Here is a 72,089-nt window from a genome sequence, read left to right as displayed (position 1 = left end):
AGCTTTGGAGTAATGATTTTTTATTTTTTGTTTGTTCAGCTATTAATGCTCCAGGAGGATTTCTATTAGAGTGGCAGAATATATTCTATGAAATACTCAGCTCTAGGTTTCCCGAGGTTGTGCAGACAATGGAGAACATTGTGCCTAATATCAATCCTGAAAATTTAATTTATGCTCCTAATCATATGGGAGCAAACATCTCTAATGTGATGGCGTCCTACCCTGTGATGCGGTCACCTCATTCCCTATCATCTTTTGGTACTGGTAATGTTTTACCAGATTTATCTCCTCCAAGGGACATGACATCCGGCTTACAATTTGCTGAGATGAGTGAAATGGGAGGCATGCTTCCATTTGCAAGCAATTATGGGTAATAGCATGTTATGTTTATGGCTAAACTGATCATTTTTGCATTATTTTGATCTATTTTCCAATGTCTGCCTTGTCACTTCAACAAGGATAAAGGTTAAGCACTTGATGCTATGTACAACAAAAGAAAATTGGCCGAAATCTTGTTCTTATTCTATCTGTGAAACTAGAACCATTTGCTTGGCCTATAATATGAGATAGATTTTTTACATGATCGTGATAATCCAAGAATGTTTTGCATATGAAACCATTACTTTGGTTGTTGAGTTTGCGTATAAGAATCTTATAATTCTATATGTTGTATGTTCATGTCCTTCAGCCATCAAATGCACCAAATGCCAAATGTTCCTCCAGAGTGGAATGCAAGAGTATGTTTAAATTTCCCCACACAGTTGCAAGCTTTTTAATAGATAATTAGCGAAAATAATTGACAAGTTTTATTCGTTCCAGGATGACAGACCTGACATAAACGTGGGAGGACCTACGCGAATGGAACCAAATTTTTGTTTGCCTCCTTGGCCAGAACCTTCTAATGCAGGTTTGTTTGTACCTGGGCTTCAAATATTTCGCATGTAATTTATAGAATCTTTTGTCTTTGCCATTGATATTGTTGGATGTGTGAACAATTTTTTTATTTTTACTCCTAAGTCAACTCAACATGCATTAAGATAATATGCACAAGACTTAGCACTATTAATCCATTAAAAAGATAAATTGCATACATTGAAGAGCACTGGCTCACACTTAATTTGTAGCAGTTGTAAATCCCTTTTCTTTGTGATTAATATGTCTACCATAAACCTCAAAATACTATTTCTGAATAGGCTTCATCAACAAGCTTAAAGCGAAAAACTTATATACTGAGATTTTACATGTGTCGGTAGCTAATGGAAAATGATTTTAGAACAGTGGTTTCTTCTATGTGAATCTCTTCCCGACCAGGTCAAGTCACATAGGCACCACGTGGGATGGGAATGATGTGTTTTTGATTTATAAATGTGGCTCACATGGTCCCAAGGCGGACTAACAGCACCACTTGGGATGGGAACAGAGGCGGATCTAGGATTTGGAGGTTCTAGGTGTCAATATTTTTATTTAATCCAAATAGAGTAAATATTTGAACCAGCCACTAATGCTTGCATTAGGTTAGGCTGTCTACATCACATCCCTTGGAATGCGGGATGCTTTGTGCACCGAGTTGCCCTTTTCTTTTAGGGTAAGTATTTGATCGATTTGATTGACATTGGGCTTCGGGTTTGGTTGTTCATACTTTCAATTTATATTAGACAAATTATTGAACCGAAAAGCATAATAATTATAACAATTAGGGTTTTTGTTCTAATGGGAGAGAGATCGTTGGACTATAAAACCTATGGTAATTAAACTTTTTATAGTTAAGCAAATAACTAATAGGAGGGAAAACAAGTCAAAATTAATAAATAAAGACAATCAACAATATTAATAATTAAAAGCAAGTCAAGATACTTAAGGAAAGAGAATAGAAAGCTTCCGGATCCGGCTACCCTTCATTACACATTTTCTACGATTCTTCAAGTGTATTAGTTAGATGATTGACACTTGTCTTGCTTTGGACTATAAAGGCTTAGATTAAATTAACCTACCAAGCATCTTAATCATAGTTAATGAAATAATTTTAGAAACAGAAAAAGGCCAATAGACCCCTGTACTATGAGAAATGGTTTAAATATATCTCTCGTTATACTTTGGCGTAAATATACCCTTGCCGTTATACTATTGGTTCAAATATACCCTCATCTGTTAAAGTTATCTAAGGTGAACATTCAATCCTACATGTCACTGACATTTGATGAGGTGGATGTCACATGGCATTGCCACTTCAGCACTACTAACCCATTTTACTCCTCCACGCGATTTGTTCTTCCATCACTAAAATTTCCCTTCCCTCCACCACCATTGTGACCATTACCGCCACTAAAGTTGGAGATGGAGGTAGGTTTGAACCATCTTTGTACTTCTCGAGCAATGGAAGGCTACATCAAATATATCAATGAGGATACCTCAATTTTTCCGACGCTAAAAATGCTTAGAGAATCCAGACGTTCTACTTTTAAGGTAACAAACAGGTGGTGTGCTCTCACAGAAGTCTTCGTTTTCTTCTTCTGTCAGTTTTGGTTTATTTTTTCTTTGCTGGGTTTTTTGGGGGTTTTGGTGGTGGGGTTGGGGGAACATTAATTAGGTGCTGCTCTTTCTGAAGTCTTTATATGAGCCATATTGCCTGAAAGGTTCTTCAAATCCCATCAATGGAACTACTCATATTATTCTCTTTCGCTGACGTTTTATGCATTCTTTATGTTTTATAAGGATCTTAATTACACGTGTGCAAGTTGTGGGACTATACAAACATTGTTATGAACTTCCTCTGTGGGCCTAAACCTTCTGATGGATCTAGTTTCAGTTTTGATTGGCTCCGGTACTTTGATGTCATCACTAGGAGGTCATCTTCTTCCCTTGAAGCTTTCGAGAATATGTATATGTGCTGCTTTTGATGCCAACCATATGCATCCATTCAGGAATCGAACAAATAGGGAGGGTAAAATGGGTTAAGGGTGCTGATGTTATACCCCGCGTTTTCAGAGCATAAGTATGACATGTACCTCACCGTATTAATGGAGTATCGGAGACGTCCCGTGATGTTTTGAAAGGCACAAGCCATGAAAAGTACGTAACAACGAAGTAAAAGGATGAATTACAATCTCGTAAGTCGTAGTCGGGAAAGACTATTTTGAGACCCGAGAACATGATCATTTTTAGTATAATGAATGACAAATATCATGTATGGAGAGTTTCGAAATATTTCGAGATCGAGCAAATTGAAGAAAATAAGTTCGACGAAAAATTTGAGAAATGCTGGACGGATTTTTAGTCAACTTTGGAGGCGCATATCTCCTAGTGTATATGGAGTTTTAAGGTGTTTTAAGAGCCTAAAATGAAGTTCGTCGAGTCTAGTTTGTGATGCAATAAACCGCTCGTTGATAGGACATCGGAGTAGAGAATTATAGACGTTACAAACTGAGCTGATGAAGCAGAAACAAAACTGCAACAGAACTGCAACAGGGCGCTACAGTACTGCTACAGTGACGCCGCCTAAGCCCCCATATAAAGGGTTAAAACCTCACTTTTTCATCCAAAAAACTTCCAAAAATTTCCAGAAAATTCAGCAACAAGGGAGCAAAAATACATCACAAAAATTGAGGATTTTGAGTGAAATTTCAAGTAACGAAGTATCAATCGAGGTCCGGGCGACCCGTAGTCGCGAATATAATTTCGTTTAGTGTTGGAGTGGCTTGGGAACAAGAAAATGATGAAGATTTGGCTACCTTCATAAAACAAGGTATGAATCATCAAATCCCTCTCTTTATCAAGTTTGATTAAGGGATATTTGAAAGAATAAAGATTATAGTGTTGTGTTGATGTTGTTGGATTATGGATTGAGGGTTAAAGAGAAATTTGGATGAAAATACATATATTTATCTTGTAGGATGTTGAGGATGTTGTTATTGATGTTGTTAGTATTAATTTCGACTTCTTTACGGAAATAAAGTTATTAATTAGTCGTATCCCAAGTTGGTTGGTTGGGAAATTTAGGAAACAGTGTGTGGGCTGTTTTATGGCATATGTTGGTGTTGGAAATGATGTTATTACTATTGGTTTTGTTGTTGATGTTGTTGGTTGTTGAATTGGAATTTCGGGCTAGGCACATAAACAGGGGAAATGCTGCCCGAATTTCGACAGAATCTAAAAGGACTTTCATTAAGTGTTTAAGACGAGCGTATGACGATGACCCTAATGATATTATGAATGGTTACATATGTAGATTACGAGGCTACGAATAATTCTTAAGAGAGTTGCAAGACAGGAAGTAAGTTGGAAGTCGAGAATTATCTTCCAGGTATGTTAAGGCTCGTCCCTTTCTTTCAAAGGCATGATCTCTAGGTTATGATTTCATAAATGTTTCCATATTTTCCTTGTTATCAAAAGTTAAGAAGTCTAAGATTCCGAGGCATGATTTCCTTCCTGATAATCCATAAATGTTTTCCAGAATATTCGTATCTTCCAAACCAAAGGTTGTAATTATGTGAGCCCTTGTGATGGCAATGATGGGAATGTTTTTCAATAACAATGATGACGTTAGAGATGAGAATGTTATTATGATGAAATGATGAGGATGATTTCATGTTTAAAGGTTTCAAGTTTATGTTTTCGATGACGATATGAGAACGTTGAACTATTTCTTGATGTCTCAATTTTGTTCATGGATGATGACTATTTCTTTTAAGATTCCAAAAGTACATGACTTGATGCCCTATGAGATTTATGGTCTTATTCTATGTTTTCTCTTAGTTCTATTCTTCATTGATAGTCTCACCTTAAATCAATTGTTCCTTCAAGGTGAGACAAAGCGACGATAATTATTCCATAATATAATCGGAGGTTACCGACCTTACGTCACTCCGATACAGTTGTGGCTTTTGATTGGGCTCTTATGCATGCTTTATATATATGTGTATGTATTTTCTCACACCGCGCCGCGCTATAGTCGGCCGGGCAGGCACGTAGATGTGCACACCACTGCAGTGGGCATGTTATGATATTGCCCCGGACGCGGGAGGTCCGGACGCGGGCTAATGATGATAACACCGAGCCTTAAATGGCCGGGCATGATACTACTTATATATCACACCGAGCCTTCATGGCCGGGCATGTTACTTTCACACCGAGCCTTTATGGCCGGGCATGTTATTATGTATATGTATGAAATGTTTTTTTTAAAAAGGCTAAGCATGCATGACATCCGCCTTATGAGGCATCCAGATGTTCAGGTTATCTCTCTTACTCATTGTTACTTTTCATATCTATATTATGTTATTATTCATGCCTTACATACTCAGTACATTATTCGTACTGACGTCCCTTCTTGTGGACGCTGCGTTTCATGCCACGCAGGTGTATACAGATGTGTAGAAGATATTGCTAGAAGATGTTCCAGCTGGATTGGCGAGCTCCATTTCTTTCCGGAGTGTTGCCGAGTCAGAGTATCTATGTTATGGTATATTAATTTATGTTAGAGACTTTGCAGACAGAGTCATGTATACAGTATGCCAGTCTTGTAGGCGGCTATTTAAGCCGATGTATCCTTATACATTACTTTACAGATTTCATATGATTACAGTTTACTTGGTTTAAGAAAGACGAAAAGAATATTTTTCTAAAAAGCTTCCGTTATGCATTTCAATTCATGACCTGCAAGTCCAGTGAGATTAAGAGTATAACGAGAGCCAGTGGGTTCGCTCGACTCTAAGTAAGGGTCGGGTGCCCATCATACCCTATCAGGATTGGGGTGTGATAGCTGAGGTGGCATGCCACGTGCTATCCATCTCATCAAATTGGATGTCCACCTTGAACAACTTTAGCGGAGGAGGAATCTATTTGAATCAATATTACAAATACAGGGGTATATTTGGACTGAAAGTATTAATGGAAATCAGGCATACGCAGCGGAAGCAAATAACCAGGATCATCTTGCATGTAATATAGACAACACATAATCAAGATATTAATCAAACATAAAATTGATACTTATCTCTTGAAGCGTGACCGCAACCAAGAATCGAATCTTCAACCACGAGCACACACCATCCAGCTGATCGTCATCCTTCAGTTCCACAGTCTTCTGCTGTGTATCCCGAATAATACCAGAATTTATGAAATTCGTGTGGGCGAATTTCTATGGAAAAAGAGTAGAAACTTGTAAAACCCTTAGCCTCCTTATGGAATAAGACCCCTGTTTTTATAGCTACAGGTTTAGGGTTTTCCCTTTTTCAAAACCTATTGGGTCTTTATTTTCCACCAAGAAATAATATTCCATTTAATTCTTTATTATTCGGGCACAGCAGGGACCACAGAATTTAATTAACGAGGCTTCCTATTATGGAATTAATTCAAGAAATCTGAATCAATCCTACCATATCAAATTACGAATTATTCCACTAAAAAATCGTAACTGCACTCCTCAGTTCAATTTTGAAATCATACATTAAAACTTATTTAACTCCCCATGTTAAGATTACAGATACCAATCAATTAAATTAAATTACTGACAATTTAATTCATTGACTAATTGAATCCTTTATATTTCTGCTTAACTTACATCATGTGACGGATACAAAATCCACCTGCAGGGTTTTCACATGAGACTTATAAGCATTCATAAAGGGGTATTATCAATCTCAAAGTCGAGACATGGATTCTATCAACTAATTATTATTTCACAAATGTAATTTGCCATTATCCAATTTACCAGGAATACATAGACCCGCAATTAAGTCGTACCTTTTAATAAATCAAAATAATGAACAAATCACATTGATCATAATAATTATATCAAGATTAAGAGTATAAGTACATTTAATGAACTAGAGAATTTGTTTTATATATTCAGTACAAAAACACTTATCTCTACTTGGTCCATTCAATACATACAAAATGTACTAGCATAAGAATCGAACTATACCGTTCCCATAATGAAGATACATTATATTAATCTTGTGCTACAATCATACCGATGGCTTTGTCCAATTTCCATCTTAGATTGTGAACATAAATTTTATACTTATAAGAACCGACGATTTAATCTTCCGTGTATAAGCTAAACTCTATACACTAAATCATCTACTATATAAGTAAAGGACACACATACTAGTACATGATCTATTTAATTCTTTATTAAACAATGAATAAATAATTGTTCTATAATAAATACTATATCCAAACACATGGTTAATAGTATATATATCCCAACAATCTCCCACTTAGACTTTTAACCATGACAATTGTTAGAATATACCATGTCTAAACGCATGGTTAATGGTATATACCCCAACAATCTCCCACTTAGACTTTTAACCATGCATTTACAACTTTCACATGTATTCCTTTTGCACGACTACCAAAAGTCTTAGAGACTAAGTTCTTTGCAAAAATTAACTTACCAAGTTGTTTTCTGATGCAACTTCGTCTAGTAGTGCTTCGTCGTAAATGACCGGTTCTGTACTAAGATCTTCAGGGATCCTATCATGAAACTCTCCAAAAAAAAAATGTATTTCTTTTCAGGAATCCTATCATGCAATTCTCCCAAGAGTATACACCGAGCCGATCTTGGTTATTATTCTCCCACTACGACTACGACTAAGTACTACTACTATTATAGTCATACTAACATATTCTTGAGTCTTAATATTATCTTCATTGCCTTTCGGTATTGAAATATTAACGACTTCATATAGTGTTATTTGCTCAACATCACTCCCACTACTTAAAAGTAGTGAATTTCCTTACGCCTATTAACGTTACTCCCACTACTTAAATGCAATGGAACGTCAACCCTGACTTGTCGGTTAGATGTTCTTGAACTTTTGAATATTTTAGATGACTCATTTGCTATTTCTTTGCTCAGTTCCTATAAAACTAGTTTACTTCTAGGAACTTGGTTTATTAAAAGTCTTTTTCTAAAAATCTAGCATTTGTATTAACAATTACCTTATTTTCTTTTAGGACAATAAATAAACCTCTTTTCGTTCCCTTTGGATATCTAATAAACATGCATACATCCATTCTTGATTTCCACTTATCTCGTTTTCCCTTTGAACACATGTGCTAGACAACCTCATATCCGAACATGTTGCGTATTTGGCTTACATCCAATCCTTTGTTCTATGAGTATCAAAGGTACTAACTTAGAGGAATTAAATTAAGAATGCAACTAGCGATTTCTAAGACATATCCCAAAACGAAAAAGAAAAATATAAATAAGTCAATCATTAATCTTACCACCTTCAAAAGAGTCATATTTCTTTTCTCTTCCACACCAATCTATTGTAAAATACTTGATGTAGACAATTGAAAATTCAATCCCTTTATCTAATAAGTAACTAATGAACTCTACAAGGAGGGACTCGCCAGTATGATCAAATCGCAGTGACTTAATATATTTTCTCTGACGCTTTTCATTTTCGCCTTAAATACCTTGAAATTTTCAAAGCATTCGGACCTATAGAGCATCAAATAGATATATTCATATCATGAGTAATCTTCTATGAATGTCACAGAATACTCAAAATCACCTCTTGCCTTGAAGTTCATTATACCACACAAATCAGAATGGATTGGCTTAACTTATCATTAACTTTATTTCCTTTTAAGAGAAAAGGTCTCTTAGTCATTTTTCCTTCTAAATAGGACTCACAAGTTGGTAGTGCCTCTACTTTCAATGAACCTCAAAAGTTCATCATTTGACCAACTTCGAAATTCTATTCGATTAAAAATGACCTAGACACAAGCGTCACGATAAGTTCATTCAATTCACGAAAAAAAAAAATTATTCTCGAGGAGACGGATTAACATTATTGAGTTCGGAAGAGTTATTAATTTAAAGGGTCAAGCATGAATGTACCACACGAGATAAAATGTTTATCAAACTCAATAACACAGAGTTACAAGAAAAATAAACTAACTATCCATCTCTTGTTTGGTTAGAAGCCCGAAAATAAATTCTTTAAAAGCGAAAATAAATTCTTTCTAACGAAGTTACATATAATACATCCTTTAAATTAATGTCTTATTTCTATCAGAAGAAATTCCTGACTAGTAGTAAGTGGGCTAGATAAAATCTATTGAGAATTTGAGATATAATCATTAAATAGATCATTAGTTTCTTTGAATGAATAATAAAATTCAAACCACACATCACACATATAACCATGCTTACCGAACGGTTAGATTCGATAGGGAAACTTAACAATTCATGCAAAATATATGAGTCATGCCGTATATATCACCCTATAAAGAAACGAACCAACTCGGATGGAGAGTAAAGCGCTAATTTATATTAGGTAAATATCCCATTTAATTATCCCTAGTTCCATTGAACCAACGTGTAACTCGGTTGGAGAGTCAAGACAAGTTATCAATTAACTAGGGACTAGAACACGATAATTAACCATAATGAATCTATCCGATGGGAAGGAAGACCTATGTCAACACATAAACTCATTATATCACTGCTATATATGATGGAGACCATAGAGAATGAACCCTAACACCATTATTTGTTAAAATAAAAAAAATTAGTTAACAAATTTTTTCCAGAAAATAGAAAAATATCCAAAAACCCATCTAAAAGACCCCAAATGGCCAAAAAAATCCCCTAGGTCACAGCATAGCTGTGAGTATTTCTCAGTGGGTCGTTTCCGATGTACCTACCAAATTTCGAGTCAATCGAAGTTCGTCAAAAATCAGAATTCCGAAACCATGACCAATTCGAATATTATTATTTTTTTCCGCCAAAATAGAATTTAAGAACATATACATTTGTTCAGTAGTTCTTACTGTTGACACCCAATTTTGTCCCTCATTTATTTAATTTTATTCACTCGGGCGTCTAAATTTACTAACGAGCTAAATACTTTATTTTTTACTATTTTATTTTTATTGATACTACTATTAATATCGCTACTTTTATTTTCAACATTATGAGCATTACTTTACTGCAAATTTTAGATGGTTAGTCATCGTTTCATTTTCGGGTTCGGACTCGTTAAATTAATTACAAGACAACATTTTGATAAAAAACTTTTTTTTTTTTTTTTTTTTTTACTATTAATTATCTTCGCATGATATATATTGTACTAGTTATTAAATTAGAACCCCAAGATTAATTAAATAGAGGAGAAAGGATCAACAATTTTCACCTCATAAACAATTGCTCGGAAGTATATCAATATTGGACTCATTTTGAAGCTCATATTTTAAAACAACTTATTATAATTTTTATTTCATCAAAATATTATTTTACAAGGGTAGATTCTTGATAATAGCTATCTACCCCAAAAAGAAAAAAAAGAAAAAAAGAAAAGAAAAAGGAAAGCTATCTTTTTTTTTTTCTCCTCATCTCACGTTACACATCTCCCACAATCTGATTTCTTTTCCTTCTTTTCTTTTTGGGGCTCCACATGTCTTCCTCCTTTTTTGACTCCTTTTCCTAAATTGCTCCTTCTACTCCCCCTTCCCCCGCTCCTTCGTCCGTATGCCCTCTTTCATACGCTCCTCTCCGTCATATTTTTTTCTATAAGAGGTGGCTTTTGACTCAACATGGAGGGGATTTTTTTAAAAACATCTTGAAACACTACCATATCAAATACATTCTCTAGCGCTCACATATTAAAATTGGCGAACCCTTAATTTCTAGAGTTGTTCTCTCTACTCTCATTGGACTTTAGCTGTGGAGAGGTCTTTCATGATAAGGGTCAAGTTTCAAATTTATTATAACAAAGGAGTAGATACGAAGAGGACCTCAAAGCCCTTGTTCACTGGTATTTCACAAAAGGTAAATCCGACTCTATTTTAGTTCATTTACTCCCTCCGTATATAGTGTCTTTGCTTATTTAGGAAAATCCGTGTGGATGATTTTTTTTTTTTTTTTTTTGTGTGTTCGGATAATGAATGTTTTAAGCATGACTATGGTTCTACTTTAGTTAAGTTAATTTCTTGTTCTTCTGCCTAATTGCCATTTCAGTGTAAAATTCATCAGAGCATGCTATGAAGGCTCTTAAAAGAGGTCTTAACAAATGTTTTAATATCTGAAAATGTTCGTCCACATCATGTTAAATTTAATAAAGCCATGGGATTTCATGATAGCAAACATACTAACTGCATCCACATGATTAAACCTGGACTTGTTTTCCTATAATTGTTTGTTGGTGTGGGGCCTTCTTGCCCATTTTAATTAAGTTCTCTATGTCATCAGACTGAAGGCAGTAGACTTTGTTTGGACTACCATTATTTACGTGATGTTTTCCTTGTTCATTCTCGTTCGGTTGCTGCCTTTTCTTTGTTCTTGTGTAATGGAGTTTCACAGTTATTATAAATCCTCACCTTACTAATCCTTTTCATTTTTTTATGCATGACACATCGCATACGAGTCGAGGTGTGGGACTCGTCGTCTGGAATTGCATTCGGTGTTGGGCTAAAAGCCCAACGAAATTCCTCTCGAGTCAGCCCCATCAGTAACAGCCCGCAGCAGCCCACAAAATTACTGGGCCAAAGCCCAACAGTAGTCAGATCCGCAGCAGCCCACAAAAATTACTGGGCCAAAGCCCAACAGTAGTCAGATCCGCAGCAGTCCAAGAAAGTGGGCTGAGCCCAACTTATCCACTTAGCTATTTTTATGTTTGTATGCATTTAATGTGTATTATATGACTAACATTTTTAGTGTTTGTTTGTTAGTTTAGGTCTTCTTGATGACATAAAGGGTTTTAGTTTAATAATGGGTAGTCAAACCATCAATTAACTCTACAAGCTTTATTTTTCCTTTTACATCAAAATGATTTATAATGCTTTTAATATTTACTTCTAGAAAAACTTATTTATTTTTTTTATTTTTTTTTTTTTAAACTAGCATGACTATATGTTTTAAGCTAAAAGAGTCTAAGAATTTTCTCTTATTATCTTAAAACACTTGAAATACATCTTTTGTTAAAACATTAACTCGCAATAACTTTACAAATACACTTTAATTTGCTAGCTGGCTTAATTCATTTTTCCCCAAATACATAAGAACATTACACACACCGTTTCTTTTAGTTTATTTATAACTAAACTCTTTTTATGCAATCACTACTTTCTACAAGTTTTACTTTAAACAATATTCTACTTCTATTTATAACTTTAGCAATACTTTAAAGATATTTTTTTAAATATTTAAAATATTATATTTACACTTAAGCCTAATTAATCTTAAGTCTTCGTATTCGGTTAACCATTATTAATGGAACTTAGAGGATGCTAATACCTTCCTACTAGGTTAATTGAACCCTTACCTAGAATTTTAAGTTTCGCGGAGACCTTTAAACGAGTTAACTTTAGATGAATACTTTAAATAACTTTAGGTGTCCTAATTCACCGTAAATAATTAGGTGGCGACTGAACTTTAAATAACGAGGAATTCCCGGATGTTGTAAACTATTTTTGACCTAGGTTAAAATAGGGTGTGAAAATTGCGACTCATTGACTTGGAACTCTAAATTTAGGTTAACCATAATAGACTTAGTTTAAATAGGCTTTGTGTGCTTGTTTGATTATTTTATTTGTTGTTAATTGTTTGTACATGCTATTAATTGTGGAGTGACTTCTAACCATACTCGTATGTGCATGTTTTGAGGAAAACGTGCCTAAATATGGACTATTCAAGGGAAGTGGTCTGACTTAAATCTGGTAACACCATAGATATCCTTTTGGTACCTCTCTTCATACTTTAAGTGACACTTCAAAATTCTCTTGCTTGCTTGTAAGATATATATCTAACCTCATTGTTTGCCATATGATTGTGCATTGTGTGGTGAGCTTTAGATAATAGAATTGGCATTGCATTGTGATCTAGAATTTCTTTGAATGTGTTGAGGCGAAATTATGAGTAACACTTGGTATAGAAAAGGATCGAAGGCCTATCTATGACCCGTTTGAAGCCTTTCTAGCCTACCAAATGACATTATCCATGTTAATCATTCCCCGTTTGAGCCTAAAGCCATTTCTTTACACCACACATAAGCCTATACCATTTTGATGTTCTTACATGCACTATCACTCTCTTGGCAAATGGACTCGAGCGCACTAAAACGTGCAACCGCGGATAGAGATCCGAGTTGAAGGAAAAAAAAAAAAAAAAAAAAATGGATTTGACATTTTTGTCCCGGAAAACAAAGGCTAAGAACGACCTGCTAGGAAGTGAGTTCAAAAAAAAAAAAAAATTAATTCGGGATCTCGGACAAACAACCCGTTATTCCTTTTTATTTTTTTCACACTTTATAAGCCTACAACCGGAATTAGCATCAAGTTGGGGCATATAACCCAAGTCAATTCTCTTAATCCAAGGGCGAAGAGTGTCGGATCAATACAATCCCGAACTCCTTGAAAAAAAAAAAAAAAAAAAAAAAAAAAAAAAAAGGGGAGCTCCACTTGCAAAGGAAATCGTACAAGTACAAAGAAAGAGACACTAAACACCCATTGTCGAGCACACAAATACCAAGCTACGTACATAGTGCAACGTTCGGGGAAGGATTAGTCACTCCTTATCCAAATAATATCCTACCCTTTTCCCCGAAGCCTACATTACAACCCCATAAAAGCCCTACGTGATTCTATGCAAGGGTTCTCACATTAGTGGATACTTACATGACGGCCAACAAATAGTATCACACTTTCATGCATTGAACATCCTTCCGAGTGTGAGTGTACTTCTTTCATGACGTCCCAAAGTTTTTTTTTTTTTTTTAAAAAAAAAAAAATCACGAATATGTGTGAGAAAGGGACTTTTCTTTCTAGTGAGGGCACTTGAAACATGAGGATAGGTATAGTTCAAAACCTTTACTTCAAGCAAGACGAACAAATCTTGTCGATACTTGGGTATGTCCGAGGTACCACCTGTAGGAATTATCATTAAGGCCGAAGACAACTACGGGGCATCTTTTGGCTTATTTCACGACCTCATTTTCATAAGCCAACTAACATCTCTTAATCTACTCTCTACCTTATCATTTATCTCTACCTTATCGTTTGCTTTACCAACTTTACCTACTTTCACCTAAACTTTACAGGGATTTGCATTCACTTTACATTTTATCCTGAACTTTATAGGGTTTGCATCATGTCTCCGAATACAAATAGGAGACATTATCTGAACTTTACGGGATTTACATTAAGTCTCCAAAGACAACCGGAGACATCATCTACTTTACCTTATCGAACTTCGTAGATTTACATTAAGTCTCCAAAATGACCGGAGACATCATTTACTTTACCTTATCCTAAACTTTACGATTTGGAAAGACATTTGGAGACGTCATCTTACTTTCTTTATCCGAACTTTCTTTATCGTTACATTAAGTCTCCATCGAAAACATTCGTAGGAGACATCATTTCTTTTTCCTGAACTTACGGGATTTGTATTAAGTCTCCAAAGACAATCTTTCACGGAGACATCATCTACTTTACCTTATCCCGAACTTTACGAGGATTTACATTAAGTCTCCAAAAACAATGGAGACATCATTACTTTACCTTATCCGGGAGGAACTTTAGATTTACATTAAGTCTCCAAAAACATACGGAGACTTATCGCTTACTTTATTATCACGAACTTTGCCTCGGATTTACATTAAGTCTCCAAAAACATTCCGGAGCTATCATTTTTTACCTTATCCGAACTTTACTAATTTGTATTAAGTCTCCAAAGACAACATTGGAGGCGTCATCTACTTTACTTCCCGAACTTTACAAGATTGCAATCAATCCTCCGAAAACAAGAGTGAGACATTATCAACCAAATCAGGCTTTGGTTGCATTAAGTCTCCAAAGACAATCTTTATCATCTACTTTACTTTACCCGAACTGCATGGAGTCCGCATCATTTACTTTACATACTTTAACGACTTTACCGCGAACTTTATAGAGACATCATAATGTACCCGGACTTTACGGAATACATCAAATCCGAAAAACAACCCGGAGATATCATTCACTTTACTTTGTCCCGAACTTTACGGATTTGCATCAAATCTCCGAAAACAACCGGAGACATCACCCACTTTACGACTTTACCCGGACTTTACGGAATCTTCATCAAGTCTCCGAAAACAATTGGAGATATCATCGTATCATCGAGTCCGAAAACAACGGAGACATCGCATTCACACGGCCTCATTTCATAAACCAAACGGCTACACTTTTTACTTTTACTTTTTACTTTTATCACTTTACTACTTTACCTACTTTAACGACTTTACCTTAAATTCCACAGGCATCATTTATCATTCAAGTCCCTGAAGACAACCAGAGACAATATTTGGCAACACTGCCTCATTATAAGCCATACGGCTTCATCTTATTCTCTCATACTCATATTTATTATCATTTTACATTCTTTATAAGTTTCACACTTTCAACTTTATCCCAGACTTTATTACTAATTGTGACATAAATTTCAGCTTTGACAGAAAATACAATGTACGTGCAGAGACACATATAACGTGGAACTTTGTCTTACGTTTAAGTGCATCGGGGCAAATATCTCAAGAGGAATATCAAACTCATAAGCAAAGCCGTCACGGATCTACTCTCGAACCAAACTGGCCCGCCTACTTCCACAAACACGTGTACGTAGGTCAATTTTTCTCTGTCATATTCCATACTAATACTCTGTTTCAATCAACTCTTTTCACAATCTTACATTCCTTCTACATCCCCAGCGTTTCCATAACTCAACACTGGGGCATTTTTTGGAGAATTTACATCGTGTCTAGTAGAGTCCTACTTATAGGTGTGTTGTGCACCACATTTATAATTAGGAGGCTATAAACATATGTTCCATTCTCGTCACCTGTCTACAACCCTTGCAAAGTTATAAATCCATAAATAACATTCGCTTAACAGGTTCGAACATAATTCCTTCTGCCCTCATAATATTTTCCACCAATTCTCCTAACCCATATTTTCTCAAGTTATTCCGAGTCCATACTTGTTGGTCGGAACAAAATTAGATACGTCAACTTCTTCGCCCGAAGACTCTTACATCGTCTCGGTCGAAGAGTTGGGTATCCTGTTGACACCCAATTTTGTCCCTCCTTTATTTAATTTTATTCACTCGGGCGTCTAAATTTACTAACGAGCTAAATACTTTATTTTCACTATTTTATTTTTATTGATACTACTATTAATATCGCTACTTTTATTTTCAACATTATGAGCATTACTTTACCGCAAATTTTAAACGGTTAGTCATCGTTTCATTTTCGGGTTCGGACTCGTTAAATTAATTACAAGACAACATTTTGATAAAAAACCTTTTTTTTTATTAACTATTAATTATCTTCGCATGATATATATTGTATTAGTTATTAAATTAGAACCCCAAGAATAATTAAATAGAGGAGAAAGGATCAACAATTTTCACCTCATAAAAAATTGCTCGGAAGTATATCAATATTGGACTCATTTTGAAGCTCGTATTTTAAAACAACGTATTATAATTTTTATTTCATCAAAATATTATTTTACAAGGGGTAAATTCTTGATAATAGCTATCTACCCCAAAAAGAAAAAAAAAAGAAAAGAAAGAAAAAGGAAAGCTATCTTTTTTTCCTCATCTCACGCTACACATCTCCCACATTCTGATTTCTTTTTCCTTCTTTTCTTTTTGGGGCTCCACATGTTTCCTCCTTTTTTGACTCCTTTTCCCCTAAATTGCTCCTTCTACTCCCCCCTTCCCCCGCTCCTTCGTCCGTATGTCCCTCTTTCATACGCTCCTCTCTGTCATATTTTTTCTATAAGAGGTGGCTTTTGACTCAAATGGAGGGGATTTTTTTTAAAAACATCTTGAAACACTACCATATCAAATACATTTCTCTGCACATATTAAAATTGGCGAACCCGCCATTCTAGAGTTGTGGTGTAACTTTAGTCCATTTGACAGTAGATTATTCATTCATGGGTCAAGTTTCAAATTTATTCATAACAAAGGAGTAGCCCCGAAGAGGGACCTCAAAGCCCTTGTTCATCATATCGGCGCGGTGTAAAAGGTAAATCCGACTCTATTTTATAGTTCATTAACTCATCCGTATATAGTGTCTTTGCTTATTTAGGAAAATCCGTGTGGATAATTTTTTTTTTTTTTGTGTGTTCGGATAATGAATGTTTTAAGCATGACTATGGTTCTACTTTAGTTAAGTTAATTTATTGTTCCTACATAGCCTACTAGCCATTTCAGTGTAAATTCATAACATGCTATGAAGGCTCTTAAAAGGGTCTTAAATCCGTTTTAATATCTGAAAATGTTCGTCCACATCATGTTAAATTTAATAAAGCCATGGGATGTTGCCAGGATAGCAAACATACTAACTGTGCTCCACATGATTAAAGGCCTGGACTTGTTTTCCTATAATTGTTTGTTGGTGTGGGGCCTTACTGCCCATTTTAATTAAGTTCTCTATGTCATCAGACTCAGGCAGTGAGCTTTGTTTGGACTACCATTATTTACGTGATGTTTTCCTTGTTCATTCTCGTTCAGCTACTGCCTTTTCTTTGTTCTTGTGTCTGAAGTACAGTTATTATAAATCCTCACCTTACTAATCCTTTTCATTTTTTTTTATGCATGACACATCGCATACGAGTCCGAGGACTCGTCATCTCCCGCATTCGGTGTTGGGCTAAAAGCCCAACGAAATTCCTCTCGAGTCTAAATATCATTTATAATGCATTAATTACATTTCACATTTCATGATTCAAAGCCCAACATTAATGATCACTATACACATTTAAAATTTCCGGGCCAAAGCCCAACAATGTTTCAATCCGCAGCAGTCCAAGAAAGTGGAAAGAGCCCAACTTATCCACTTAGCTATTTTTATGTTTGTATGCATTTAATGTGTATTATATACTAACATTTTTAGTGTTTGTTTGTTAGTTTAGGTAGACCTTGATGACATAAAGGGTTTTAGTTTAATAATGGGTAGTCAAACCATCAATTAACTCTACAAGCTTTATTTTTCCTTTTACATCAAAATGATTTATAATGCTTTTAATATTTACTTCTAGAAAAACTTATTTATTTTTTTTATTTTTTTTTTTTTAAACTAGCATGACTATATGTTTTAAGCTAAAAGAGTCTAAGAATTTTCTCTTATTATCTTAAAACACTTGAAATACATCTTTTGTTAAAACATTAACTCGCAATAACTTTACAAATACACTTTAATTTGCTAGCTGGCTTAATTCATTTTTCCCCAAATACATAAGAACATTACACATTCCGTTTCTTTTAGTTTATTTATAACTAAACTCTTTTTATGCAATCACTACTTTCTACAAGTTTTACTTTAAACAATATTCTACTTCTATTTATAACTTTAGCAATACTTTAAAGATATTTTTTTAAATATTTAAAATATTATATTTACACTTAAGCCTAATTAATCTTAAGTCCGGTCGGTTAACCATTATTAATGGAACTTAGAGGATGCCTAATACCTTCCCTCTAGGTTAATTGAACCCTTACCTAGAATTTTAAGTTTCAATGACACTTTTAAACGAGTTAACTTTAGATGAATACTTTAAATAACTTTAGGTGTCCTAATTCACCGTAAATAATTAGGTGGCGACTCCTAACTTTAAATAACCCCGGAATTACCCGGATGTTGTAAACTATTTTGACCCCGGTTAAAATAGGGTGTGACACTTACCACATATCATCATTAGCATACTAATATACATGAATCAAGAACAACGAACAAATTTTAAAATATGTTTACATAATCTTCGTGTTGCTTTCTCGAAATTAGCATGTTTATGTAATCATTGAATATAAAATTCAAAACACACCACATAGATATCCATGCATCTTGAACAACAAATTTCAATATATGAGAACAATTCATGCAACATATACATGTGATGCAAGATATTCACTCCATAAATTTAAAACCAGAGCTAACTCAAACGAAGAGTATGCTGCTAATTTAAGCCAAGTGAATATCATTATCATTATCTCTAGTTCCATTGACCCAACATGTAACTCAGATGGAGAGTTAATACAAGTTATCAATAACTAGTGATTATACCTAGTGACAACCCATAATAAATCCATCCGATGGGGAGGAAGACCTAATGTTAACACATAAATTTATTATTTCACTAGTATTTAGACATGAAAAACATAAGGAAAAATCTCTATCACCATTAGATCATAACCGAGTTATTTTTCCTTAAAATAATTTTCAAGAAATAGAAAACATGCCTAAAACACCATTTAAACAATCCCAAATCATAACAGTGAATATTGTTTAATGGGTCATTTCCGATGAATCTATTAAATTTCAGGTTAATTGGAGTCCGCAAAATAATTCATCTCCAAAGCTATAACCAAAATCAGATTCAAAACAATTTAAGCATCTTTAAGAATTAAACAATATGACCTACATTCTTATCATATATCAATTCATATTAAATCATCATGTGTATTCATGTTCTAGATTTAACATAAATAAAGTGACATAAAGAGTAGTTTTTCATACTAGTTTTAATCGGAAAGAACAACATAAAACCCATCTAAACAGCCTCAAAGATTATTTCTTACTGGGCGTTTCCAATGAACACACCAAATTTCAGGTCTATAAGAGTTCATGAAATTCTTGATCTCCACAACTAACCAAATCCGTCAAAATAACCGTTTTAGGCATAACTGAGAATTAAATAATCTGATTTAGGTTTCTATTCTCCTTTTATAATTATCCATGAGCACAAGGCATACATTGTGTCCCTTCTTCTAGCTAAGACATACAACACCTACTTTCAACAAATTGTCCTCTCGATTAATACACCTGAGAATCCAAGATATTATACTTCTCCCTTTCGGATGAAAACCTCGATATCTCTTCTCATGAATTAATTAAGTGTTACTAGTAATTAAAGATAAATTTTCTATCAGTAGATAAAATACCACCACTAGTATACACTTATGCAAGGATCATTTTCACAATACATTGAGAATATTTCAATGACTCAAATAAATAAACCATATTAATGGAACCTATTTATTAATCATAACTCTCAATTCATGTATTGATATAATTTCACATGTATAAACCTATTACGAATTTTCAATGATTTCAAATAAATAGACCATTTTAATAAAAACTATTTATTAATCACAAAATTCTTAAATCTGCAATATTACAATATCAATACATGAATATATTCCGGAAAAGTTTTCACCCGAGAAGGAATTCTTGAATTTCAAAACGAACTTATCCGGTGCAAAGGTAATAAACTGATGGCTTTAAATAATGAACTGCACCAAGTTACTAATATGTGTATTAAAAGAAAGCATAAAATAATGTCCACATAATTCATGGGCACTTTCTACCACAATGTACAATTGGGAGACAAAAAGGTTTCACTTAACCAAGCAACCCTTTTAACCTACTTTAAAGAAAATATACTCACTACTGCCATCCCAATACCAGTGCAACAACATTCTTTGTAGTGTTTTTCTTTTTATCCAAAGTTAATCAAATTAACAAAAAAAAAGGCCTTGTACATTAGCGTTTAACTAATAGTATCCATACGGCAATACAATTGCCATTCACCACCACCCAAATCCTCTCAGTGCTTCATAATGCAATTTACCAAGGAATTCATGTTGCAACAGCAAGGAACACTGCCGAATAAAATCCATTCATACGCACAGTAGCAGTTCTATATCACTGTTATCAACAATCAATATTTTTACAAAATTGATCTCGGATAAAAATAAACGCAGGTTACAAACTGCATATTCATGTATGTATCAAACACACATATACACAAATATATTTTAGGTTATCTATTTAGATGCAAGTAGGCTCTGATACCAATTGATGGAAATCAGGCATACGCAGCGGAAGCAAATAACCAGGATCATCTTGCATGTAATATAGACAACACATAATCAAGATATTAATCAAACATAAAATTGATACTTATCTCTTGAAGCGTGACCGCAACCAAGAATCGAATCTTCAACCACGAGCACACACCATCCACGATCGTCATCCTTCGGTTCCACGATCTTTCCGTGTATCCCGAATAATACCAATTTATGAAATTCGTGTGGGCGAATTTCTATGGAAAAAGAGTAGAAACTTATAAAACCCTTAGCCTCCTTATGGAATAAGACCCCTGTTTTTATAACTACAGGTTTAGGGTTTTTCCCTTTTTCAAAACCTATTGGGTCTTTATTTTCCACCAAGAAATAATATTCCATTTAATTCTTTATTATTCGGGCACGTACACGTTAGGACCTTTAATTTAATTAACGAGGCTTCCTATTATGGAATTAATTCAAGAAATCTGAATCAATCCTACCATAACAAATTACGAATTATTCCACTAAAAAATCGTAACTGCACTCCTCAGTTCAATTTTGAAATCATATATTAAAACTTATTTAACTCCCCATGTTAAGATTACGGATACCAATCAATTAAATTAAATTACTGACAATTTAATTCATTGACTAATTGAATCCTTTATATTTCTGCTTAACTTACATCATGTGACGGATACAAAATCCACCTGCAGGGTTTTCACATGAGACTTATAAGCATTCATAAAGGGGTATTATCAATCTCAAAGTCGAGACATAGATTCTATCAACTAATTATTATTTCACAAATGTAATTTGCCATTATCCAATTTACCAGGAATACATAGACCCGCAATTGAGTCGTACCTTTTAATAAATCAAAATAATGAACAAATCACATTGATCATAATAATTATATCAAGATTAAGAGTATAAGTACATTCAATGAACTAGAGAATTTGTTTTATATATTCAGTACAAAAACACTTATCTTTACTTGGTCCGTTCAATACATACAAAATGTACTAGCACAAGAAGACGGAACTACACCGTTCCCATAATGAAGATACATTATATTAATCTTGTGCTACAATCATACCGATGGCTTTGTCCAATTTCCATCTTTGATTGTGAACATAAATTTTATACTTATAAGAACCGACGATTTAATCTTCCGTGTATAAGCTAAACTCTATACACTAAATCATCTACTATATAAGTAAAGGACACAAATACTAGTACATGATCTATTTAATTCTTTATTAAACAATGAATAAATAATTGTTCTATAATAAATACTATATCCAAACACATGGTTAATAGTATATATATCCCAACAATCTCCCACTTAGACTTTTAACCATGACAATTGTTAGAATATACCATGTCTAAACGCATGGTTAATGGTATATACCCCAACAAGTATAACGAAGGGTATAGTTAAACAATTTCTCATAGTACATGTATATTTGGCCCTTTTCTGTTTTAGAAAACACACTCACTAACATTAGTAAGAAAAATTCCAAGTCCCACAAATTTTTGCAACCGTTAATATCATTACTTTCATTTTTTTTTTTTAATATATCTGTTACATTCATATATAAAAAATAAAAATAAAAATAACGAACTGAAATTATATAAAATTACGAATACTCATCTTCTTTTCTCTCATACAAAACTTTTGATTATGCAACTTCTTTGACTTTGCAATATGACGAACAATACATAATGAAACAAAAAATATATCATAATGTGATTCAAATGGGGCAGCTGACTTTTACCATCTTAAGCTTCTTTGGAATGAATCGGTTTTTATGCATTTAAGACCATCAATCTTAAATTTTACTCATAATTCTAAATTCTAATCTGTAGGAACTTTTCGCAAATCAAACATATAAAATTTGAGTTATCCTGAAATAACTATCTTTAACTTAAAATTAGAGAGGTACGTAGACGTAAGTTACCAAAAAAAAAGGGGGCATAATACATAAACATGCTCTCAAACTTGGCCTTAGCTGACAATTATGCCCTCCAACTTTGGATGTGCACAAATAGGTACCTCAACTTGTTTACGCTTTGTCAATTGAACACTCCAGCTTACAAAATGATCAACTAGACACCTCCAAAATTTGTATGCCATGTCAGCATTTGTGTTTATGTGTTCCATTTTATACAAGTTGAGGTGCCTACTTGTGCAAACCCAAAATTGAAGGGCATACTTGCCAGGCCAAGTTTGAGGGTATATTTATATATTATGCCAAAAGTTTAATTAGGTGTTGTGAATCAGACTCGAACACACCAACATCTCCTAGGTGTCAACATCTACCCTTTACCACCGCCACCACTGGCACTTGATGATCATATTTTACTCCGGGTGGTAGTATCCAGAGGCGGACCTACATGTAATGTGCACTCCCACCCTTTGGAAAAATTATGTATATATATATGTGTGTGTATACCTTGAGAAACTAGTATATATTTAATTGTGCACTCTAACAAACAAAAGTGTCTTTGAGGGACGTTGGTTGCAACTGCTGCTTCCCTTAAATGTCACCCCCGATAGAACCCGAATGTCACTTTTAATTATTTTTTTTAGCCTATTTTAGGAAAACAATAAGCGTTAAATGGCGGCCTGGGATTCGAACTGCGCACTATCAACACATGTTGCGCAGCCTTAGCCACTGAGCTATCTCTTTCATCTGCTTCACTGTGTTAAATTTTATTTATTACACATATTTGACCTATATACTTTTATTTTCACCACCGCTACAATATTAGTGACCGGTCCGATATAATATTATCCCTCAGTCGTCATTAAAAATTTTGTTGGTGTTTATGTTAAAATAATAGTGCCCCCGACGTCTTAAAATCCTGGGTCCGCCTCTGGTAGTATCTTATTCTTACGATTTTATATGTATATAATACTCCGCACATATATGCATAGCGTTTTCACCGAAGCTTGTGGGTGCCGTGGCATCCCCTTGGGCCTTAGTAGATCTGCCCCTGGATGGGAATGACAGGTGCTACAAACTCTTGAATAGCAGTTATTGCTATGTAAATCTCTTCCGACCTGGTCAAGCCACGAGACACCACTTGGGATGGGAATGATAGGTGTTATAGATTATAAATGTGGCTCACATGGGCCTAAGGTGATACTTATTACTTAGTTTTCAAGTAATACTTGGTTGTTCTAACTTATCAGGGCTACTAAGTGAACTGAACTGCGTTGTTTGAAAATACAACTCAACTCGCTCTACCTTAGCTCAATTCAGGCATGTGTAACCTTGAGATCCTCTCATGTTCTTGAACATAATAATTTGATATAAGTATAAATAGTACTCCATCCGTCTCAATTTAAGCGTCTTAATTTAACTGAGCACCAAATTTAAGAAATAAAGGGAGATTTTTGAATCTTGTGGTCTTGAATTAAATATGTTTGTAATCCTTTAAATTATGTGGTCTTAAACTTGCCATGTAGAATTAGAATTGAAAAATTTACTAAATATAAAAAGATGCACACTTTTTGGGACAAAGGTAAAAGGAAAGTAAGATAATTAAATTGGGATGAAGGGAGTACTTAGATTTTCTTAAATCAAAAGAATAATTTTGCTATTATTGTGGAAATATTTCCTAAGATGATTCTAAGATTTAAATTTTATAATACTAAAAATATTCCCATTTCGAGTCTACGATAATAAATTACATTTTGAGTCTACGATATAAATTTATTATAACGTTAAAGGGTTAGATTTGCCCTTGTACTCAAATAAGCTTGTAGACATCGAAATTTTACCGTATTTGAAATAGAACTCTACAAGACGAGTTTAATCCATCTTCAAACTCTAATGTCCATTAGGGTTTCTTGGAGGCTACTCTACCCTAAACCCTAGATTAAGCTTATATAAAGGGACACACATTCCCTTGAAAAGACATCTCGAATATCCCATAAACTCTAGGGGTATTCACAAAGAGATCAAATCATATCTCGAAAATCCCATAAATCCCTGGGATATTCACAAGATAGATCGAGGCATCAAATACTGCCTTATCAAACTGCCCGACGTTCATGGAGATCAAATACATCCTAAGGAGGTCATCCTACGTTCGAGAATTACGCTACTAATGGCTCTCGAATTACGGAAAAAAATCTAGGAGAGAAGAATCAAGGGAATAAACAGATTTGTACCCGCAATATTCATCAATAAAATATATGTTTCTTCATATTTTGTTTGTGGTTATAATTTATTTCCGCATATTAAAATTTGTTGCAAACAAATTGGCACGCCCAGTGGGACCAAATCTGCCCTTCATCTCTTCTCTCAAATGAAAATCGCAAAACCGCAAGAATGGACGCAAGTGATCCGGGGCAACTCTGACCGGTGTAATCTAAGAAGACTAATTTTCGGTAAAGTTAGTCTATTCGAGTTTGTGGGAATTGGGTTTCAATTAAGCCCATGTGCATATTAAAGTCCAAACAAGTTTGTCTACATGGATTTAGTGCTACTCTTCTGATGAAAAGGGAGATGATTTCAATCCCTTTTCAGAGTGAGTGTATTTAGTCTTACAAAGCAAAGGCTAAAAGGCGCCTAAAAAAAAAAAAAAAAAAAAAAAGAATCAAAACGGAATGCTTCAAAAAAAATAAAATGAATTGGAGCGTTGACCTTCACATTCCGAATTGGAGATGGAAAATTAAAGAAGTATGGTGAGGGACTGTTGTCATCTTTACTGTTACTTCAAATCGTGTCTTCAATTTCGGCGAACCCCCCGACAAGATTTGAAGTAAGGGGCATTTGTAGACATCGAAATTTTACCGTATTTGAAATAGAACTCTACAAGACGAGTTTAATCCATCTTCAAACTCTAATGTCCATTAGGGTTTCTTGGAGGCTACTCTACCCTAAACCCTAGATTAAGCTTATATAAAGGACACACATTCCCTTGAAAAGACATCTCGAATATCCCATAAACTCTAGGGGTATTCACAAAGAGATCAAATCATATCTCGAAAATCCCATATATCCCTGGGATATTCACAAGATAGATCGAGGCATCAAATACTGCCTTATCAAACTGCCCAACGTTCATGGAGATCAAATACATCCTAAGGAGGTCATCCTACGTTCGAGAATTACGCTACTAATGGCTCTCGAATTACGGAAAAAAATCTATGAGAGAAGAATCAAGGGAATAAACAGATTTGTACCCGCAATATTCATCAATAAAATCTCTGTTTCTTCATATTTTGTTTGTGGTTGTAATTTATTTCCACGCAATTAAAATTTGTTGCAAACAAAGCTATATTGCCCTTCGTTATACTTTTTTAAACATATTTGCCTCCAACTGTAGGGTCATATTGCCCTTGTAATCTAAAAAAAAAAAGCCATATTTATCCCTACTCCGTTAAATCCCCATGTCCACCTTGATCTTCCTATGTGGCGCCTACTTGGTATGTTGTTGTTGTTTATTTGTGCGTCTTGAACGAAGATCTTAAATTCAGCGATTCATAGAACCATTTTGACAGTAAATACTCTTACAATTATTTTAGTAGGCGTTTAGCCATAGAAACCAAAAACTGAGTTGGTGTTGTGTTTGGTTATAGTTTTTGCAAATAAATTTTTTTTTAGTTGAAATGTACTTGTTTTGGTTGTGAAAAAAGTGAAAAACTTGGAAAACAAATTTTTCTTGTTTTTCATGGCCAAACTAATTTTTGAAAAAGTGAAAAAAAATTCGGAAAAAAGTGAATAATTCTTATGGCCAAACGGATCCTTAATAAATTTTTTGTATCACCTGAAATCGCCTGAAGGTTAAAAAATTTCGTCTTTAATCATTTCATGAGCTGTCATATGCTTCAGGTCCGAAGATACTGATGATGTTAGCAAGGAGAAGATGTTTTCGGAGCTTGATAGGATGCATGTTTGTTATTTCAAGATAGTATCATTAGGAAGATAAATTTCAACATAATAAGTGTAACAGTTTTATATCTGGTCGATTTCTCTACCTTGGTATCTGTCATTGAAGCAATGGGCAGTGAAATATTTTCTGCAATGGAGATCAACTAATCTGGTTTTAGTAGTGTGATGAAAGAACAGGCTTTGAAGCTTTGGGTGAGAATTGAAAAGAGAAAAGAAGATGAAACGAAAAGAAAATGGTACGGTTTTAATTTTTTTAGTGGATCGGGTCGGACAGGCAAGTTAAAAGAGTTTAAATGGATGAGTAGATTTAATTGGGAGAAAAAGCCACATAGGAAAATTAAGTTGGGACATGGGGATTAAACGGAGTAGGGATATATATGACTCTTTTTGAGAGTACAAGAGCAAAGATGGCCGTAAAGTTGGATGGCAAGGTAAATATGTTGAAAAAGTATAACGAAGGGCAAATAGCTTATTTGTGAGAGTACAAGACAAATCTGACCCTTTTCCGTTGTTACAATGAGGTGTAATTCAAGGTTGAACTCGAGTTTGAGGTTGTTAATTACCTTGTTGCTATATTGAGTCGTGCTTGAACTTGTCAACATTATTTAAGTTGAGAACTCCAACTTGAAGCTAGTTTTGATATTTGAGCTTGAGTTTGAACTCAACTTGTATAATACTTGAAATGAGCTTAAGGATGAACAACTGAGCTCCACTTGATCCAATTTCCCCGGTGATATCTATGGATGGCTTTCGTTTCCTTACTGATTATGCAAATGGCTAGTGAGGCATTTACTTTACTAGAATCTACACAACTAAGATTATATAGGACAAACATATGGCAGTTTAGGTTTAAGATCCCAAAGAAAGTGTGCAGCAGTGGCATTCAATAATGTTCTTAAAATTTTTGATACGATTGTGATGCAATATTGTAGTTGAATTAGCATTTTATTAGCTGTATTAGTTAGTTGGCTGATGTGGCAGAGTTAGTTAGTATTGTTCAGCATTTTATTAGCTGTATTAGTTAGTTGGCTGCTGTGGCAGAGTTAGTTAGTATTGTTCAAGAAGTTAGTTAGAGTCCCAAAGTTAGTTGAAGAATTCAGTTACAGTGGTTAGCAAAGCAATTAACAGCTTAGTAGTTGATTAGATTCATTTCATTAATACTTTGTAACTCATACAATCAATTCATTCATGAATATACATCTACTTCTCTCTTTCTCAATATTTCTCTCTCTAGCTAAATCTCTCGGTTGAAACCCTGACTTAGCATTACAGTTCTTCAAGTTTCACAACTTCTAGATCTGTTCTTCACCTTGATTGCACTGTGTGCATCAGATTGCTCTTCCCGTTTGCATCATTTTATCTTTTTGTTTTTGAGGATGATACTCTGTATGTGGCAATTAATTTCCATTTGCTTGCTGAATAGGGTCTTCCAGTTTCATTTCGAAGATTAGATTCATTATCAATTAGGAGTTGTGATAGGAAAATTTCATTCTCAAAAAATAACGTGGAAGGAAGTTAGAAATAAGCACACAACTTTCAAACATTGATTCAGCAAAATAATCAGTTTTATGAGTGCTTTGAACCCACATGTTCTCTTCAGAAGAATCACCCTGAGAAGTTCCCGCCGTAATCATATAGACAACATGTCACGTGCCTTTTAAAATAGATTTTACAATGTTCCCAGCTAGCTTCTGATTGAGGCTTACTTGTTTTTGTTGATATATTGTAAAATGTTCCATCAGGTTAGTAGATCTGTTGACATTTTTATGCACTTTTAGATCTCCTTATCTTTCTTGTTAAAAGTTTAAATTTCCTTTGGATCTTCTTTTTGCACTGTACCTGTAGATCTCCTTATCTTTATTTTTAAATTTTTAAATTTTCTTTTGATCTTCTTTTTGCATTGTACCTGCAGGGAACAACAGATCTCCTCAACAAGCATCTCATCAAGGATGGCCATCTGTTGTGAGTACCTTGAACTTTTGCATCAATATAAATGAATAGTCCATTATGGTGCTTAGGTTTGGGTCAACTTTTAGTTAGTTCATTCCTTTCATATTCAACCCAGGGAGTTGGCTCAATTCCCTGTCATTAGCCATCAAGTTGTACCTTCCAGTATAATAGTACCAACTCAAAAGGAACAGTTTTTGAGAACTACATCCTTTCCTCAACAGGGATAATGTAGCAGTTCAAACATTGGATATGTTCAAACTTCTTCCCCCTAGGGATGGACGCTGCAATTATTTTAGCAACGCTTATCTCTACTGTTAACGAACTTGTACTGTGATCTATGTTTAGTTTCTGATTTGGGAAAATAACAATGTTAATAGAGGAGAAGGCCATAATCATCAAGTTACAGATGTCCGTTTTAGACCAAACTCAACGGTCTTTGCAACATTTTCCTTAGATAGAACTGTGAAGATATGGGATGGTACTACCTCTATTTGCCATTGCAGATCCTTGGTCGAATGAGTCTTTTAGTTACTTTTCTTGGTAAGTTGCAATGGCTCAGATATGGCAGTCAACATAGAGTAAAATCACCAGGATATGTATTCACTAGTTCTATGATTTTGTTGTTCTTGGTCTACATTATTTCTTCTGATTTCTGTGTTAATATTATCCTGATTCTTTTGCTTGTACTTAGACGAGAACATCTATATTTTTTTAGCTGCTCATACAATTGTCAGTGTGACATATATTGCCACATCCTTTATCTCTGTAGTGAGGATGCTCAAATGATTCAACCGCAATTATATCAAATATGAGCATCATCATGTTATGCTGTCTATAATACATTTCATTTGAGTCAATAATTGAGGAACTTGCTGTTACCAGAAAACATCTTATGCAGTCCTTAGACCTTCATAATCTTTTTTCTTTTCTTCTGGTTATCAGGATTTTTTCATAATGATAATTGTCTAATCTCTTGAATTGCTTCCTTTTAATCTGTATCTATTACAACCATGATACTGTACATATCTCACCATTTTGTCATAATCCAGCCAAGCCCCCTTTCCGAAACCTTGTCGGGCATGTGATATCAATAGATTTTCATCCAACAAAGGTGGGTCTCATCGGTTCTTGTGATAGCAATGATGAGATTAGACTGTGGGATATCAATAGGGGTGATTGCAAACTCATGCTTAAGGTTGGTGTCTCTATTTCCTTCCCTTTTATTTTTAGATGTTGATAAAGAGGTATGTATTTGACATACAAAAGGTCCATAATTTGATGGTTACCTGCTTTTTCTGTTTCCAATTCAATTTGGAGATTATATAGTTATCTGATTCTAAATCATTGTTGGATCTGTTTTTTCATGAATTCCTGCATTTGATTGTTGGAAATGTTTTTCTTATTATTCTTTCTTCATCATTCCAAGCAATTTCAAGGTTTTCCAGATCAGTAGTCGGTCATCATGTGAATACACATGCAAATAGATAGTTTAGGACATAAAAGGGTTTCGTAATGTTATTTGAACCAACATCCACATCACATTCAGCAACACATTGTACAGTCTTCTAAACAGAGCGGTTTATAGAGAATTTGCTATTATTCATTCACGAAAAATTGTATTGATTAGCTCTTGGTACAAGTGCAGGAAGGTAGTAGACACGTTAGATTTCAACCTCAACTTGGGGACTTTTTAGCAAGTTCTTCTGGAAATATTATAAATATCTTTGATGTCGAGACTAACAGCATCTGGAAAAAGTTACAAGTAAGATGCTTATTCTTGTATAGTAATGCAACATATAAGAAATTTAAAACAAGCTTGATCAATGATCAAGCTTGTATTGATCAAGCTTGTTTTAAATTTCTTATCTGCTGCATTATTAAATCGTATCAATGTGGTTTTATTTTCTTTGATTTATGGGGACACGTCAAAGACATCCATCCAATCTGCAGGGAAATGAGGTGGTAATAACCTGGCATCCATGAGCAAGGATAGTGCACGGATATGGTCTGTTAGTGAAGGAAAGTGTATGTTTGAACTGTTCTCCTGTGTCCAAAAGTTCCAGACGTGCAGTTTCCACCCTGGGTACACTCAAGTGTTGGTGATTGGTTCCGATGAGGTATGCTTAGCACAATTTGGACATTTTCTGTTGAAGCGTTGAGCTCATATATAAGTTCTTTGTAGACTTGGCTCGATTAATGTCTCTATATATTTGCAAAACAACAAATTCTTAGATATTGAACCATCCAGAAAAAGAACGAAAAGAAACAAAAAACTTCTCTCTTGGTCAGCCAAATCTAAGAAATGGAAAAGGAATACCAAATCTAAGAAATGGAAAAGGAATAATAGGAGGATAAGAATATGCAACAACTGCAATTTCGGGTTCTGGTGGCACAGTAATATGTCTTAGAATGCACATTTTGAGATGAGGGTTGCTTCCGAGAGTACCATTGTTATTCTTGCTATTGTTTTTAATCTCAATAAAGAAAATGTTCATTGCATATTGATTTCGCTGAACATTTTTGCTTTCTTTACTCATGTTTGATCATTCCGCGGTGCTTAACAACAACAAATTTACCCTGTGCTTATTCCGCGTATACTTCTAAGTTTTTCTTTCTTGTCCTTTGTGCTTCGCTCTTAAATTTTATTGGTCTGCTCATCAAACAACTAAAAAAGTTTCGATAACTTGTTTGTTTTATCATACCAGACCCGAGAATATTACCATCTTCCTTTTGTTAAATTCTCAGTTATAGAGTTCTTTTGATATTTATGGAAGACAGTAACCTGTTGAATGTTCTTGCAGTTACTTGAGCTGTGGAATCCTTTTTTCCAGAGCAATAGAACTTGGTCCATCTTGCACATGATGGTATAATTTCTTCGTTAGCAGATTCACCTCAGCATGAAATCATAGCCTCAGTGAGTCATGATCAGTTGATCAAGATATGGGAATGATGCTTGTCTCTTCGTGGATCAAAATGCTGCAATCATACGAAGAAATCACAGGATTTGCCCTTCAAATGGGCTGGTCTTTAAGTTTTGCCCTTCAAAAATTTATATTTTCACATGTAATATCCCACAAGTTATGCCCCGCATGTCTTTTGCCTTAAAGAACTTATGTCCCGCTAGACGTAAGTTCCATTGCTAAAGGGTAAAAATTAAAGACCAGAACAAATTGGGGCATAAGAGCCAATGAATCATACTTGATTCTTTCGCTTCTTATTGGAGGATCTTTGTAAGATATGCTGGCCAATTACACAACCATAGAGGTGTGATTCTTTTGTTATAGGAATCAGTTTGTTTGTTCATTAATTTTTATAGCCACCTTTGATTATATTCTCAAAGATCTTGTATATTATTTTTACAGAAGTACTATCAATGGAATGCAATTGACTTGGGATGTCTCTTTTACACTTCTCCAATACATAAACTGTTGGAAATTACATCACTCAGAATAAAACTGTAGCTACATACACCCTTTTGCATGTTGCACAAGTTAGATAGTTCAAAGAGCCAAGCAGTTAACATAAAGCAAATGTGATTATAATGCTTTGGCTTATCCCTGCGAATTTTAGGGAAAATTACAGTCAAATACCATTAGGCCATCTAGTTTACAAAATATGTACACAACGTATAGGTAGTGTATACTTTATACTAAATATACATATAATATACATACCTATAGTCAATAGATACAGTGTAAGTGTATATACTTCGACCATATTGGTAAACTAGTTGGCCGAAGGGTACATTTACGTAAATTTGTCAATTTTCTTCGGAGTCCTCTTGACAAAAGTCACAGAAATCATTAGGAAGTCTTTTGTGTAAACAATAATCTATTCTTCTTTCTAGCATTTCTAATCTTCTCTCAAAAGACAATACTCCTGTGTGCATTGTCCTTATTAACATCTACTTGTGCAACCTTTGCACAAGATCCAAGTAATATGTACTCATAATCAGCATGTGTAGCATAAATATAAGCACCAATCTCTCTAGCACACTTCTTCTTCTTCACATTTTCTCTTGGTGGAATATAACAGAATCTGTTTTCTTGCATATTTGATTTCAATTGTCCCAACGCTGTCTCGTTACACGACTCTGTAGAAGGTCGATCTCCATGTCGTTTAATTGGTGTCTAGGCCAGCTTGCGCACTCCTGGACTAATTTCACGAATACCTATCACCTCTCACTCACCAGCAACAGGTACTAGCCTACTAGGTAACTTCGTCCACCAAGGTTAAGGCTGATGATAAGAAATCACCTAGTGTTTTTGTCTCTGCTGTGATTTGAACCTAAGGACTCATGATTCCCAACTCACTTTATTTACCACCAGACCACACCCTTGGGTGCATGTCGTATGATGTTGTTATCACTTAATAAAAAAAATTTAAAAAAAAAAAAGGAACAAATTTTAATCCATGCAAATGGAGCTTTTCAAGTTGAGGAACGTAATGATTAAAGATTAAAACTTAATCTCTTGAACAAGCAAAAAACTCTTGGACCAAGGCTCCTATTGATATTTTAATTGCTTGTTTATTCCTTCTACCGAGCAGGGATTATAATGTTGATTGGAAACAACAGTGATTTGTGATAGGTTACGGGGTTCGAATCCGAAATCTCTGGCTAAGGATGAGAAAATACTTACCAATCTAGCATATTTTTTGAAGATGTACACATATAGCCTTTCACTTGAACGAGTATATATAAGATTTTTGGCTTAAATGAAAGAATATGTGTTAAAAATAAGTCAGCTTTATAGGCTACAGCATAATAATTTTTTAGGCTTAATGCAGTCCCCTGAACTTGTCCCTTTTTTCCATTTTGGCACCTTAACTAAGTGATGTTCCTATTGAATCTCTGAACTCGTCCTCAAGTGTGTCTATCAAACACAATTTGACTTACATAGTATTCTATCTTCAATGTATCAACATGCTAATATATTTTCTAATTTAATTATGCCATCTTTTAGCTAAGATTAGCAAAGAATTGAGAGGGAAAAAAGAGTAAGTTCTTAATCGTTCAAGTGGAAGAAGAGAAATATAAAGCAGTAAATCGACACATCCATTACCTAAAAAATAGCTTACCACACGTCTAAAATATTACTTCACCTTCATATTTAATTTTTACTTCTAAAAAAAAATCAGATTTAGAGGGTTTGATAGACACACTTGCGAGCGAGTTTAGGGGTTCAATAAGAACAACACCAAGTTGAGGTGTCAAAATAAAAAAAAGGGACAAGTTTAGGGGGCAGCACATGCATTAAGCCAATTTTTAAGAGGGTTATATCTTGATCCAAATTATAGTCACTAAGATTTAAATTTTGATAATGAGTCCAAATCAAATGATACATGTTTCTGTAATTAGTTTGCAACCACATGATGAGAGCACGTAAATCACTATAACGATGAAAAACTCAAGAAAAGGTTAAGAAAAAAATAATTCTAAATCAAACTCATATGAAAGAGTTAGTGTATTAAATCTGACTAACATTTGGTTTTTAAACACAGTTAAAAGTATTGCAGTAAAAATCACTCGTATAGAGAAATAGTTTATTTGGATTTGTAGTTGATCAAAACAATTAAGAAAAAGGGCCCAACCGGGTTCGAACCGGTGACCTCTTGATCTGCAGTCAAATGCTCTACCACTGAGCTATGGACCCCTATTGCTGTTTATGTCAAGCTAACTTTACTAGTTCAAGCTGTTATAAACTGATGTTTAATTTCCCTAATTTTCCTGCAGATTTATCTCTTTCTGATATAGAATTACAGATATGGAGTCACCTCTAAACATAGGAACCTTTTTCATTTCCAGTAAAAGATTATAAACATTCACAGTCCTCTTTGTTTTCATGATGTGCTTAAGAGAATATAACTTTTCTTTCCTTGACTATATATTGATGGTGATATTTCTGCCTGGTTTATGCTTGTGTCAGCTCATTATCTAACATAATTATGATGTTAATACAAATAATTAAATTGCCTTAATAATCTAAATGTGTTAATTTTCCGTATCTTCATTGAACTTTATCTTCTTGTTTGTTTGTATAACCATCTATATCTCGTACTCACTAGTCTAACTAATTCAGATTTACCACGCGTAGGACCCATTAAAATATGAAACACCCCTTATACCAAAGATTTCTCCATTCTCAAAGCTCGAACTTGATGTATTTAGTTAAGAGTGAAAGGATCCTATCCATCCTGACATACCATTTAGGTGATACTGAACTTTATAATAATAAAAATCACAAAACTACTTTTTTCACATTGAAGTAATTAACTATGGGTAAATTGTTAAAAAAGTACAAATGATTAGAAGGTTAAACTAGGACAAGTGCATAGATAGTCACGCTTGCTATTATAATATAGTTGAAAATTATAATGTACTTAATATTTAGTCGCTTTAGAATCAAATTCAGAGATATGTAAGATTGAAATTGAAAATAAGAGGTCTTGAAGTTCCAAACTTCAGATACGGATCTGAAGTTGGGGACTGTCGACCCTAACTTCAGATCCAAATGTATGAAGTTGACCAGGGGCGGAGCCACATACTGCTACCCCCTTCGGTGAAAAATTACACTGTTTATACATGGTTGAAATTATTTTTATGCATAGATAGTAGATGTTGCACTCCCTTGAGCTTTTTCGTGTGTTTAATTCTTCATATTTTGAACCCCGTTATTGTGAGATCCGGCTCCGCCATTGAAGTTGACATATTATTCCAGTTCGTACCTCAGACATTTAGGTTTAAAGTTAGATTTGTCAGTCCCTAATTTCAAACATATATGTCTGAAGTCTGAACTATCAAATCTAACTTTACATCCATATCTAAAGTAAGCATAACCTAGGTCTAAAGTTTCAACCGGTGAATAAAACCAAAATTGAATTTCACATATTTTAGAATCTATGAGAAGCTTTGAATTATACATATTTTAGAATCTATGAGAAGCTCTTCGTGAGAACAATAGAGAAGAATTCGTCGGTGTTTGGTATGAGTTGGTTGAGGTTTTGAAAAAAAAATAGTATTTGAAGTTGAAGTTCATAAAAAAGTTATTAGAAGTTAAAGTTGTGTTTGGACATGAAACAAAATTGAAATTTTATGAGTTAAGAAACTTGAAAAACTCCTACAACCAATTTTCCAAACTTCAAATTTCATATATCAAATTTGAAGTTGAAACTACTGAACCAATTTGATAAACAAACATTTATCCGAAAGTTGTTTGAACTCATGAATTGAGTAAAGATTATTAGCATACAATTAAGTTAAGCTCTGCGGAGTCGACCTTGGACTTTAAATCAAATTACATTTATAACAATAATTTATTCATTTTTAAATTCTCTACTGAGTCGACCTTGGGCATTAAAATCGAATATATTTATAACACAATTTATTCATTTTAGGATTAAAATTTGGCGTAATCATATGTCGTAGCTGAAATTGTCAAAATATTAGTTGTTTTTGGATATAATTAATTAAAGACCATTAATTTAAAATTGCAACTCACGATTTTTTTTGGAACCACCTCTATTTCAAGGTGGCTGGCATTGACAGAATATACTAAGCAAGTCATGGATTGCTTTAACTCAATTGGAAATTTTCCTTCGAAGAAATCTATATGATATTGGAAATATTAAACACACCCTTTGGCTTGAGAAACTAGACAAAGAATTATGAAATTTTAGTACTTATATATGAAATTTTAGTACTTATATAGTTTTTGCATCTAGTAACCCTTTTGAGACAAAAATATAAAGAAAAAAAAATACAAAAATATAATACCTAATTAGCTCTAAAAATTTGTGGAGAAACTTGAGATAAACATGATGTGATAAAGACAATTGCGGAGGAATGAACTTTCAAAATACATAGGGACTTAACAAGACTAATTCATTTGAACTTACAAAATGAAACAATACTCTAAAACTAGGTTAATACAATTTAGGTTAGCAAATTCGTAAAAACTCACTATCTTCAATTCGACCTGAAATTCTATTTTTCAAAGTAAAATTTGTACATATAACCTATTTAGCAAAATTAGTGAAGAATGGGCAGAGAGACCCTTCTAAAATTCAAATTAATTTACTAGGCCACATTTTCTTTTATCTTTATTTTTCATCCCTGAAATTGCTAATGAGGGGTTTAGATAGGGAAAATTATGTTCTATGTCTACTAGGAAAGGATATTTACCCGGTTTAGCCCAGTTTTTCCTTAATTACCCGGTTTAGTCCAGTTTTTCCTTAAACACCTTTTATACACTATTATACAAGGTGGACACATTGTTTACCATAAGTGTATAATGTTGTATAATGGTGTATAATGTTTGTATAATGTCGTATAATGTTGTACACAGTGGGTGTAAGCACTATTGCAGAAAAAAAGTCGGTCATATGAATGTAATTAAACTAAAAATATGGTTATGCAAGTGTAATATATTGTGTTAGGTTGTATATTTTTTGTAAAAAAATCCTTTTAGATATGACTGGGGTCATTTTTATAATTTTAAGAAGTTCAGGGTTTAGAATTAAAACTTATTATATAGAGGGTATTTTGGTTCATGCACGGTCAAACTCTCTCCCCTTCTTACACGATTCGAAATCACAATCAACTTTTGCTTTCATGTATTAGAGCAATGAAATCATAGTTTCCATTCCAGCCTTTAGAAGATTGAATTTTGTGTCTAAGCTGAAAGATACTCTCTGTCAAAGCTCCAACCATTAGAAATCCTAATGTGATAAAGTTTCTATTTTTTTTTTTTTTAATTTACTAGAACCTTAAACTGGTTCTATAAAAATATGTGTTATTTCCAATGATTTTGGTTGATTGGATTTGTTATATTGTTGTTGAGTAGGACGCTAATGCTTTAAAATGCATTATTTATTTATGGGAAAAGGTGCAAATATACCCCTCAACTTTGAGATTTAGAGCAGATATACCTCCCGTTATAAAAGTGGTGTAAATATATCCCTACCGTTACAAAATGGTGCAAATATACCCCTGCCGTTACAAAATGATGCAAATATACCCTTTTTGCCGACGGAATTTTTAAAAAAAAATCATTTGGTTTATATTTTAATTAAAAAAATACCACGTGGCTTTAAAAAAGGTCTACTCATTTTTTTTGAGTAGACATATTTTTCTAAGGCCACATGATAATTTTTTTTAATTGGTGGGTCGGGTCTGGTTCGTTTACAAAAATGGGTAGATTTTTTTTTTTAAAAAAAACACGAAGATATTTTTTTAAACGAACTAGACTCGACCCCCCAGAAAAAAAAATTACCATGTGGCGTTAGAAAAATATGTTTACTAAAAAAAATGGGTAGACTTTTTTTTTTAAAGCACATGACATTTTTTTAATTAAAAAATATGCTAAATGATTTTTTTTTTTTTAAAAACCGTTTGCAAAAAGGATATATTTGCATTATTTGTATAGGGGCAGGGGTATATTTGCACCATTTAATAACAGTAGGGGTATATATACACGATTTTTTTTAACATGAGGTATATCTGCTCTAAATAGCAAAGTTGAGGGGTATATTTTTCACTTATGTCGTTTATTTATTAAGGGCAAATGTGCAAATATACCCCTAAACTTTTCGATTTAGAGCATAGATATCCCTCGTTACAAAGTGGTATATATATACCCCTGCCGTTACAAAATGGTGTAAATATACCCCTATCAGTACAAAATGGTATAAATATACCCTTTTCGCTGACGGGGATTTAAAAAAAAAAAATTGGTTATTTTTTAATTAAAAAAATGCCACGTGACTTTAAAAAAAAAGTCTACTCATATTTTGAGTAGACATACTTTTCTAAAGCCACATAGTAATTTTTTTTTCTAATGGGTTGGGCCTAGTTCATTTAAAAAAATGAGTAGACTTTTTTTTATAAAGTCACGGAGATACTTTTTCAAACGAACCATACCCGACACAACAAAAAAAAAATTACCATGGTTTTAGAAAAATATGTCTACTAAAAAAACATAGATAGACTTTTTTTAAAGTCACGTGGCATTTTTTTAAATTAAAAATAACCTAAATGATTTTTTTAAAAAACTCCAGTCAGCGAAAAGGGTATATTTGCACAATTTTGTAACGGCAGGGGTATATTTCCATCATTTTGTAACGGCGGGGGTATATATACGCCACTTTTGTAACGAACAATATATCTGCTCTAAATTGCAAAGTTGAGAGTATATTTGCACCTTTATCCTTTATTTATTTGAAAGTTTGAGACAAATAAGGTTGTCTTATGTAACAAGAAGTATTGTCCCATTTTTAAAAAAAATAAAAATAAAAAAATTCTCACCCTGTGTCCAATATCCATATTGGAACCCTATTAAATTTTGATAGCGTATTGCAAGGCCCATGTCCGGAGGCGGCGCTCCTTGGCAGAATTCGATATTTGAGTGCCAAACCCTATGTGTACAATGTGTGCGGAAATAGATTTAGAAAATTACACTATACACACACATCAAAACTCACCTTTTCAACAAAAAGTTCGGAACGTTTAAATTATGTAAATTTTACTTGGCATAGCTTACTATGTTACATATTTATGGAACATAACTATACTTTTTAATAATTAAGTTTAGTAGCTATAATATTATATTTTTACAACTTATAGCTACCCACTTTTCTACCAATTAACTTACCACTCCCCACACCCTTATTTTTTAGCCGCACACTTCTCTCTCTCCCCTTTTCCTACATATATGTTTCTAACTCCCATCTCCCCTAATTTCGTGCTTTTCAAATCAGTTTCTGATTTCTTTCACTTCCTTTTTTTACTATGTATTAATCGCTCATTAATTTCTCCCTTTTCCTTTTTAATCTAAATTTTTTCGCTCCCTCTCCTAATCTACTCGCTCAACATAAACCCTACTCGCCTCCCTCATTGCGGACCTTCCAATTTTGGTCTTTGTCATTCTCTTGGTATGGCGTTTTTCTCTTCTTCATTATTTACTTACATATCCTATTTCATATTGAAATATTAGGGTACTATTGGATCTATGATGTGAAGGATTATATTGCAATTAATTTGGAAAATTTCTTCTTAAAAAATCGATTGATTGCATATTAGAGTATTATGGGGTCTTTTAATTTGGGTCTAATTGGTATTTACTCAAATACACAATAAGATTTGTAGTCCATAAATCGAATTTGATGATGAGTTACTTGTTTAAATTGAGTTTAATAGCATTGGAGTTTAATTGCGGTGGCTTTTCCAATTTTGTTTGTTTTGGAGATTCCACAGCTGTGTCGTAGTGGAAAAGGAACTCACGTCCGAAGATTATAGAAATTTTTGGGTTCGAACACATAAATGTTGGAGATCCGTTGAGGAAGGAGATGTATTTTCACTTCACCAGATATGTGTTTTACTTGCATTTTAAGTATATTTTTATCGTATTTTTGATGAACTTCGCTAATTCACGTTTTTTCAATTCACCGTATCTATATTTTGCATACATTTTAAGTATATTTTTGTCGTATTTTTATTATTTCAATTAGTTTGTGTTTTGAATTTCGCTTATTCCCGTTTTTTCAATTCACCAAATCCGTATTTTTGCGTACATTTTAAGTATATATTTTTGTCGTATTTTTTATTATTTCAATTAGTTTGTGTTTTTAATTGTGTGTTATATATTTTTTCTACCTAATTTGTTCCTTGTAAATTTATGGGATTTTGAATTTGTGTTTACTTTTTATCAAAGTATATTTTGTAGTATATATTCAGTGTATTTGAAGTGTATTTTCACAGCACAGTCACACACTGTTGCGCATTTGACATTGATATATTTGCATTATATTTATAGTATATTTTCAGTATATCTTGAATGTGTTGTTATTTATTGTGGTTAATTTGTTATTTGTTATTTTTTGATGTTTTGTTAATGTAAAGTTTCAAAGATATCTTGATGCATTCCAAACCGAAATTGATGCAAAGTTTCTCCGTACGAGATGAGAACGACAAGGCAACCCGAATGCATTTATTGATAACGAGCAACCACCAATACTGTCAAGGCTACCGTTGATTATGATGCGTTGATTTTAATAGATGTTCGGGAGTAGATTTGTAGATGTACGCAGGTTTATGTTTTAAGTTGTTTTTTTTTTCTCCAACTTTTTTTTTTGATGTATAACATCACTATTGCGACATTATTTTTATGAAAATTTTAGAAGAAGTTTTATGTATTTTGGTAATGATCCCGCTTGTTGTATAGTCTAATCGTAGATTTGAATTCTGTTTTTATTACATTTATATTTTTCTTGTATAGTTACCTTTGCTAAAAAATTACAAAGTGCATTTCAATATCAAGTTTGTATTTCCTACATGTTTTCACTATATTTTATTGATGAACCGGGAAGAGTTCTATGCATTTTCTCTATATATTCATGGTACACTTGAATTCATTATTGAACCATAAAATCCATTTTTCTGTACAATATACTTCAAAAATTAAAGAACAATTTTAATACTTCTAAAAATACATACAAAATACAAGTGAAATATATTGTAAATATATTCATTACGATTCAAATCTTATGGATCAATTAGAATACACTCAAAAATACAATCATAATACGTATAAAATACAGTGAATCAAAAGTCACCCTTAGGGATTAAAGTTTTTTTTTATGGAGTCAAGTTTTCCCATCTTATTAAAGTTACTAAATAATATTCAATATCGGCTTATTTCACTCAATAACTAATATTTTTTGTAACGAACATTTTGATTTTTAATAATGTAATTTCATTGAATATTTTTAATAACGAACACAAAACCGATGGTCATAGTATCAGAGACAATCTCAACTTGTCACTATGCAATTCATTGATGAACAAATTAAGCTTTGGGTGATTTATGGAACATTAAAAAGAGATTTTTTTTAGTTATATTTTGGGAAAAAATATGAAGAGAATTTTTGAATTCAAATTTTATGTGAATGATTAGATGTTGAATGAGATTTGTGATTAGATATGGAAGAGAATGAGATTTTCGTGATTTATGGAACATTAAAAACAAATTTCTGTTTAGTTTGAAAAAGATTTTTTGGCATTATTTGCTCAACAGTTCCGTGTATTTAGTCTGTATTTTGGCTATATTTATGCTACGCATTCAGGACCTAAATATAGGAAAAACCAGCTATGAATTGTAAATAATGAACTTGTAGTTATAGTTTGTTAGAAGCAGCTAAAAGGTAGCTATTTGTGAAAATTTTACTTGAATTATAACGTTGACACTGTCACCTGGTTTTGTATCATGTAATAATTGTTATCAATCAGAGGATTCTCAAGCTGTCTAAATGTGAACCTACAAACATGACTACTAGTATTAAACAAGTTGATACTATATTAAAAAGAAATATATTTGAATAGTTGCTTAATTAGTTTGATTCCATATGTAAGAAGTGGCCAAGTCTAAGGTGTGAGCAATTGCCAAACTGGCAGTATATATTGCCAGCAAGAATATTGACAAACGTGCACCTTTGATACTTAGGCCAAGAAAACTGAGGTCCCCGGTTATCGACGCGGTTAAGGTCCAGTGGGAATAGGAAATCCATTGGCCTATTACCATCGATCCTTCCACTACAATGCACATTGACATTTTATTTATTAAACTTTTTTATTTTTTATTTTAATAAAATGTCATGTTAACTGTTAAGTGGATTAACAAAGTCAATAATATAAAATTAATTGATGTACAACGAGTTAGGGTTTTGCCCTGATTTTCTTACCATATTTGAATTTTACCTTTTCTTAAGGAAGGACAAAGAGTTTACCATAATTGATTTTACTTTTTCCAAAAGGAAAATATAAATCTTCTATATTTGAGTAACCCTTTTCTTGGAGGAAATTTTTTTGACATTTATAAATTGAAGACTTCTTTTTCACAACTAGAACACACCATAGCATCCACAATGTAGTCAGTAAAAGAGTTTCGTTTAGGGAAGGATTTACTCTCTCATAGTTTTAATATTTTCTTTTTATATTAGTTTACATGTAGGTCACTTGACTAAATGATATTATAATATTATGCTTTTGCCATGATCTAAACTCGAATTTGTAATTATAACAACTAAGAAAACTGAATTGAAAGGAACAATTATTTTGGGACAATTTTTGATTAAGATAACTTAAATGGAAATTACAATCTACTAAATGAAATGGAACTATTTAGATAGATGAGCTTCCTTGTGTCATTGATTACACCTGAAGAAGAGAAGAAATAGATTGGATGAGAAGAGAATTTAGGAAAAGAAGAAGAAGAATGAGAGAAGAGAATTTGGATTATACCTGATGATGATATTCTCTTCTCTCTCCGGTCGGTGATAACTAAATGATGGAAATTGATGAGGATGATCTGAGCCTTTGATTTGTAACAGCCAAATAAATCCTTACCCTTAAACTTTTTCGTGTTTTGCACTTAGGTCCTTCCACTTCTGATATTTAGTGAAACAGTAATAACTTCTAATAACTACTAATGGGTTCATTACATACCCTACCCCTTAGAAGTTATCCTTGCCCTCAAGGATCAAAATCAGGAAATTTAGACTTAATATCATCATAATCCTCCCATGCGGCATCTTCTGGAGCAAGGTTAGACCATTGTATTAGAACTTTGACTGCAGCTGAGTTTCCTTTCCTCACTAGTTGCCTATGTAATATAGCTACAGGTTTGACCAAAAATTGTCCATCCTCTCCTGTGCTTGGTAGTGTAGTTTGAGTTGTAACTTTGGCCCCAACCTTCCTTTTCATAATGAGACATGAAACACGAGGTGTACCTTTGCTGTATGAGGCAGTTCTAGTTTATATGCCACCTTCCCAATCCTGGAAATTACCTTATAAGGTCCATAAAATTTGGAACTCAACTTAAGATTTTTTCTGAGTGCTAATGAAGTTTGTCTGTATGGCTGAAGCTTGAGAAACACCATATCCCCAACTTGAAATCCCTCTCAGTTCTTCTCTGGTTTGCATGCATCTTCATCCTTTCTTGTGCCTTAGCCAAATTATCCTGAAGCAACTGTTGTACCTGTTGCCTCTTCATGATAGTATCAGTAGCTACTTGTATGGTAAATCCAACAAGGGCCCAATAGAAAGCTGTGGGGGAGTGAAACCATAAAGTGCCTCAAATGGAGTACAACCCAAACTATTGTGAAAGTTGGTGTTGTACCACCATTCAGCCAGGGGTAACCACTGCTTCCATTGGATAGGTCTGTGTGCAGTCATGCACCTGAGATTGTTCTCAATGCACTTGTTTATCCTTTCACTTTGACCATCACTTTGAGGGTGATAAGCAGTGGTAAAGTGCAGCTGAGTGCCCAATAATCTGAAAACAGCCTGCCAAAAATTACTCAAGAATACTCTATCTCTATCTAAAACTATGGAATCTGGTAACCCATGTCTTGTATGCACATGCTTGAAGAACTTGTTTGCCACACTAGCTGTTGTATAGGGATGAGCTAGGGTCATGAAGTGAGCAAATTTGGATCTTCTATCCACTACTACAAAAATCACTTCTTTGCCTTTAGACCTTGGTAACCTTTTAATGAAATCCATGGTGATGTGTTTCCATACTTGGTCAGGAATAGGAAGAGGTTGCAATAGCCCTAGATATGGAACATTCTCCTCCTTGTTTCTTTGGTAAACATCACAAGAAGAGACATGGTAGATGACCATCTGTTTCATTTTAGGCCAGTAAAATAATTGTGATAACCTCTTTGATGTTCCTAGTTGCCCTGAATGCCCTCTAATGGGTGAATCATGGAAGGTTGTGATTAGCTGTGACCTCAGTCCCCCATTTTCCCCTATATAAATCTTTCCTTTCTTTCTCAGAATCCCAGAGCTGTATTGATAGATATGAGGGCCTTGTATCTGTACTGCCAACTTAGAAATAAGAGCAGACACTTGTAAATCATTTTCATAACTTTTGCTTATTTCCTGCATCCAAGTAGGAATGTTTATACTAATAGCTGTGAATTCAGATGCCCCTACTAATTCTTCATCTTCCTTGCCTTCAAACTGTCTTGATAAGGCATCTGCTACTCTATTTTCAGCCCCCTTTTTATATTGCACTTCATAATCACGTCCTAGTAATTTTGTGAGTCCTTTTTGTTGTATTGCAGTGGTGACCTTTTGCTCTAAGAGATACTTAAGGCTGTGATGATTTGTTCTAATCACAAAATGCCTATACTGCAAATAATGTCTCCATTTCTCCACTGCATTTAATAAAGCCATGTATTCCTTCTCATAAATTGATCTACCTCTGTGTCTAGGTGCCAACACTTTACTGAAATAGGCTATTGGTTTGCCCCTTTGCAATAGAACAACCCTTATACCAGATTGACTTGCATCAGTCTCAACTACAACTCCTGTGAATAATCAGGTAAAGTCAACACTAGTGTGGTAGACATAGCTTGTTTTAAGGCTGCAAAAGCTTTATCAGCTTCTTCACCCCATTTAAAGGTATCTTTCTTGAGTAACTCATTCAGCGGTCTACAAATCACTCCATAATTAAGCACAAATTTTCTATAGTACCCAGTTAAGCCATCCCCTCAAATTAGTAGGAGTAGGCCAGTCTACCATGGCTTTGATTTTACTAGGATCTGGAGAAACCCCATCTTTAGAAATGACATGTCCTAGATACTCTACCTTGGATTGCCCAAAAGAGCATTTGGATATTTTTGCAAAGAGAGTCTAGTTTCTTATTATGTCAAACACAATTTCTAAGTGTTTCAAGTGGTCATTTAAGGACTAGCTGTATATGAGGATATCATCAAAAAATACTAGCATAAATTTTCTAATGACAGACTGAAAAATTTGGTTCATTAAGGCTTGGAAGGTGGCTGGGCATTGGTTAACCCAAAAGGCATCACTTTGAACTCATAATGCCCCATATGAGTCCTAAAAGATGTTTTAAGCACATCCTAACTCTTTATTCTTATTTGATGATACCCAGCCCTCAAATCTAGTTTGGAAAATATTACAAACCCAAATAGCTCATCCAATAAGTCATCTACAATGGGAATAGGGTACTTATCCTTAATAGTGATTTTATTAAGGTTCCTACAATCTACACAGAATCTCCAGGTTCCATCTTTCTTTTCACCAAAAAAGCAAGTGATGAGAAAGGAGACTGACTGTCTTAAATAATTCCATTGTTCATCATTTCTTTAACTTGCTTTTCTAACTCCTCGTTTTGAAAGAAATTGTACATGTAGGGCCTGAGACTAACAGGTGTAGTTCCTGATTTTAAGGGAATGGCATGATCCAAAGCTCGGGTGGGGTTTAAGGACTTGGGCTTAGCAAAAACATCCTTGTAACTGCATAACAAGGTCTCAATGGACTGATCAACCACCTCAACTTCTGTTACTTCTTCAACCTGCACAACTAACAAATGAGCCATAATGGTTTGTCCCTTCCTTAACAGTTTACTTATAGTACTTCCACTAGTCAATCTTAACTGTCCTTTCTGAGAGATGCCCTGCAGAATCACCTTATTCCCCTTTTTACCAATAGTCACACAATTTTTCTCATGATCAAATTGGTGGGGTTGAATTTCTTCATCCAGTCATTGCCAAGGACAATATCACAGCCCCCTAACTTCAATATTCTCAAATCTTCCTTGAACTCCTTGCCTCTCATTTTCCAAGTGAACCGAAGACATATGGAATTAGTATACATGTAATTGCCATCAGCCACAGTTACTCTCAGAGTATTAGCAAACTCAGTGGTATATCCTGTTTCCTTGACAGTAATCTTATTGAGGAAGCTATGTGTGCTTCCAGAGTCTACCAATATAGTTAACTCCCCTTTTCTGAAAATTCCCTTCACTAGTATAGTGTTCACTCCCATATTAGCTCCTGAGAGAGCATTGAAACACACAACTTCTTGTATTTCTATTTCCACTTCAATCTCAATCTCATGCGGTGGTTCTTCTTATATAGTAGTCATCCCCTTATCTGTGCCAGTTATACACTGTAACTGTTTCATTTGACACCTATGGCCTTGGGTGTATTTCTCACCACACCTGAAGCACAAATGATTGCTCTTACTGTGTTCATAGACTTCAGGGCTCAACCTCAAGGGACTAGGTCTGTTATTCATGGTAGTAACTGGTTTTTGCACCATATTGGTGATTGCAGGTTTACCTGTAGCAGGGCTTCTTGATACTAATGCATTCTTTTTCATAGCAGCCTCTATGGCTTTCTCCTGCATTTTAGCTTGTTCAACAGCACAACTAAGAGTTTGTGGTTTAAACAATTTCACAGAGTATTTAATCTCTTCTTTCAGACTCCCCACAAAACTAGAGAGAAAGTGTGCATCATTTGTAGCCAGTGTTGGGTTCCTTACTATCAGTTAGACCTTTAGGTCATCAAATTTTACTAAGTATTCCTTAACACGACCAGTTTGTTGTAATTTTTCTAACTCCTCAACTACATCTTCCATCAACACATCCCTAAATCTATTTCACACCTCTTCTTTCAATTTATCCCAAGTAACCACCCCATGGCTTAGTATTAAGGAGTTGTACCATATTTCAGCATTTCCATTCATGTACAAGGCAGCACCCTCAACCTTCTGGTCCTCAGCAATCTTATACAAATTGAAGAACCTATCACACTTTCTAATCCATACCTTAGGGTTAGATCCGTCGAAGCTAGGTAGTTCCCACTTTGGATTAGGAACATGATTTTGTGGTCTCGGAGCTCTTGCTTTCGGGCTGGAATTGGCAGTAACCCTGCTCCCACACCTTGCATCTGTTCATTCGCCCCATTTGGTCGTATATCCATTGCATTCAGTAGTTCCAATAGTTGTTCAAGTGTACCTTGAATCCCAGTCTGGGTTTCTTTCAAGGCTTGTTGCCCATCTCGCAGCTCAACCAACAATTCATCATGGTGAGCTAATTTTTCATCCATCAATCTCATCCTCGTTCCTTCCGCCATTCTTATACCCACAAGCTACAGAATCGAAGGCTCTGATACCAATTGCTATGATCTAAACTCGAATTTGTAATTATAACAACTCAGAAAACTGAATTGAAAGGAACAATTATTTTTTGACAATTTTCGATTAAGATAACTGAAATGGAAATTACAATCTACTAAATGAAATGGAACTATTTAGATAGATGAGCTTCCTTGTGCCATTGATTACACCTGAAGAAGAGAAGAAATAGATTGGATGAGAAGATAATTTAGGAAAAGAAGAAAAAGAATGAGAGAAGAGAATTTGGATTATACTTGATGATGATCTTCTCTTCTCTCTCCAGTGGGTTATAAAATGATGGAAATTGATGAGGATGATCTGAGCCTTTGATTTGTAACAGCTAACTAAATCCTTGCCCTTAAACTTTTCCGTGTTTTGCACTTAGGTCCTTCTGCTTTTGATATTTAGTGAAATAGTAATAACTTCTAATAACTACTAATGGGTTCATTACAGCTTTTTAGTATATGTTCTTCGTAGTCTGATTTATCGCCTTAAAGGTTTGCAATTATTAGCTTCCGCATGACGCCTGATTATTTCGATCCCAACAAGTGGTATCAGAGCCAATGGTTCAGCCAATGATTCTGCGATGTTCAGGACATGTTCAAGGTGGTTTCAAATCAAGAGCAACCAATTTCACGATAATGAAGATTTTATCCAGGAATACTACATGTGGAGATGAATTTCAACCGTTGCATTTTTAAAAATAAAGCAAAATATATTTAAACTAATTTTTAACCCATAATATCTTTAACCTTATTTTAAACAATGGCAAGAAGCAGTGATGAAGATTACGTGAAGAAGGCGGATCAAGTTTTGTCAAGAAAATCCAAGCCAAAAAGGAAGATTTGTTATTTGCCCTGATTTTCTTACCATATTTGGATTTTACCTTTTCTTGAAGGAAGGGCAAAGAGTTTACCATAATTGGTTTTACTTGTTCCAAAAGGAAAATATAAATCTTCCATATTTGAGTAACCCTTTTCTTGGAGGAAAAGTTTTGGACATCTATAAATTGAAGACCTCCTTCTCACAACTAGAACATATCATAGCATCCACAATGTAGTTAGTAAAAGAGTTTCGTTTAGGGAGAGATTTACTCTTTCATAGTTTTAATATTTTCTCTTTATATTAGTTTACATGTAAGTCACTTGACCAAATCATATTATAATTTTATGATTTTTAGTATATATTCTTTGTAGTCCTATTTATCGCCTTAAAGATTTGCAATTATTAGCTTCGGCATGATGCCTGATTATTTCTATCCCAACACAAGGAATCTTTACGTAATCATGTCAAGAAGAGCCAATAGTTTAAGGGGAAAACATGTGTTAAATTTCACGGTACACACAGTCGATAAATAAACGTAATATGCAAGAGAGATATAGATCGAAAGTTTGATCGTCAGCTTCATCGAAGCCTCATCATATACGATTATTCGCTTTTGAGATTCTTTTATTTATGTCCTTTCGGCCAAACTTAATTATTGGCAATAGTCTAAATACACAATATTTATATATTGATATGCATATTACACATAAAGCATATGCATATTATATGTATATTTAAGCATAAAATTTTATTTTTTGTCTCATATAACTTACACTAATTGTGTGAGAATTTTTTTGGTCTCGCAAGTTCGTGGATCCAAATCTTACACTTTTGAGGTCTACAAACTTTCGGACCACTAACTTGTGAAACAAAAAGAAGTCTGACACAACTAATTAATGTCAGTTGGATGCATGGGCGGATCTACAGCCCATTGAGGGTGTTCACTCGAACACCCTCGGTAAAAAATTACGCTGTATATATAAGTTATTTTTATATGTTTTATGTACATATATAGATTTTGAACACCCTGAACACAGGAGTAGGGGTTGGTTCAGTGGTTTAGGGTGTTCAAAATTTACCTTGAGGTTCTAAGTTCAAGTCTCGGGCATTACATTTTTATTTTTCGAACCCCCTCAAAGAATATCCTAGATCCACCATCGGTTGGATGAGGCACAAAATAAAAAAAAATCGGCTAATTTGTTTTTGCCTCCTTTATATTTTGGTATTGTGATCACTAGGTTGCGAATTTCATGCAGAAAATATGAAAAAGTCATTTGACAAAAGGTTTATTCACTTTCTTACTAGGGAAAATATAGATGTGGTCCATGTGGAGAGTATTACTAACATCATTTAAGCCAAAATTTATGATAAGGTCAAGTGTAAACACTAAAAATGAATCTTGAACTATAGAAGCCGAAAGTTGAATATGCAACTCCATTTGGCGAAATGCTAATGCATGATTTAAGCATCTAGTTTCCTTTTAATCCGCAATAAACGAAGGTAATGGATAGGTTTTTTTTCTTAATTAGTTTACTCCTTCAATGAAGACAAAGACAACAATACATTTCATTGACCATGGTTTATGTTGTCTTTTTCTCTTCTATTATATCATTTTAAAGTCATCTTGACAACAATGAATGAACTGTCCCTCACCTCACTCCTTTTTTAGTTTTTTTTTTCTTTTTTCTTTTTTGTGTCTAATAAATAAACAAATTCAACTCAATCCTATCTACCTTTATGCACATAGATTTAGTGCAAATTCTCTTTTAAGAAGGCCTCCTCAAGAAGACTCCATTTCACATATCTTTTCCAAGTGTTTCAATAAGATCAAGAAGAATTAACAAAGAGGAGAGAATTGTGTTGTGTTGATTTTCATCCATATACTTGCAAGTTGCAGTTGTTGTGTCTTGAGGTAATTGGTTTCTTCTACTAATTAAACTCTTTGTTTTCCTTTTTTTCTTCTCTTCCTCAACTCAAGATTTTAACTTAAAATCTTATCCTCTGTTTTCTTTCTTCCTTTAATTCATTAATGAGGTTGCAAATTTGCATGGTTTTTTTTTTTCTCCAAAAAATCTTTTTATTTTTGTATGAACCAATTGGAATTGCAAAAAGACTAGGGTCTAGGTGAGAACATTTCCTCTAAATTGTAATATCTAATACTTCTTAGAGGAGCCTTGAACTAAAATTCTACTGTAATTAAGTTGAGGTGTTCTTTAATTAGTAAATGTTTGCAACTTCAATAGTGCAGAATTCCTCCATTGGTTTCAGCTCCATTAATCCTTTTGCAAATGTCACTTGTTTGGGGCAGGGTAATTTGAGAGATTAGTGGTACATGCCCCCAAAGGCGGATTAACATTTGAAACTTATAGATTCATAAAGCTACCCCAAATTAATATACAATAAATAATTGAGTTTACTGTCAAATATTTATGAATATTTAATAACTTATTAAAATCTATATAAGATCTAATTAAAAACTATTGTATTTACGTGAACCTTTCCATGGCCACCTCATAGCATAAGGTGGTTGGTGCAATCAAGTTTGCCCTTAACCAAATGTAGTAGATGAAGCAAATGGTAAAACTTTTGTACATCTAATTATATTAATTTGTAATTGTTAAATGATAAATTAAAGTGAGAATGTGTATTAATTAACTACAGTTTAATGACAACAAGAGCAAGTATTAAATATTCATTGAATTGGTATAAACACAAATTATTTTGCCTTTTTTCTTGAAGTCCTTCACTAGAATATTGTTACCTATACTTTAGGATTCCAAAAGATTCTGGCCAAAGTACTTTAGTTCAGCCTTTGAATTCTCTTAAAGGTTATACTCCAAATTTGGGCACAAGAAACCCTCCAAATTATCTTTTCTTGTTAAATTAGTTATTTCATGCGTTTCTTGTTTGAATTATTCATTATTTCTTTGTTAATTCCCTTAAGCTTTACTCATTCCACTTTACTCCTCTCTCAGCAATTTTCCTTAAAACTCAACGTTTTGCACAAAAGTTTGATAAATTCTACATACAAAGTGAGAAGTAGTCCAAATCCTAGTCTTATAAGCAATTGACTTACTGAAATTTTAACCATGAAAAATTAAAGGGTAAGTCATCTCTATGATGTCATAAGATAATGACTTCGATTAGTTAGTAAGAACTGTAGTAGGAACTCACGAGCTAATACTCCCTCCGTCCCGATTTATGTGATAATATTTTATTGGGTATACAATTTAAGAAAGGAAGACAATTTTTTAAAATTTGAGATCTAAAATAAGTTATAAATATTTGTGTGATTACAAATTATCTCATTAAGAGTAAAATGAGCATTTTAAAATTCTAGATGTATCTCTCCGTATGTAACATTATTTGTTGTTTTTCTTTTTTTCGCTTTGATGTTATCTCTTTTTTAGGATAATATAACATGAGAACTTGACTTTTATAATCAGTTACGTTAATTCATTTGTACCAAAAAAGAAAAATTCAAAGAAAATACCTAACCTACCATAATAAAATAAATTAATAAATGAAATTAATTGTTAGAGAAAATAGCCGTTAGATATTGCGCGTTACATCTCACGCACGCGGTTTTCTTTTATTACACGTATAATAATAACAGCACATATATAAATTCATTCACACAGTCAACACACTTCAACTTCCATTGCTTATATTACAGCTAATTCTTCTCACATACGTCTCTTCACGTTCTCTGTATCTACATCTTCATTCACATATATACACAATATATCATATATTCTAAATTCTCATTTCGTTTTTAATTTGTATCTATAGACTGAGGCCACTTGTTGGAGTTACGTTATCAGGGTGCAGAGCTGCTTGGCTGATCCGCAACACCAATAGACTCCACATACATACATAATATTCATATTTCTTAGGTTTTTTGTATCTATAGATTGGTGAATACGCAATGGCTGATCGAGTACACCCTATGGATATAGCATCAACGTCGAGCAATCCACCATCGTCAAACAACTCCGGGGAAGTAATAGGTTCACCTAGAAAGCCATCATATCCATCTCCGGCGAAACCGGTGCCACCACCACCACCCGGAACTTACGTAGTACAAGTTCCAAAGGATCAAATTTACAAGTATCCTCCACCGGAAAATTCTCGCAGGTAATATTGAAGTAAAATATTTTATTTCATAAACTCATAGATCTTTCAATGTGCTTAACATTCTCGTATATATGAAAATAGCTAGCAAGACCGCTATTTATAATACTTTTTTTTTGTCTCAATTTATGTGATATAGTTTGGATTCCAAGAGTGAAAGAAAAATTTTATTTACCGCAATTTATTTGTAGTACTCCTATCATCCTATATCAGCGTTTCCGATACCTAAATGTAAAAAGAGTTTGATGACTTTTGAATTTTGTGATTTAAAACAAGTCAGAGAAATTTTTTGTGTCATCCTATATCAGAGTGTTTGACTGGACACGAAATGTAAGAAAGAGCGGATGACTTTTGAATTTTGTGATTTAAAACAAGTCAGAGAAATTTTTTGTGACTATGAATCATTTCATTAAGGTAAAATAAGAATTTTAGAGTTAAATTCTCGCTACATATAGAAATATGTAATTCTTTTTTACACTGATTAAAAAGAAAAGAGTGTCATATAAATTGAAACGGAGATAAAGTTTCTAAATATGTAAATTATTTTTCAAAAACTTAAATATTGTATGTCAAGTTCACAGTGAAATTTAACTCTCGAAATCCAACGTATGATATAAATTGGAACAAGAGGAGGATAGTTTCAGAGTATAAATCATTTTAGACCTGAATTAAAATATTGAATACTAACGCGTTTATGTTTTCTACAACTTTGAATTATTTTTTCCTAACAGATATGAATCTCTCACTAAACGGAAACCTCGCCGGAGTTGCTGTTGCCGTTGTCTTTGCTTCACTTTTTCCGTTATCCTTATCCTCATTATATCATTGGGAATCACTGCTGGCGTTCTATACCTTGTGTACCGCCCTGAAGCACCAAAGTACAACATTTCAAGCATGACTATTAAGAATTTCAACGTAACGGCATCATCTACTATCTCGCCAGAGTTTAACATCTCCGTTAGAGCTGAAAATCCCAACAACAAGCTCGGAATTTACTACCGGAAAGGAAGCTCCGTTACGGTAATGAAAGAGAATATTTTATTCATAAACTCATAAATTATTTATGCTCTTTATAATCTTCATAGTATATCCATTATTTGAAAATAGCTACCAACATCTATATTTATAATAGTACGAAATCTGCTTTAACTCAAAACAGAAAAATATATTTCCATATATTCCTTCCGTCCCAATGTAAGTGTTTTAATTTGACTGGACACATAGTTTAAAAAATAAAAAGAGACTTTTGAATTTTATTGTCCTAAATTAAAGATATGTCTAATGTACTAAAATATCTTTTGAATCATGTGGTTATAAACTTGCCAAGTAAGATATTTAAATTGTCAACTCACGAAATATAGAAAAAGTCATTCTTTTGTGACAGACCAAAAAAAATAAAATGTAAAACACATTCTAACTAGACATGAACTAAAATATCAAATCCTAATAAATTTTGGTATCTTATAACTTTGAATTCTTTTTTCCACAGGTGATCTATTCCGATGTTGACCTCTCCACCGGCATATTACCGGCGTTTTATCAGCAGGCTAACAATGTAACGGTTTTTCAAACGGTGTTAAAAGGTTCGAATGTTATGCTTGGAAGCACCGTTAAGTCGACGTTAAGGAATGAAGTGAGGAAAGGGAAAGTGCCGTTTAGAGTGAATATTAAAGCACCCGTTAAGATTAAGATTGGGGGCATTACGACTTGGGAAATCACAGTTAAAGTTAACTGTGATGTAACGGTGGATGCCTTGACTGTTAAGTCTAAACTGGTTTCTAAAGACTGTGATTATAGTGTGAGGCTTTGGTAGAGGGTTTTGAGACATTTTTAATATTTGATTTTATTTATTATATATACTCAACACATGTAGAAAGTATATTATACTTTTTCTCTTTTGCTTGAGAAAAATGGTTGTATTTTATAGAATGAAAAATGTTAGTGAATTCATTTAGAGAAGTTGAATAACAAATAACTTTGAGCGATGGTTGTATTTTCCTCCATTTTTTTTCTTTATGAGCTTTTTTTTAACTAGTCCAATATTTCAAGAAATTACACTTAATGACCATGAAAATGGGTGGTCCTAAATTTTTGATCTCCAGTTGTACAAGCGGTCAAAGTCAAAGTGTTGCTCATGACACAAAACTTATTACACTTGAAGTTCTGCCCATGGGCAAGGCGGAACAAAAGTTTAAGATCACTCACTTTCAAGGCTATTCTTGTAAATCACCCCCGATATTCTATACCTATTGACCCGATTAATTCAGATTTGTGCCGTCTGAACTAATTAAAGGCCACTCTTAAATAATTCGGATACGTGTGGCATAAGACTCATTAAAGAAAAATCACTTCTTTCCAAGAATTTCTCCATTTTTGTGGCTCAACTAGAAACCTCTAATTAAGGATTCATTCATCCCACCACGTTTTCTTGGTGGTCTTTATGGGACCTTTTATACAAGTTTTGTGGATATGTGTGTACAACTTGATTTATGGGCGGGCTATCCATTAATTCAAGTTTGCAATTGCAAAGGAAATCAATTCTCATTCACAACAAAACATAATAAATCTTCCACCCCTAATCAGCATTATTTTATGCTATATGACCGTTTCTTTCTAGCATCAATCCATGTTAAGAAATCAGTGGCCTAATATTCTTTTACTAGCTATTGTCACCGATGTTCATCTCCCTTCAATCCCCAAATTCAATACTGATAAAACACAAGCAGGAACTTATTAGTCCCGCGTATTTTCTTACATCTTTACTGTAAAGAAAATAAACCTTGGATCTAACACGAGTCCAAAAGCTAAGCTTCTACAAAGGTGAGGATTGCCAAAACTATATAAAAAGAGAACAGTTTATTCCCTTGACGAGTATTGTACACTTAACATTTACATAGAGAAGGGTTCAACGGGAAATCCTTTAAAATACACATCCTCTTGAAGCGGCTATGTTAAAGTAAAATTTTAACATAATTCTAAATAAAACGTAACTGCCTTAAATCCCATGCTGGCTTTACCATAACAGAGCACCATGAGCTGGTTGAAAGGGAGACCACTTAAGTGGCAAATGGTGATCCAAACGCCAATAAACTTGGACACTCACTATTGCACAATGAGCAAAAAAGGGAAGTACACTTGACAAGATTATTTGATTGAGAGTAAACTCCTATAGTACACTTCGTTTTCTGTGCACGTGGACTCCGGAGGAACCTACTTCTCCATCGTGATCGTGAAAAATAAGGGTCAAAATACCCACCAAACACAGGACAGAACCAACGAGGAGCTTATCATAGCGTTCCACCCAGTGAAACTTGAGTTGACTTGCACCATAAAATGATAGAGCCACCAGTGAGGTCATTACAGTAATAGTGCTGCAAATGAAGTATCAACTTACGTTAGACATTGGTCAATCCGGATACATAAAGAAGTCAAGAATACAAGTGCACCAATAGAGAAACTAAATTCTTCGAATCCTAAGAGTGTAGATGTTCCTGAATCCAACCTGCCTGAAATTAGGCTTTCATCGTGAGAAGGGAAAAAATACATATATTCTAAGCATCAATAAGATCAAAGCAGTCTTAAAGTCAATAACTTTTATAATATCAGAGAAATACCCTGTGGGAGCAGTCTTAAAGTCAATAACATTTTATAATATCAGAGAAATACCCAGTGGGCTTCTAGCCTGACTTTAGTTGATGCACAAGTCTTGAAAGAAAAAAAATTGAACTTAAGGACACAATATTCTGAAGTTCTGAACAGAAGAACTGAATTTCGGGATACAGTGTCCTAAAGTTTTGAACTAAGAAACTGAACTTCAGGAAATTCATAGTGTCCTGAAGTTTTGAACTGAAAAACTGAACTTCAGTGACTTCAGGACATTCGCAGTGTCTCGAAGTTTTGAACAGAAAAACTGAACTTCAGGACACATCGTCCGGAAGTTCGAGGAAGCGAAGAAGAAGCAAATCTACCCCCTTTTTTAAGTTATGACTAAACACTATTGAATTTGCAAGTGCTGGATAAACCTTAAATAGCGGTCCTAAAAGTGGCTACCTGGTGACATTTCTACAGTTCGAAACTCCTAGGGAGTATGGGCTTGTCCCTCTACCCACCTCCAAACTTAAATACCAAGCTTTATCTTCAACGGGATTTGAAGTTTGAACCTGTGATGTGCGCCTAGCCCTCACATCACATGTTGCAACCTGTGATGTGCGCCTAGCCCTCACATCACATGTTGCATCCTCACTACTAACCCAAAGCCCTAGGGCAGTCTTGAAAGCAGTAATTCAGTTAAAAGTACTAAAGATCTTCAATAGGTTACTTTTCGAAAGAGTACAAACTCTCGATGCAGGATGCAAGTCTAATATAGCTATTTCCGACAGTCCACGAAACCTCAAAACTCATCCAATGAAATGAAACTAAATGGGTTGGGATTCCCTACAGTACTTTCCCTTGAATTTTGTCCAGTAAGCCATTTGATTACTGACACGTAGTGCATATTGAATTAATGGATCAGATTTCTTCAATACTCAAGTACACAATCATCACCTCTTTCTTCTCTTTCTTCACATTCCAATAACTAGAGGTGGCAGAATTAGCCCATGAAAACATGACCTGCTCAACCTGCCCAAGTTTGGGCGGGTCATTGATCCACCCATTAATTAACTCAACCCATTTTGACCCGCTATTCAGCCTATCTAAAAGTTGAGCTGATAATTAGCCCAAATTGACCAATGAGAAATCTTGTCAAAATATTTTTGAAAAGATATATTTCTTTATTTGATATATTATATTTATATCCATAAAAAAGAAACAACGTTTATTAGGTACTAAAGAAAATTATTAAAACAACAAACAGAAAATTTAGTAAGAATTGGGCAGGTTGGGTTATGACCCGCTTTTTAGCCAATTCAGCCAAGTAACCTGATGACTCACTCATATATTAACTCAGTCCAAATTCAGCCCAACTCGCCCATTTGACACCCCTACCAGTAACTATTGCCAACCATTTTCAAACTTTTAAGCAAATCACTGACATAACACAAGCTTCTGATTTCAAATAGTGGGGATTCCGACACTCAGCTCGCTGGAAAATATAAATGATTATCTCTTAAGGATGATTTCGTCTGCAATACAAATACTAGGAAAATTTGAGAGAATTTAAGACAAAATACAGAAAAATACTATTTAAAACGTTTGCTATCATTTTGTAATAAGGATTGATATATAGTTTAGCTTCTGAATACAACTGACTGTATTGAGTTGAATATTAAATTTGATTCTTGGAAGACTTTGCTTCTGGAATATCATAGAGAAAATATTTGTATTTACAAGGACCCAAGATCACCGAATTCACAAAAAAAAAAAAAAAAAAAAGTAGCTAATGTGACTGGTACGATACAGCGCTAGTGGGCTGGACATCTTCTTCGTCGGCATTGCAAGTAGCCGTAAAGTTGACGATTGTGTGGGCTTGATTATTGGAAAAATTTCGTCTGTTGATTTAGTAAGTGCCAGTGTCTATAATCAAGTTAAGTACTGGACAAAACTGTAGGGAAAGGTATTGCAGGGAGTCCCAACCCGCAACTAAGTAACTCTATGGAGCCCAAATGATGTTGTATCAAATGCCTTTCAGTTGAAAAAATGCAACTGGAGTTAAACCCTACCAAGTATATCTAAAACTATCTTACTGTTTAAAACCTACTAAGTACCTCCAAAACGATCATACTACGCTTACTTCCAGAAAGAGAACTTTTCAATTCCAAAAAGCCCATTAACATTATAGTACAAGGCGCACACCAACCCCGTCCCGTGATTCCTTCTCCTTTTCTTTCAAATAAGATCAAGTTTTGTATATCATCAAGATTAACTCTGTCTAGAAGAAGAGAAAGACCAAAAACAAAAAGGTTTGGAGTTCAGATTTCGAGAGTCAAACAAGTTTTTCTTTGATCGCAATTTTTCATGTCTTTTAGATTATTTTAAATTGTAAATTATTGTGACTTATAGTACTTTTTATGTAGTTTTCAAATATGTAAATTTATTACAAAAAAAATAAGATTCCATGTCTGAATTCATGGTTAAAAGTATAAGGTTCGACTCTCGAAATCCGAACAATGCCACATAAATTGGGACAGAAGTAGTAGTGTATAATGAAATTTAAATATCAAATTAGTACCTGAATAGTAAAACTATGATGGCAAGCACCATCATGGACGACGAATTTCCAACAGCAAGAAACACAGGCAGAGTGGTGGCACAAGGAGACAATGCAGGAACAAGGATAAGCCCTGCCACAGCCATTTTCTCCATGGGTTGATTGTGTGAATGGCTGTGACCACCCTTTCCAGAGAGATGCAAAATGACATAACTACCTCCAAGAAATACAAGAAGTAATGAAGCCAGTTTGTGCACTGTCTCTTCCCCAGCAATTGTGTTTGTAATTGTTACTGCCGTTATGCCAAGAAGTGAAGTGGATAAGACGTGCAATACTGCTCCGAATGCAGCTGCAATGAGCAGTGACTAAAACAGTTAATATCTCTTAATTCAATGGACTTCAAGTGAATTATAATTGCTTTTACTCTCTATGTAGTTTCCAGATGAGTTTTTGTTGTATGCACTAACAGTGTAAAATATATTTATACAATCAAGTCATTTATTAGGTAATCACAGGTAAATCTCTTGATAAGCATTAATAAATAATCTAATAAAAATGGTAATTAACATGCTATCACATGTTAAAATTCACTGGTAGTGTAAACAAATCTTTACACTTCTGTTTAATAACTTACATCCTTTCCAAATCTTTGAGTTTCACTGTAAAATATAATTAATTGATTGTAGAATACAACATAAAAGTTAATGAATTAGAACCTCATTTTTTTTTTATTTTTTTGAGAAACTGGTACTGAAATTAGAACCTCATTATCACATTAATTCATTCAATTTTCACACAAGAGTGAGTAATTAGAGATACTACAAGCCCACAAATGTTAGAAATTTAAGTTGCCAAAAAGATATTTGTAGAAATTGTAGTAAGTAGACATTATTTTAACTTTAAAAATATCAAGTCAATTATTTCACTTATCAAAAAGAAAAAGGAAAAAAATATATATAGTTCACGCCTCAGCTCTGGGTTTTTTCCACCTTCCTGTCATGCTCAGTTTAGTATTTTGTCTGTTTGAAACCAAATGTATGCTAATATAATACTTTTAGTAATTTCACTAGATGACTCCAACTTTCAGTTCTTACTTCTTAAGAAATTATCAGTCCTTTTCAGCTATCTCTCTCAAGCTCCAGGAAGATATAGCCTAGTATTTAAGTGCTAATGATGGATCTACATCAAACGGAGCTCAAATTATGAATATAAATAGCATTTATTGGTTCAATTAACAGGGATGAGGGAACTATCCATTCAAATCTCAACATTTGATAGCAAAAGAAATAGCTTTATCTCCATGATTGAACCCTCTTCTTAGTCCATAGTTATCCACCCAACTACCTGCCCAAGACTTCAGATTTCAACAATTTATCGTCAAAACTTGTTATGGGACAAAACCTGAAAGCATTTGGGAGCATTTGGGAACAATTCAGCTGTGTGAAAACTCCACCTCTTCTACTGAAGGCAAGAGGCTACATGCAAAAAAGAAATGGAAGAGAATACCAAATGATGTGACCGGCTTTTGTATGCCTAACTTGGGCGATATTCGGCTTTTAAAACATGACTCACTACTCAAAGTAAGTTAATTACCTAACAAGATCACACTTTTTATCCGGGGCGAATTTACCATAGAACCTGCGGGTTTGGCAGAACCTAGTAGCTTTGGCCCAAACACTGTATTTATATTACGAAATTCACTTAAGATGTATAAATAATCTATCAAGAACCCAATAAGCAAAAAGGGATGTGATATAGAACCCATAAACTTAATTTCATGAATCCTTTGTTTGTATCTACAGTTCTACACAATGTGCCTGTATCCGAGGATTATTAGGGAACACGAGAACTACAAATTTTAGTCTAGACCTTTGGAAGTCATCTCTAGAAATCTCAGATCTAACAAGTTAATACCAATTAAAGAGCTTAAAGTACTTTAATACCAATTAAAGAGCTTAAAGTACTTCCCCATCCAAGGTGATTTTCAACCAAAGCTTCCTATAATCTTGTTTGTCATTTATGTTTCAAACTGCAATATAAATGAAACTCATTATTCCCTCACCAGAAAATCACCAACATGACACAATGAGAAGACAACTGGATGAAGCAGCTACACGATTTATTTCATAAAGATAAAAAAGTCAATCAACTATGCATCAACACCAAACTAGTAGGGCTGGTTATATGAGTTCTCTTTATCCGTTCCTCTATATTCAGGGCCATTTCGCAACAATATAAACAAAATATAAAGATAAAAAATAACAAGAATGGATGAGGTACAATTTCCTGTTACTTTGTTAAAAAATATGTTAGAAAATTCTTGGCTAGTTAGATGATAGTATATTGGCAGTAAATAGGAGATAGTCAAATATCCAATTACCAACGGAGAAACCACGTGTAACTTAGGATGCAGTCCCTCTGTTTCATTTTATATGGCGGTGTTTGAGTAGGTACGGAGTTATCATTCTTTCTCGAACAGATTAGAAAGGAAAGTGTAGCACACAAAATGCAATACGGGAGTATCTTTGAAGCAAAAATAGTTCTGGATTGGATTAAAATGGGCAATGAAATAAGATTGAAATGTATTAGTGACAAGGTACAATCAGCTGTTAATTAAATTATGTTGAGAAAGGGTGAAAACATGTAAAAGATTAGTTGATCTAAGACCTACAGAATAAAATCCAAATGTAAGTTGATTGATACATGTATTCCTCCTTATGAACCATTATTATTGGCGATGGTGACTTGGCCAGCTTGTAGACTCCTCGACTAATCCAATACGTCACTTGTTACAAGCTACAAGTACTTATGTCGGGTAAATCTGAGCACCTATCAAACTCTCTGCCACTATAGGTGTGACACAGGTAGTAGTGACTGAAAGAGCTGATGCGGCATGATCGCAATTATAAGCGTCCTATTTAGTTTAGGGATTTAGGGCACCAAGGCTAAAGGGGATGTGTTCAAACTAAGTTTATGTGTAGAATCGTATTTAGGATCTCCAGACTATTGCTTCTATGCCACAATCACTCAACCATTCTTTTTTGGGACCTCCTAGTGAACTAAAATAGCAGTCTTGTTCTCTTTTCTTCCTACCAAAGACACTATCTTGTCCTAGAGAAAAATGGAAAAGAAGAAATCTTGTCCTATTATTAAGTTGATCATTAGTTATATTTGTCTACATAGATAAACTGGCTAGTTTAATTATTAAATATTGTTGCCTTTTACAACTAGCTTCCTTATACACAAGATAGATTTCCAACTTGGAAGTACATAGTCCTGCATACACATCACTGTAATTCGTAATTGTCTTAGATAGCAAAAAGTCTGTCCAAGATTACATTTGGCAGGCAGTCAGAGCCTGTGAGAATATAAGTTGTAGCATAAACAGAAGAAGAAAAAAGAACAGAGCCCACAATAGGTCCCTCGAGGAGCATCAAGAATTTATCAGCACAATGAAACACAATTGTCTCTTATGCTAGCCCTGAAAACCCATTTTCTGTCAACAATAATAACACCTCAACCACAAAGTATTCGGGTTGGGCTATTCATCTTGCCATATGTGATACACAATCTCTTTTCCTATCGTCTCAAAAGAATGGGTTAGAGGTTGAGGCCAGTGGCGGATCCAGGATTTTCACTCAGAGGGTTCGAAAAAATCAATAAAAGCTAAACATAAAAAAAAAATGTTGTCCCTAGGAATCAAACCTGGATGCTTGAGAGAATTTTGAATACCCTGGACCACTTGAGCTAACCTTTTGCATTTGTTCAGGGCATTCAAAACTTATATATGTACCTAAACACAAAAAATCTACCCTATATATATAGTGAAATTTTTTGCCGACTTTAAATCCGCCCCTGGTTGAGGCATAGGACAAACAGCGTAAAAATCTAGGTTCAAATTCCAGCTACAGCATTCAGTGTGAGTCTTACTGCTAAGCTTCGGTGGGCAGTTTTCCCGACACCTTTACCTACAGGATTTGGCAATGTAGATTAATCAAGGAGTGGACAAGTTCATATCGATATATCCTCATCAACAAAAAACTCAATTCCTACCACATACTTCATCAGTCCCAATGTATGTGACACACTTCCAGTTTTACTCAGTCTCGACAAGAATGAAATCTTTCCATATTTAGTTTAACAGTTTAATTATAAACTTCCAATTTTACCCTTATTGAAATGATTTTTATGGCTTATTTTAGACAACAAGTTTCAAAATCTTCCTTTTTTTCTCCTAAACTCCGTGCCTAGTCAAACACCTTCCCATAAATTGGGACGGAGTAATAAAATTCACTCATTACTCAGAAATTTTCCAAATTCTTCGTTGGTGTAGTATCAATAGATTAATCAAGGAGCGTGTTAATTGGTAAAGAAATCACCTCATCAACAGAAAACTCAATTTCAATCACATAATCAAATCCATCCATTGCTAATTTTCAGTAACAAAGCTCATTTTTAGCAAGATCTTTACCAACACAAACATCATATAGTTAAAGACAAAAGTAAAAGAGAGAAAGGGTAATGAGTACTAACTGACAAAAAGGGTTCTAGAAAGAGTCCATTTCTGAGCAGGACCCACAATTGAAAATGGCAACCAATGAGTTGGAATGAAAGAATGCAGCAATGACACGGTGGCAATACCTCCAATCTTGGACAGATCTTCTGCACTAAACCCACTTTCCATCCTACAATTTATTCACAAAAAAATAACCAAGAACTGACCTTTAAGAAAGTTCCTACAGGTCATCATAGCAGTTTGGCAATACATAGATTATTTAGTTACCTTTTACCCAATAAATAAAAGAGAGGATTAGGAATAATTTCAAGGGAAAATTACGCTCTATGTCTGTTATTGGGAGAAAATATTTACGCAGTAACTGAATCTCTTATCCGATTTAGCTCACATTTTGTATATAAACACTTTTTATAAGCTAATACACACTTTTATACGAGATTGATAGTTGATACATTATGTATAATACTTTCCGTCAGTTATAATGTTGTATAATATCTATATCTATATCTATATAGTCTATATATTTATAATTTATATTTATAATATAATAGTATAATATAATCTATATATTATTAAAAAGAGGATAGTTTTAGGACAAAAAGTAGTTAATTAGTTAATAATTAGTTATTAGTTATTGTTAATTAAAAATAATTAAATTAAAATATTTTGTTAAGGAAACATCTGTGCGGTTGAAACTACTCCATGAATCACGATGGAGTCCTAAAACCGTTCGGACTCTTTTTCTTTTTTAGAAGTTATCAACTTTTTTAGTTTAACTATTTAAACTAAAAAAATAAATTTTAATTAAACTGATGTATTTGAATTTAAGTTAAAAGATATATACTGAGTCCTAAAATCATGCAGCCATAATCCAAGGTGCGTTTAGGACTCTTAAGGTGCGTTTAGGACTCTTTTTTTTGTGAAGTTATCATACTTTTTATATTAACTATTTAAACTAGAAAATAAATTTTAAATAAACTGATGTATTTTAATTTAAGTTAAACGATAAAAATTTGCAATTCATTTTCTTTTAAATTCTACTTAGGAAAATGAAAAAATGAAGGGGAAAAAAGAAAAGAAAAAAAGAGAAGACGGTTTTTTCCCGTAAATTTTGACAGTTACTTAATTTTTTACAGTTTTCGTTTAAATTGTTTAAGGTTTTTACCCTACTTTTGGGGAATTTAAGGCATGTATCCTTATTTTGAAAAACTCACTGTTGTCCATTTAAATTGAGTACATCTCAGCAGTTGATCCTAATAATTAGAAATTAGGATTTATTTTAAATTTTAGAAATATATGTGAAAAAAATATTAAAAAAATATACTTTAAGTTTCATAGGAAGATCATGAAATCATAATTAAATGGAACGTGCTAGGATAGTTACAACCATAATTAAGTACTATATTTAAAGGAACATCATTTAAAGGATATTTAAGTTGAAAAATTAGGAAGTAAAACCTAACTGTCTCTTAAAACTTTCCCACTCTCTCCTACTCCAGCGCAGCAACCGGTTTCTCTCTTTTGCTTTCTGCTTTTACCGAGAGCACAATATATAACATCTTACAATGGTTCTCAGAAAACTGAACGACGTTGAAAAGTTGATAGGTAAAAATTGGGATCAATTGGTTTACTTTCTGTTGTTTGTAGGCCTGTAGTTTTCTTCCTTGGTTTGTTCTTTGTATTCGTGCTCTTCATATTAGAAGAAATATCTGTGAAAAAAATATTAAAAAAATATACTTTAAATTTCATAGGAAGATCACGAAATCATATTTAAATGGAACGTGCTAGGATAGTTACAACCATAATTAAGTACTATATTTAAAGGAACATCATTTAAAGGATATTTAAGTTGAAAAATTAGGAAGTAAAACCTAACTGTCTCTTAAAAAACTTTCCCACTCTCTCCTACTCCAGCGCAGCAACCGGTTTCTCTTTTTTGCTTTCTGCTTTTACCGAGAGCACAATAAATAACATCTTACAATGGTTCTTAGAAAACTGAACGACGTTGAAAAGTTGATAGGTAAGAATTGGGATCAATTGGTTTACTTTCTGTTGTTTGTAGGCCTGTAGTTTTCTTCCTTGGTTTGTTCTTTGTATCCGTGCTCTTCATAGTAGAGAAAACTTATCAAGGGGAACAATCGCTGAAGGCTGCAAAAAACTGCCTCACAGTGTCGTCGACGGCTAATTCTGAGGTAAGGAACGGATTTTTCACTTCCTAACAAAGCTATAGAATTTTATTTTATTTTGGCTGATTTTAATGTTTGATGGTCTTTTAATTTGGGATTTCAAATTTTTGATGTTTTTAATTCTCCTCTTTTCTCTCTATAACAAACCACGAAAGGAAATCTTGAATTGAAAGAATCAAAGAGTTCCTTGAAGTAATTTTCAATTCGGTGAGTCGCTTCAATCTTTATGACTATATTGTTTACTTCAGTTTTTTTGGTCACCTATTTTTTTGTAGGACAGATGTAAGTTCATGGGTGACCTGGTGTATCAGCATCCACTGTTACAATTCTTGAATCTTTTTATGTAATTGGTCAAATATCTATACAAATAGTTTATCCAAATTAATGATGCATATGATTAAGACTACGTATGTTCAATAATACTAAGAATCACTTATCACTAGATTATATATATGTCGTTGCTTACAATTTAATAACTAAATCATGCCCTCCAAAAATGTTTTGGAGATTGTATTTGGATCATGGATCTTATGCATCTTTTCTTTTCAATGCAGGAGATAATATTTGGCCATAAACCTATCATTCGCTCAAATGCTAAAATTATATCGTATATTGTTAAACAAAATAACATGTCATAGAAATAATTAGCATCAAGACTTGCGCTTCAAAGAGAATTGCCGGGGGAGCCAAAGGATATAAGGCCGGGAATTGGTAAATTTCATGAAAATACATATCATTATTGAAGGAACACACATAATGCACTAACAATCAACCCAGTTTGAAGGATAAAGCATGCGTACTACAAATGAGATATTTAATCATGAAGTAGACATGAATCTTTTAATATACAATTATCCTTTTGTCAACATACTCAATGCAACTTGATAACGAGAACAATAACATACCCAATGAAATCTCACAAAGTGGGGTCTGGAGAGGGTACGTGGAGTGTACGCAACCTTCTTACTACCTTGGGAGGTAAAGAGGTTATTTCCGTAGACCATCAGAAATATTAAGAGTTGTAAAAGTTAATTGTTCATGAAAATACCATTCAATTTTTTTGCAGGGCTTATCTAGAAAATCATGTCTTTGAAGGATAAGATAAATTGGATCTTAAAATCCTATACATTATTTTTCTAATTAAAAAAATTAAGTTCCTAACAGTTCATAAACTAAGAGCCTGTTTGGATGGGCTTAAAAAAACAGCTTATAAGCTGAAAATAGCTTATAAGCCCAAAAAAAAAAAAAAAAAAGTTGGGGTAGCTCAACTTATTTTTTTTGGCTTATAAGCTGTTTTCAGCTTATAAGCTGCTTTAGATAAATTAAGCCAAACGAGCCCAATTATTTTTTTGGGCTTATTTTAAGCACAAAATGGCTTTAAGCTAGCCAGCCAAATACTCAAAAAAGCTGAAAACAGCTTATAAGCAACTTATAAGCCAATCCAAACGGGCTCTAATACTATTTTGATATTGAGTTGGAATAAATTTCTTAACCTCTTTTATCTTCTGTTAGTAAGCTCGGATATTAACTTATTAATTAAGTCAAGTGATGCGTTAGAAAAAGCCACATGATAAAGTTAAAGCATTGTAATAATACCACATTTCATCCAATGCAATGAATGCATCCGATTGTGTGTATTGAGTAAAATATGTTAACACTTGTCATTGATTTGTATATTTGTCTAAAATCGAGTTAGGCATCGAACATTTCATAATATAGTTGTTTAAACATTTATGCTCTTTAGTTGCTCTCCGCGCATTACACGGGACATTTTCCATTGGATGTTGTATAAATGGATTGAGTTACATATATAGAAGAGATTACAGCAAACATGATCAAGTAACCTATTGCTACTTCAAGTAGTTAAGTTGCTTCTGTATCCCCCTTTGCTCATAAATGTTTAATCTGTTTATATGTACTTAAGAACAGAGAAGAGAATCTTAGATTTCTCTTTCTTGGTAATGTTTCTCTATTTTTTTGACTCTTTGATCTTCAACTTTTTAGTACTTGAACCTTTAGTTGCATTTCCAAAAATGATAACCAAGCTAATATTTTTGCAACTATTCTCTCCATTCCAAATTAAGTGAATTTTTAAAACTTTTTATTTGGTCCAAATAAGTGAATTGCTCAAAATCTAAGAGGTTATTAATTAAATATTTCCAAAGTTATCCTTATTTTCGTTTCATAGCCCAACACTTACTATTTCAATCTTTACGAAAATTTTGGGGAAACACATAGGGTAATTTAGCCAAATGACCATTTCATTAATGGTATTAATTAGATTTTTTAAAGGGTGTGTCACACCCCAAAAATTCAATTATATTGAAATGGAGAGAGTAATAATTAGACGAACATTATGGCTCTCAATTAACACATTGGCATTTATCCTTCAAGGTGACAGGAAGATGGCAAAGCAACAACTTTTGAGCCGACAGTAGCATCAACACACACATTTATCTAGAATTGAATCCTCTTAATAGCATAGGCAAAAATTAAACGTCAATGAAGCGGTAGCAGCTATATATATCATAAAAAATATTAGTCGATCCACAAAAATGAGAATATAAAATCTGTAATATATCACACATGGTTCATACACATTTATTTCAATTATCTCTCCGTTCATTTTTTCTTTGAACTATCCGCGCATCGCGCGGGTATGTATACTAGTACACTTAAAGGGATATTAGCACATGAACTTTGAATCTCAACATGGCAACTTGAATAGTATACATGATCAGTAAGAGAGAAATATCATACACTACTTCAGTCATTTCTACGCGGCGAAATCTGAATCATGATTACCTTCCATTAGGGAGAACTTATAATATTTAGTAAACCATTATTAGCTAACAAATCTATTAGTTATAAACTTGAAGGCACATTTTGAATATTTTTCATGTAAGAGGGATGTCTCTTTTAATTCAAGTAACACGCTGCTAAAGAACACCAAACAAGCTCAGCGATTTTATATTTTAATAAACAGAACTGGAATGTAATTTTCTCTCAAAAATTCTAAAAACACAGGGGCATAAGCATGACTCACTATATACAAACACATTTTCCAGAAGCAATAAGTATTCTTTAAATAAGTAAAGAAAAGGTACTAATGTATATCCTAATATGGACAACAACTAAACACATACAAAAGAGCATTTTTAACTGGAAAGAAAAGAAATTTCTCATGCTTTTATATAATAGTGAAAAATAAATAAAATCTTAAAGCATGTTTTCAAGTAAAAAGGAAGTATAAGGTAAGACTATTAATCCTAAGAAAAAGCACCAGCCACCATCAAAAGACACAACGAACCTCCTATTTTAATACATCCGGCATATGAGAAACAACATGAAATGAAAAGCACTTGAAACACATAAGAAAAAAAGAATCATGAATACATATTAAGGATCTGAGTGAAAATGAAAAAAGAGAAAAAAGAAAGGAATAGCACTGACCTTTCTCGAGTGCAGTGAACTAGAGCTTTTAGGTCCCGGATCCACACTCAAAAGACGACGAACCCCAACATGCTTAGATTAACCAAAAGTTTCAAACAGAAATGTGAAATATAATAGTTTAGAGTGATATGCGGCTGTTTTTCATTTAGAGTGAGATGTAGTGGTTGTTCAACCCACTCAAATGAATGCCAAAGGGTGATATTTATAGCTGCGAGCTAGGGTTCTTCTTCTACATTTTTTGGGCGGGATTTTAAGCATAATTTGGGGTTTCAAAATGGAATAATTGGCGTAGGTTTGCAGCAACACCGAAGAGAAAGCAAAAGGGGACAGGTCTTGATTTTAAAATGGCAAAAAACAAGAGAAATCAAATCGTATAGCTTTTGCCTTGCTTGGTTCTATTGCAGAAAAGAGGAAAGAAATTTGAATCCTTTTGTCAGCCATCTCTGAATCGTCCTTTTTATCTTCACAGAGGTTTACTCGTAATGTACATACAATTTCTGATTTTCGATGTAGAGGTCAAACTTTGTCAAAAGTGGAGAAGGAAACAAATATTTTTTTGCCATAGCAGAGAGAGGGGCGCGGCTATGAGGCTCAAAAAAATGAAAACCTAGAATATCTTAGGGCATCAAGGGTGTAATGGGCATTTCGCTTGGGTTGAGTGAGGGTAAAATAGACCATTCAATAAAAATTAGGAACCTAGGGTTTAATACTTAAATTCACCAATCCGGTAGGGAGACACGTGGAAGGGCGTGTTGGACACGGGAGGTGTGTGAGCGACGTGTGGAGCATGTGGGAGGGGGGGCGTGTGTTTGTGGCCGTCCCGCACTTGGTGCAGGCCGACGGGGCACTCGCGTGGCGTCCACATGGCAAGGAGGGTATGGAAATGGGCTGTGTGGATTGGGCTCTTCTTTGGGCTATTATTGGCCAAATCAAGGATCAGATTTTATATGAATTGAGCTAGTATGAAGTCTTTTATCTTGGACTTAAGATTCTTTCTTCCTTATATTTATTTGAGCTCCTAAATTAAGATTAAAAACACTCTTTATTTAATTATAAATTAACATGTATCAAAATATTACTTAATAAAAAAAATATTTATTAGTACTCAAATAAAAAATAAAATTATATGATATCGTAATAGTTGCGCGATAATATTTATAAAGTTTAAAAGTAAGTAAATGCTATCGTCTAATTGTATAAAATAAATGCGATGCGTAAGATGTTAAAAGTGATCATGACGATTATAATATTAAGTGATGGCAATATAATAATAATAATAATAATAATAATAATAATAATAATAATAATAATAATAATAATAATAATAATAATAATACTATTAGTAGTAGTAGTAATAATAATAATAACGGTAATAATAATGATAATAGCTAACGATTATAGTTGGATAATGAAGAACGACGATATTAATAGAAAGCTCGTGAATTGTAATAAATATAAATAATCATTTCTTAAGTTGTCAAAAATATTAGAAGCGCAATAAATATTTTGGAAGAAAGGCGGGACAAAATTAGGCAACATAAAGTCTTTCCAAAAGAATGTTCATAAGTTGTTGCTCTGTTAATGTTATTAATGCATTGGCTTTCATTAGGCAAAATAATGTTTATACATCACAAATATGAATGTTAAAGGAACTCTTCATTTCTATGCTAGATGCAAAGGGGCTTGCAGAGAAGGTGATGAAAGAATCTTTGCATAAGGTTGAAATCGAGCTTAAGGTGGCCTTTTAGCGACTTAAATAACGGGTAACCATGATACCTTTTTATGTTCACGACTCTTCTTAAGTAGTATTTGTTTTTAATCCCTTACATAGATGTCGGAACAATATACCAACATTATGATGTTTCTTTTCGTGATTTTTGTAGGCACCTACCATGGATCAGAGGAGGTTGAAAAGTGACATTATCGCTCATGAGACACTCCGGGAAATTTACTTATACGATTTAAATTGGTGTTTTGATATTCAACCTAGAATGTTTCTTACACATTTTTTTCCATCAAATAATTTTATACATAATGTTATAATATTAATACTTAGTTATATTTTAATGACCGCGCGAAGCGCGGACAAGTACACTAGTTTTATAATTAAAAAGAGGATAGTTTGCAATAGAATTGTGACAAGTGGCATAAGCAGATCTTGACATGTGTACAATTTTGGGACAAAACTCAAATTATTAGGACAAAGCTTCCTAATTTTTAGGACAAAGCTCAATTCATGACAAGCGGCACAAAAATCATATATATATACATAAATTTTAAAATAACATCTGAAATCAAGAAAACTAACAAAATTTATACGTGGGTGGTTCCTAAACATTATGGAGAAAAAACTCATGCGAAGTAATTACTAAAAGAGTCCTTAATTGTCATTAACCCGCGTTCTGAGAAAAATGAATTATGTTCAATTTACGGCATTAACGTGATTTACGTCCCACGTTTAAATTTCATTTTTCCCTTTGTCCCACATCTGAATTCGACAGAAAAAAAAAGAAAAAAAAAAGGGGGGAATGGGGCTAAAAGGTGGGAGAGTAGTGCTTACAACCGCCTAAACTGTCACTACCCACAAACTGATTAAATAAACAAAAACCAAAAAAAGATAATCAAACTTTAAATCTGCAGCAAAAAGATCGAACATAAGAAGGAGAAATATAATTGGTCGACCGTAAATTGAAGGAGAATCAAATTGTTGCATACCTCTATCCTATTTACCGAAAGTTAGAAACTATGTAACCACCACTTCTTGAATCTTTGTACACTTATTATTACAGTCCCTTGCTGCTAAAATCCTTTAATTCAACATCAAAAATGAATTTAACCTTTTTTCAAATATGTTAAAGCGTTTAATTCCATCTTTTTAAACATTTGAAAAAAAATGATGGTAAATTTTTTTGAAAAAATATTGGTAATTAATCATCTTAAAAATAACATTTGCAATTCATTTTCTTTTAGATATATGTAGTATATGATGTATATAAAATTATTAGGATGTATATAAAATTATTATATAAGCGTAGTTTATGTGCAAAACCAACAATTATATTATGACCAAGTACTTGTGTGTGTGTGTCTATATATATAGAGAGAGAGAGAGGGGGAGAGAGA

General features: G+C 33.7%; 3 protein-coding genes and 1 non-coding gene across 9 annotated transcripts; 2 read left to right on the top strand and 2 right to left on the bottom strand.

Moving 5' to 3' along the window:
* Positions 1 to 26,192: 26,192 nt before the first annotated feature.
* LOC132032515 (transcriptional corepressor LEUNIG-like) lies at positions 26,193 to 31,839 on the top strand. 6 transcript variants are annotated; one of them, XR_009408492.1, is made up of 7 exons: positions 26,193 to 26,303; positions 26,710 to 26,770; positions 28,682 to 28,731; positions 29,097 to 29,914; positions 30,365 to 30,481; positions 30,670 to 30,836; positions 31,521 to 31,839. XR_009408492.1 is itself a non-coding variant. In XM_059422144.1 (7 exons), exons 1-6 carry the CDS (start codon positions 26,288 to 26,290, stop codon positions 30,700 to 30,702), a joined length of 423 nt encoding a protein of 140 aa, XP_059278127.1. In that variant the 5' UTR covers positions 26,193 to 26,287; the 3' UTR covers positions 30,703 to 30,836; positions 31,605 to 31,839. The 6 variants fall into 6 exon arrangements, 3 of the variants coding, with proteins under 3 accessions (XP_059278127.1, XP_059278126.1, XP_059278128.1); XR_009408490.1 differs by having other exon boundaries at positions 26,710 to 27,200; XM_059422144.1 differs by having other exon boundaries at positions 29,769 to 29,914; positions 31,605 to 31,839.
* Positions 31,840 to 34,301: 2,462 nt separating this feature from the next.
* Positions 34,302 to 34,373, bottom strand: TRNAC-GCA (transfer RNA cysteine (anticodon GCA)). Its single transcript has one exon. It is a non-coding gene; the product is annotated as a tRNA-Cys (tRNA).
* Positions 34,374 to 50,265: 15,892 nt separating this feature from the next.
* Positions 50,266 to 54,644, top strand: LOC132032514 (NDR1/HIN1-like protein 13). Its single transcript, XM_059422142.1, has 4 exons — positions 50,266 to 50,441; positions 52,443 to 52,666; positions 53,395 to 53,683; positions 54,153 to 54,644. The coding sequence occupies exons 2-4, from the start codon at positions 52,458 to 52,460 to the stop codon at positions 54,474 to 54,476; spliced, it is 822 nt and encodes a 273-aa protein (XP_059278125.1). The 5' UTR covers positions 50,266 to 50,441; positions 52,443 to 52,457; the 3' UTR covers positions 54,477 to 54,644.
* A 1,174-nt stretch (positions 54,645 to 55,818) lies between these two features.
* On the bottom strand, positions 55,819 to 63,495 carry LOC132035184 (uncharacterized). Its single transcript, XM_059425473.1, has 3 exons — positions 63,345 to 63,495; positions 58,833 to 59,160; positions 55,819 to 56,034 (listed from the first exon to the last, which is right to left on the bottom strand). The coding sequence occupies exons 1-3, from the start codon at positions 63,493 to 63,495 to the stop codon at positions 55,830 to 55,832; spliced, it is 684 nt and encodes a 227-aa protein (XP_059281456.1). The 3' UTR covers positions 55,819 to 55,829.
* Between the last annotated feature and the right edge of the window lie 8,594 nt (positions 63,496 to 72,089).

This window comes from Lycium ferocissimum, chromosome 10 (assembly GCF_029784015.1).
Source record: "Lycium ferocissimum isolate CSIRO_LF1 chromosome 10, AGI_CSIRO_Lferr_CH_V1, whole genome shotgun sequence".
Taxonomy (NCBI): Eukaryota; Viridiplantae; Streptophyta; class Magnoliopsida; order Solanales; family Solanaceae; genus Lycium; species Lycium ferocissimum.
The sequence above is the reverse complement of the archived record's forward strand: the minus strand, read 5'-3'. Positions and strand labels throughout refer to the sequence as shown.

Coding starts and splice junctions, on each gene's coding strand:
- LOC132032515 (XM_059422144.1), top strand. Junction 28,732..29,768: donor ATCAAGGATGGCCATCTGTT/GTGAGTACCTTG, acceptor GTCATAATCCAG/CCAAGCCCCCTTTCCGAAAC. Junction 30,482..30,669: donor GCATCTGGAAAAAGTTACAA/GTAAGATGCTTA, acceptor TCCAATCTGCAG/GGAAATGAGGTGGTAATAAC.
- LOC132032514 (XM_059422142.1), top strand. CDS start 52,458: ATGGCTGATCGAGTACACCCTATGGATATAGCATCAACGTCGAGCAAT. Junction 52,667..53,394: donor CCACCGGAAAATTCTCGCAG/GTAATATTGAAG, acceptor TTTTCCTAACAG/ATATGAATCTCTCACTAAAC. Junction 53,684..54,152: donor GGAAAGGAAGCTCCGTTACG/GTAATGAAAGAG, acceptor TTTTTTCCACAG/GTGATCTATTCCGATGTTGA.
- LOC132035184 (XM_059425473.1), bottom strand. CDS start 63,495: ATGGAAAGTGGGTTTAGTGCAGAAGATCTGTCCAAGATTGGAGGTATT. Junction 59,161..63,344: donor TTCTAGAACCCTTTTTGTCA/GTTAGTACTCAT, acceptor TGCTCATTGCAG/CTGCATTCGGAGCAGTATTG. Junction 56,035..58,832: donor ATCATAGTTTTACTATTCAG/GTACTAATTTGA, acceptor CTTCATTTGCAG/CACTATTACTGTAATGACCT.